General features: G+C 32.3%; 2 protein-coding genes and 1 pseudogene across 5 annotated transcripts; 2 read left to right on the top strand and 1 right to left on the bottom strand.

The window, feature by feature from the left end:
* Nucleotides 1-15,383: 15,383 nt before the first annotated feature.
* LOC128158535 (uncharacterized) lies at nucleotides 15,384-29,528 on the bottom strand. Its single transcript, XM_052821410.1, has 17 exons — nucleotides 28,008-29,528; nucleotides 27,232-27,417; nucleotides 25,824-26,006; nucleotides 24,609-24,791; nucleotides 23,772-23,963; nucleotides 23,189-23,437; nucleotides 22,614-22,676; nucleotides 22,351-22,459; nucleotides 22,018-22,261; nucleotides 21,831-21,918; nucleotides 21,488-21,561; nucleotides 21,348-21,384; nucleotides 20,476-20,576; nucleotides 19,446-19,565; nucleotides 19,010-19,155; nucleotides 18,305-18,440; nucleotides 15,384-16,450 (listed from the first exon to the last, which is right to left on the bottom strand). Exons 1-17 carry the CDS (start codon nucleotides 28,198-28,200, stop codon nucleotides 16,373-16,375), a joined length of 2,382 nt encoding a protein of 793 aa, XP_052677370.1. The 5' UTR covers nucleotides 28,201-29,528; the 3' UTR covers nucleotides 15,384-16,372.
* A 578-nt stretch (nucleotides 29,529-30,106) lies between these two features.
* On the top strand, nucleotides 30,107-31,778 carry LOC128161476 (cystatin-B-like; annotated as a pseudogene).
* A 17,516-nt stretch (nucleotides 31,779-49,294) lies between these two features.
* On the top strand, nucleotides 49,295-54,681 carry LOC128157804 (uncharacterized). Of its 4 annotated transcripts, none has more exons than XM_052820431.1 (3): nucleotides 49,295-49,396; nucleotides 49,727-49,788; nucleotides 50,547-54,681. In XM_052820431.1, the coding sequence occupies exon 3, from the start codon at nucleotides 50,578-50,580 to the stop codon at nucleotides 52,249-52,251; it is 1,674 nt and encodes a 557-aa protein (XP_052676391.1). In that variant the 5' UTR covers nucleotides 49,295-49,396; nucleotides 49,727-49,788; nucleotides 50,547-50,577; the 3' UTR covers nucleotides 52,252-54,681. The 4 variants fall into 4 exon arrangements, with proteins under 4 accessions (XP_052676391.1, XP_052676393.1, XP_052676390.1 ...); XM_052820430.1 differs by having other exon boundaries at nucleotides 49,360-49,396; nucleotides 49,681-49,788; XM_052820433.1 differs by lacking the exon at nucleotides 49,727-49,788 and having other exon boundaries at nucleotides 49,323-49,396.
* Nucleotides 54,682-57,765: the final 3,084 nt, after the last annotated feature.

Genomic DNA, 57,765 nt, shown 5'->3' with positions numbered 1-57,765 from the left:
AGAAATCCTATCTTGGAACGATCTTTAAAAGGAATCCCTTTAAAATAGATTTGCAGAAATAACAGATCCCCAACACGCGTAAGAAGTAATGCGAAGAACTCGACAAAATTCAAATGAAAGTGTTCAGTTGTTCGCCGAGAGACTACTGCAAATCGCAGAAGACGCCTACAGTAATGACAGACTAAAAGATCCTTTGGTACAACAACAGTTAGTAGATATCTTTTGTGACGGGTTAACATTCGACTACCTTAGGATGAAAAATTTTTCAAGAAAACCCGAAAGACTTAGAATCTGCAAATCAAATAGCAATGCGAGAACAAAATCTGAGACAGAGGCTAGCGATAAGAGGGTCAAATATGACAGAAATTGTACAAAGTAATGACAACAGACGAACTCGTTCAAATTTTGATACTACTCTTCCCTTATTAAAGGATAGAGCAGATAATCTTACCTCAATAGAAACGAGGCATGTAGAACTAATGGAAATTGACCATGCGCAAAATAGTAGGTGTTTTAAATGCAAACAGACGGGTCATAGGGCTCGATTTTGCCTTCAATATAAACCCAAAGTCAAGTCCCGTCCTCAAATGAATAAACGACCCAGTCAAAACAAACCCGTCCATAATATAGAGCAGAAACCCCGGTCGCCTGTGGAATGTTGGAATTGTGGTAAAGTAGGTCATGTGCGTGCAGATTGTTGGAGCTCGGATATGTATCAAAGAGCGCAGCAAAATCGGGGCAGACGATCAAATCCTCAAGGCCGAACATATGAATCTAGCGAGTGAGTAAATAGGGGATGTTCTCTAAATTTCAAATATTGCTCTTATTTTGACAAACAAAAACAGGAAAACTAAGACGTTCTTCCTTCGTTGAAGCCCGAAGAAAGAACTTTAAACAAAGACCTACATATGAAATTAATTTTACTAACAACCCCAGTAGCTGTTTATTATAAGTAGAAAAAAATAAATTTAGGGCTTTGGTAGATACAGGTATCTCTAATTAGTAAGAGAATGTATGATAATCTATGTCCCCGCCCCAAGTTGTTTAATAATGACATCCCCTCTTTACAAGCAGCAAATGGCAATTCTTTCATTGCGATAGGGTATGTAAATATTTCCTTTAAGATTTCAGGATTAACTTTAAACCACAAACTTTATGTGACAAAGGGACTCAACCGAAACATGATTCTCGGTCGAGATTGGCTCAAGAAAAACAATGTTCGTTTATACTTTGATCTTGGACTCATGCGTATTGATGGTAAAGTATACACGGAACTTAAAGAAGATTTACACATCTCAACTATTGTAAGAACACCTAAGAAACTTATAATGAGACCAAACACGGTGACTGTATCTTATGGAAAAATAAATAACAATTTTCCTCTGGAAAAAAGTAACTTGGTTGAAGTGAACAGCATAGACAATAACTGCATTATGGAAGACCCAAGACTATACTTAAAAGTCGTCGTTTGTATAGGTCGAACAGATAAGAAAGATCCAAAGATCTTTGTTAACCAAACTAACAAAAATTTTAAAATTCCAAGAAGATACATAGTAGGACGTATTACCGCATTAAAACAGAAGGAAATCTCAGAAATACAGACTACTGAAGACACAAAAGAAGATATTGATGTACCTAAAAGATTTGAACACTCAATCAAAAGACTTGTGAGCAAAAACAATGATTTATTTGCAAAGAAAGACCGTGATCTTGGAGTGACTGATACTGTTAAAATGAAGATAGAAACTGGAGATCACCTCCCAATAAAGAACAGACCCTACCGTGTACCCCTAATTAAAAGACATATAATTGACAAGGCCATACTGGAAATGATGGACGAAAGATTATTGCCTTGGTCATTTCCCTTACTAGTTGTAAAGAAAAAAGACGGATCAGACCGGATGTGCGCCGACTTTAGAAGCTTGTATAAGATAGTGAAACCAGTATCATTCCCGCTACCGTTGATTGATGACATCCTATGTTTACTAGGTAAGGCAAACTATTTCACTGCACTAGACTTAAAGAGTGGATATTGGCAAGTGAAATTAGAAGATTTAAGCAAAGAAAAAACGGCATTTGCATGTCACAAAGGACTATTTTAATTCAACCGGATGCCATTTGGGTTGAGTAATGCACCGGCAGTCTTTCAAGAGCTGATGAACATTGTTCTTCAAGGACAAGAAGAGTTTGCGATCGCATACCTGGATGACATTCTTATTTTCTCAGAGACACCAAAAGATCATCTTCGTCATATTCAAGGCGTTTTCAATCGCCTAAGAAAGCATGGACTGAAAAAAAATTTAAGAAATGTAGTTTCTTCAAGGAACAGACTGAATATCTTGGTTTCATCATTAATGAACGTGGCGTTACACCTGATCCAAAGAAAGTCGAAGCTATAAGAAAGTTATTAGCGCCCGCTACAGTCCGAGAAGTTCGTGGCTTTATTGGTATGTGTAGTTATTACAGAAGATTCATACCGAACTTCTCTTAGATTGCAGAACCATTGATTGACTTAACCAGAAAGTATGCAAGGTTTAAATGGACACCATGTTGCCAAAATGCGTTTGACTTTATTAAGGAAAGTTTAACTGTAGTGCTTTTGCTAGCATATCCAGATACTAATAAGCCGTACCCAATGTACACCGATGCCAGCGACAATTGTATTGGAGCTTGCCTCACCCAAAAGACAGATGAAGGAGAAGATAAGCCAATATATTACTTATCCCACAACCTGAGTAAAACTCAAGAAAAGAGGTCAACCATACAAAAGGAGGCATTTGCAATCCATTACGCTCTTCAGAAGTTAGACCATCATTTACACGGTGCTCAGTTTACTATAAGAACAAACTATAAGCCGCTCAAGTATATCTTAAGAGTCTCCAATGCAAAATAAGAAAATTCAAATATGGGCGTAAAGTATTGCAGGATATAACTTTAAGGTAGAGTACATAGAAGGAAGATTTAACTGCTGTGCAGATCTCGTATACAGATTACCGACAGTCAACATCGAGTGTGAAAAGAAAGAACAATCAGAGCAAGATGAACCAGATGTTAAGGACAATTTCTTTGAAGTGAACGTACTCACCTCCAATGCTTTTTCGCCTAAGAGATTGGCCAGATTTGAAGTTAAGCAACACGACGAATTGGTCAAACCCTTTATTGATCTACCAGAAGAAATCAACATCAAAGAAAGTCAACAACACGATGAGCAGATCAAGAAACTGAAGAATCGGTTAAATAAAGGGACAGCAACGGCAACCGAAGATAAGAAATTTCTGGAAATTGATGGTTTAATGTACTATCTTTCAGATGGAGACTCGGAAGGCCCAAGACTTCGCCTGTATGTACCACGTGAGTTAGAACTTTTAGTAGTGCAGCAGTATCATGACGGACTTGGACATATGGGAGTAGACAAAACATATGACGTAATCAGACAAAAGTACTACATACCAAATTTGTACAAAAGATTATACTCTTATATAGAAGGATGTGTAGTATGCAAAACGAGGAGCAATAAGAAAAATCAACCTCCACTTCAAGAGACAGACATACCACCTTTTCCAATGGCTAAAGTAGGACTTGATCTATCAGGACCATATCCAATATCCTTGCCGGAAAACAAGACATAGTTTCTTTTATTGACATTTACTCTGGTTGGCCAGAAGCTTTTCCCGTTCCTGATAAGTCAGCTGACAACATAGTACATCTTATTTTAGAGGATATATCCGAAATATGGCTGTCCTCTTCAAATCCTCACAGACAACGGAACAGAAAATGTGAACAAGAAAGTGGAAGAAACCTTAAAAGAATTGAACATCAGCCATATCAAAACATCTTATTACAGTCCTCAAGGTAATGGTAAAGTAGAGAAATTTCATAGAACTCTTCATGACGTGATAGCAAAGAAAATAACAGATTATGCTTAAACGTGGGATATTCATCTTAATCAGACGTTGGCAGCCATTCCTTTCCATCCTAACGATTCGTCAAAGTTTTCCCCATATTACCTTATGTACAACAGAGATATCGTATTACCTCTTGATACGTTAATGAAACCTCGAAGGAGATATGCGGGAGAAGATCAACACAATATCGCCCTACAAGAACAACATAAAGCTTTCCTGCTAGTACACCGTAATATGAAAAAAGCCAAGAAGAAACAGAAAGCTCAGGCCGATAAAAAAGCAAAGACGAAAATAAGTGGCTACCATTTTATCGAATCATAGGGCAGAAAGGACCAGTTAGTTTCGTGGTGAGAGATCAATTGACTTAATTAACCATAAAATGCCATGCACGACAATTAAGACTGGCAGACATTTCGCACTGGCCCCTTTCACAAACTACTGAAGATGGTGGAAGAACTCTAAGAAAAACTAACTATGTGGTGCCACCGGAAGATGAATCGTCGTCAGAAAATGAAGACATGCAACCAGAACCATTGGAAAGAGCTATACAGTCCAAACAATGGGAAAGAGAAGGATCTTCAGACGAAGAGGATATTCCCCTAGCAGAACTTCAAAGAGCTTAGAAGATCATGGATGATCAGCAGTATAAACACGAGAACGATCAGACCGTGGATTCAGAATCGGATGAGACCCGTGAGTCAGAACAATGTGATGAAAATAGTGGTCAAGACTATGAAATACCCTTAGATAACCCAATTGTACCCTTAGATGAAAATATGGAAATAGATGAAATAGTCCCTAAAGTAGGTCTAGGCTTCAAACCAATCCCTAAACCGCGTAAATCAATTCCTAAGCCCTGTAGAGAAAATAACAAACAAGACTATGCGTTGGCTATTATGAAGGAAATAATAAATTAAATAAGTTATATTATCGTATAATGTAGATGTAAATAATCTTGAATAAGCTTAGCTTTGTATATATGGCACGCTTTTAAAAAGATATGACAGGATGACCCTCTGTGATATTAAATCAGATAATGAGATACACCGCTGACTCAGCACCTCGGTTATTTATATAAAAATGCGGAGTTGAAGATTTAACATATACTCGAAATACATGAAACAGTAAGAAACTATAAGACTAATTTTTGTAAGTGATTTAAAATTATTTGTAAAAACAACCATATATTACGATCGACATCTTGCGTATGGGACAATACGTGGTTGTTTGAGTTTTAATAGTTCATTGTCCTAATCAAGAAAGTAATTTCCTTCAGAATTTTGTTTACAAAATATACACATGCACCCTTTGGGACCTTCTAAACACCAGACACCCAGAAATAAGACAAATAAAAATTCCGGACAAACTAAAAGATATTAAAATTTTCCTTATGAATGCACTAATGGCGGAATTGCCAGTAACTAATTTGCAACCCATGAAATCCTCATCTTGGGTGGGAAGCCCCTGGTTTTATGTGTGTTTAACTTTGGCAGTAACAATAACGATAGGACTTTGTATTAGGAAACGCAAAACTACTAAAGAGTGGGGTGGTATATGCTGTGGTGGTTGCTGGACAGGTTGTCGAAAAAGGGGTAGTGACGGAGATAAGAAAGGTTCTTCCAAAGACACTGTATTTTGTTGTGTGAATCCAAAGAAATGGACCTCTAGTGACATTATTGAATTTGAACCAATCCCGAAAGACACTAGGATCCAAGAGACACCCCGACGGAGCGGAAGACTCGAAACTCGCAAATTGACCAGTAACATGGGGACAATTTCGACCAAACTAGCACAACAATTACTTGGAGAAAAATGAAGAATATCCATGGACCAAATACTATAGACCGGACCCAGAGCTGGCACGTAAATACCTGGAAGAGAAGGTTGCGATGCCTACGCAACAGAGGAACGCCAGTCGCCTGGCTATCCGCGCCGACCCTCTATCCACGGGTGCCGATGATGGATGAATAATTAAGCTGCAGCCCTGAAGAAGCTGTGTGTTCCTTATAAAGGAATTGTGAAATTTAGTGAAAATTAAAAATGTGAATTGTGTAAAATGTGTTAAAGTAGAAATGTGCGTTATCTTGTGCTAATATAAATCTTGTATTTGGCCATGGTGATTCACTCTGGAGAACTTCATGAAGAAACCAATGGACTCCGAACCTATGAAGCTAACCTCACCCCTTAGAAGGAAGAGATATTTTGTGAACTTACAAGCATGCATTGACTTTGCATATATATGTGACATTAAGCTTAACTATACTCAGTATCACTTTAATGATGAATTACGATTATATTCAACTATGGTTATTTCATCTAGGTTATTATTGTCATACTTTATTCATTATTGGTTTCATGATTGGAATGCGATATAATCAAGCTACATGATTTTATGTACATGTATACATTCTGGTTATAAATTTGTTTTGTAGATGAATGATGTTCCAAACCGGAGGTGGAAACATGTCACGTGTTACTATCTCTTAATATAGATGTTGAGAGTTTAAAAACAAATGTCATATTTGGCGATTCTGTGTCTGCAATGATAGCTCTGGTACTCTATATTGAGTCATGTATTGTGCATTCTATAAATTAACCGTTGTAACCTTTTATGCCATGTGTGAATGAACGTATTATGAGTAAGTGATGCCTCATACCTAGGTGGGGGAATGCGAAACTCATGACTCGGAGACCCAATTCTGCATCCGTACTCTTTGATTGGCAGTTTTGACGGTTTTGTTACTTTATTTAGAAATAAAATAATAATCTTAATTTTGAACACTAAATGTTCACTCATGGTCGTCGTAAATGGGCCGAACTAGTCAGAACTGTCCATCATAAGTAAAATGTTATATATACCCAGGTGAAATGATGGTGACCAGATTCTTTGATTTGGACTGTTTTTAATTGTTGTAACTATACGATCACGCTTTAATAAAACCGCTTGAGAAAGAAATACTGTACTTGTGATCACTAAGTTTGAGCTGACCCTCAATTAGATCCGTAATACAGAAGGCTTACACATTACATTAAATATGTAGTTCACGATGTTTGAGGTTTGTGGTTTTTATTCGTAATTTGTATAAAATATTAAGAACAAAACGTTTTTAAAATATTAGAATATATAAAATATAAGAAATACAATCAAAAAGTGTTGATGATGTTAACATTGTTTAAAATGCTAACAGTGCAGCTGTAATGATCAATTAAAGGGTTCTAACAAAATTGCATTTCTGTCTTGAAAAAAACGCGTATTTTTTGGCTTGATGTATGCCGGGAAACAATTGCATCGCGACAAAATAAACAATACTAGTATGATCTTCGTTTGCAAAATAAAAATCTCCATATTACCTCTGCTTTAACATTATGTATTAAAACATGACTATAAAAAATTGACTATGAACAAAGCAACCAAAAAACAACAACAAAATAACAAAGAAAAACAAACCGTTTTTTATGATAATAAATACTAACATGAACAAATAGCGATAGTTACGAAAGCCAGTTTGTGCCATGTCTGAAAAAGTATCCCTTTTGTGAGCAGGCAAAAGTACCATGTGGTACGCATGTATTTTTGTTGTACGCATGTAGTCAATGAGTTATGATACATTGTAGCACATAAAAATACTAACGACAATGACAGATAATGCATTCTATCTACTCGCCTTTGGGTCTCTTTTAATTTAATCGCTGCAATGTCTAGATTCTTTGCTTAAAGAAATGCGAATGTTTTCAAAACTCTTAAGATTAAAAGTTTCTTTTTGAAGAATCTTGATTTTATTACCTTGTGATACATTTGTGTTTCGAGCGATATACATGTACATCTAGTTTCAGTTTGCTTCGTATATTTGCACACTACTAATGAATTGCAACTGGAATACACTTGAGACATCAATGAGACATCAATAAAACTTTAACCCCATTTCATTTTGATGGCCGCTATATCATTATATGGTGCCGCCGGATTTATTTTTAAAAATTGAAATGGTACTCATATAATATAATTAATTTCCACACAATAATCCAAATGCTGATTTGGGTTAACCAGTACTTAATTACATACCAGGTTGTCTCTTGTCACAAACTTATTTACGCTTATTTTCACAAGCATATCGTATTAAAACATTAAATTTCCCCTTTATTACAAAAAAGGAAAATCTTTAGGATCGGGATACAATTATTTGTTCTATTCTAATTGGCTATGAAGAATTTTGTGACACTTTTACGGTTATTATAACACTCACATTGAGGTTTACCTTGAACTTATTTGAATTTAAGGTTCATTTTTTACCTTTGTTTTTTCTGATCTTACAAAATCATTATATGATTTCATCCCATCAGAATCAAAACTTTAAAAAAGTACATTATTAAATAACTTACTATTTTATTTATGACAAAGAGACTTAATAAACTAATATTCATAATTAAAAATGTCATATATGATGAATTGTAATTGCTGTTAATTAACGTTATGATAATCAGCTTGTTTTGCCCAAATAGCTTTTAGACAATCCAGTTCTGCATTTGGTTTTTCTGTTTTGCTCTTTAATTTAAATTTATATAGAATATTCAAATGAAAACACAACTGGTGATAAGTCTTCAAGACGATGTTAGAAATGTATACTAATTCAGACGTCTTGTATTGCATTTAACATCATGTAGTAATAAGTCATTACAGATGGTCCTTAAAGCATGAAGAAATGGATTTGAGTCTGAAACAATTACTTTCATTCTATCCAGTCATACATGTATATTTGTAGAGTTTCCTGGCTTAGTCGATGGTCGAATATTCGTTCATTAATTTGAATGTGTTGTCTTTTAAAATCAAATAATGCTATTTTCACGTACATCTAATCCTAATCTCAATTAAGCACTGAATGCTCATTTTTTAATATCGTCGGTCCTATAAAACACCAGGAATTGCAGATAAATTGACCGTGCGTTAGCGCTGTATATTAAATTGGTGTGTTCCCGTTTTGCACACATTTGAGAACTCGGTGCAAATAATAGATGTGAATTATGTTTTAATAACAATTCAAGTTTGATTTTTATCTGAAATTTACCTGTATTATTCAAATGCATTTCAAATAAGAGTTCGGTGTATTATGTACATGTAACCTACTCATGCACCTTAGAAATTTTAAGTTTACTTTGTGCAAACCTGGATGTCATTGTAGGATCGTAATATTACGTCACGGGCAACGGGGGGTCACTCTAAATATTTTGGGGCTTAAAAATCAAAAGTATGGTTTAGCGTTTGTGTAAAAAAAAAGCTCAGAGAACGTTACGGCCGCCATGTTGCCGTATAATTTTTTACGCTCGCCGTGTAAAGAAATTTACAAGGCAATCACGTGACGCGATTCATCCAACGACGTCGAGACTTTCTAGTCCGAGGCAAAACAAAAAAAAATTATTATACCAATGATATATGTTGTACTATTAAATGGGAAAACACAAAGCCATAAAATGATAAATGATTTTAAAGATTTTTTTTTAATTTCAAGCCATTTCTTTAAGAATACTGTACCATGTTGTATATATCGTAAAAATTTATTAAATTACTTTTCCGAATTTTTTTTCCACTTAATCTAAACAAAACTGAGCCAAGCAAATATTCTTTATACAATCATATAAACAGTAAACCTAACAATAGGAGAGAGATATCTAGAAACTAGCTGTCTTTGTACAAAATGAATGGGTTGACTGTAAAACCCAGTTACACTTGAGTAACCACAGGACTTGATTGACCCAATTGAATACCTTATTGCACAATCCAGCAAGCTACTGAAACCCTTTCTATAATTCTGTATTTCAAAAGATATGAAAATTCATTAATTAATAGATTTCCAAATGACATTGACCTTTGACCTTTATGTCAGTTTGTTTGGCCAAGGTAGACACTTTAATTCAAATGGTCCGAAGTCTTTATGATAAATAGTAAAAACGTTTGAAGTGATTTTATCTAAGTTTCAATACTTTCAGGGGGAATAACTGCTAGAAGGGGGTCTCAGATCCTTTCAGTATGATAGATTGAAGAACCCTCTATGTGTACTAAATACATTGATAAAAGTTTCATGTATCTATCTCTTATGGTTTCAGAGGAGTAGCGATAACGAATATTTAGTATAATAAAGGCAATTACTCTGTGATTATTAAAAAGTGTGAGTCAAGGGGCTATATTTTTAAATGTCTAAAGGTGTGCTTCTTTGTCCATGAAAAAGTTTTTTCTCTAGCATCCTAAACAAAAGAGATCTAAAACTCGTTAATTAACAGATTTCCAAATGACCTTGACCTTTGTCCTTTATGTCATTTTGTTTGGCCAAGGTAGACGCTTCCATCCCAAGTAGTCCGAAGTCTCTATGAATAGATTTAAGAACCCTTTGATTGTACTAAAGACATTGGTGAACATTCCAAAAGGTGTCCAAGTAGCGTAGTGGTCAATGCACTCGCTTCTCACCGCTGCGACCCGAGTTAGATCATCGTGATCAACAGTGGTTGTATGTGATACGATATGGCGATCAACCGTTTGGACACGTGGATTCCCCCCGGGTTCTTCGGCTTCTTCCCACACCAATGACCCCCTCGCACTAACACCCTTGCCAACGAAAGATATTAATTTAAGTTGTAGAAAGTTTTAAAGTTAAAGTTCAATTTTTAAAATTTTCCAAATCTCTTTACCTTATGGTTTCAGATGAGTAGCGATTACAAGCATTTCCTTCTCAAAGAGTAGTAACGCTGTAAGTACTGGGATTTTTTCGACACAGGGTCAATTGGTATCATAACTATTGGTATCATAACTTTTATTGAGTAATTACATATAGTTTAAATAGGTTAGATAACTCTAATAACAAAGAAGTGACTTCGAGGTAAAAAAAAAAAAAAAGGATATAAAACATAAAGAAATCAAGAGGTCTTTCACCTGAAAGGTGGAAAGACCTAATAAAGCCAAAAGGGCTTAATGATAGATTTGATCATGCCCCGACACTAATAACTACCTCATTATATTTAATGAATGATTCTTTTTTACTTATATCTATAATTTTTCAGCAATTGCACGATAAATATTTGGATATAAATAAGCAAACCCCACTTGAGCCCATATTATACGTCATTTTAATTCATTGGACTGTTTAGAACAAAATCGATACGTAGCTTTATCACAGGCAAAGACACTCAAAAAATAAATATTTGATATTCAAGATATATATAAACTGAAATATTTAATGTTTATCTTATTTTTTTAAGTTGAAATTTTAAACAAACTGCATTGTTTCATATTTAGAGGAGAGGGCAGGGATGAAAAGCCAGACTTAAATGGATAATATATGCATGTACGTGGCCTTACTCCTGTTTGTTGCAGCTGACTGAAAATATTTTTTTTCATTGTATTTATTCATCAGTGAATGAGTATTTTGTGTCTTTCTCCTCTCTCTAAATTTGGTTCTTTAGGTCAATTTTCAAAATTTATTTCTATTACTGTTTCAAATAAGAAGTTCAGATAAAAGACAATCTGGAGGGGTAGGGGGTCTCATTAAATTTCCCAATTTTAAGCATACATCATTTATCCATACATACGTAGAATACAATAATCTGTTCATTAATCGTTAATGTTTACAAAATAATGTCTACGGTTTACAACCATTCTGTCGTGGTATAAAAAGTATGAAATTAAAACACACTAGATTATGCATTATTATCCATTTGCATGCAGTTGTCAGATTCGAAGTATCTGCCCGATGGCCCTACACTTTCCGCCGTGGTGTCAATTAGTCAACTTGTTTCTGGGCACCCAGTTCTGGAAAGATCTTTCCATTAATACTAAATTCGCATTAATTGTTCCAATTTATTCATTTTTTGTATTAATCGAATTCCGATTTAAGGTATCTGCCCGCGATGCATAATGAATTTGTCCTACACTTTTTGTAAATTAGTAAACCCGTGTTCTTGGTTACCTCGTTCTGGAAAGTTCTATTCTATTCTCTCACCAGAGGTCGTGTTTCGCAAGTGAGTGAGTATAACAAGAGGCCCAATGAGCCCACATCGATCACCTAAGCTACACTGGCTTTATATGGGCGTTCAATAAAATAAACGGCAATTTAAAAAGTTCACTGTGATGTGAAGTTGGTTTGTCACGTGATCAAATCCTGTGAAGCGCAAAGGGCTTCTCAGTAGATTTGATCACGTACCAACCAACTTCATATCCCTTAGAACTTTTTAACATTGCTGTTTATTACTTATATTTATGTTTGAAAAAAGACAAATCGTTCAGAACTGTTAAAATTACCGAAATTTTAAGTTATTTAATAATCCAAGTGACAAGTGATAAGCGCGTGCTATGATCATTGTGACGTCATTAAAAAGTTCATACAGAATTGAACATTTTTGCTATTTTATAGGTTCATATTAGGAAAAATATTTGCAATTTTAAATATACAGAATTGAACGTTTTCGCTTTTCTATAGGTTCATATTAGGAAAAATATTTGCAATTGTAAATATAGGATATTGTGAAATATGGCCCCCCGGCAGACTAACCAAAAATGAATATACGAATTTTACACTTATTTTTGCATATACTTAATCTTTGACATATTTTCCTTTATGGAATACCATTTTAACCGAAAATAAAATCATATGCAATATAAATAACTAAATTTGCATTTGGTGTTCACGGTTAACTTTAAGTTCCCTTTATTTTAGCCCCCCCCCCCACAACACTTTATAAAACGATTAAAATACATGAGAGCATTAAGGTACATTTTCTCCCCCTACTGCTTACTAAACTCTGTCCCATAATAAATACCTTTGTGCTCAAACTATTTTCATCCAATAATATGATAAATGTCCAGATTATCTGTTTTAAAACGCCCCCTCTACCACTTTAGGTTTCAATACACATCCCAAAATAAAAAGTCTACAGGGATTTTGCATTGCATCACCCATTAATTAGCCCGAATGATAACGTTGAAAAATTGCGCGAGGTATCCCGGGTACTTCCGAATGGAGAAAAGATGTAAACATTCCCCATTATACATCTCCGTAAGAAATTTGTTTTCGTCCCTGTAATTTTTTATGAGAGAAAAGGGATAATTTGTCAATGAAGATATTTTCGATATTTTCCATTTCATCAATTACAACTGTACTTCTTTCACAGGTATGTGTATTTTTATTAAAAATCATTAACAAGTGATGGAAGCAATAACTTGGGACAGACTATAGTAATTGTATTTTATTTTAAAAAATATTAAATGTGAAAGAAGAAAAGTGTACCTCAGTGCACCAGAATGAATGCGCTCAATTCCTCAAATTAAAAACATTGAAAAATTAAATATGCCTTCTCCATTATAAACGATTGGCGTTTACCAGACATGAATTCATTTCGTATGACGTTTCATATCCTTACTCACTTGATTGATGAATAAACTTAACTGAAAAATGTTGTCAAATATGTTAAAGAGTTATAATTCAAATTTGTGTATTGGCAGGCATGTCTCTCTAATGTAACAAGGCCCAATCAAATGTCCACAAACAAAGATGATTTTCCGTTGCAATAATTTTATAAGAACACCGATAATGCTTTTATCCTCATAATAATAATGTGCCAGGACTATAGAAACTGTTTAAAAGACGTCGTTTCTATTTACTTGTGTTTCAAAAGCTATCAAAAATTTGTGTACATTTTATGCAATTCATCATTGAAGAAGGGGCACCTGAAAATAGTTTCAGCATATCATCCTTTTAGTAAGACATTTCTATTAATCAGCCAAAATATTTTATTTGGCGGCAGCCACTTATTATCTGGCGGCCGCCACATAATTTTTAAGCGGCCGGCACATAATTATTTGGCGGCCGCCAGATAAAACCTGGCTTCCTGATGCGCGCGCATGTTTTAATGGGAGCTTTTTAGGGAGTTGTGGATACACTCTAATTTATTAGTTTTATTAATTATTTCTGAAACTTGACATTTCTACAATTATGAAGAACAGTCCCGGTCGGAATTTAGCAAAATTATGACAAAGTATCAGGCAATTGCAAAAAGCCGAATTTTAGCATACTACATGTAAATTGAAACAACTAATTCAAACTCATAATTTTTGGAACATAAAACGTGAACAATTACAAATTCAAACTTTCAAGACCCCGCCTTTCAGTACTCTCAGTACTTTGATTTACCCAGAGAGACTGTGGCCGATCACGGTCTTTTTATTGTACTGCCTTTCATGTGATTTGGAATAAGAGTTTAACAACACAGTCAGTTAAATAGTTTCATTTTTATGGCCACGAATGCTAGTACACACTTATCCTAGTTTATCCTTATAAAGTCATAGATGGGTCTGCTCACGTGATAATATTGCCTGTACTAGCTGTCGTGGTCAATAAAGCTGACTTAAATCTGCGTTGGTAAATTATTATACCAAAATTAAAACATATAGAAGGCAGTGCGTTCCTTTACTTATACATGTTTACATAAAATTCCTCTCAAGTTAAGGTTTTTTAATGTTAAGATTTCCTGAACGGGTGTTTAGTTCAGTTTTAAAAGTTCAGAATCAACTCTAAAATACCATGATTACAACATACATGTATAATACAAGGCACAAAGTAATATAAAATTTATTCTAGATTCTAACAACAAAGTCTTCTGTACATTGGACTCAACCAGTTTTTCAAAATCCTAAGCTCTGCAATTGATATTTAATGTCAAGTTTCAGAAATAATTAATAAAACTAATAAATAAGAGTGTATCCACAACTCCCTAAAAAGCTCCCATTAAAACATGTGCGCGCATCAGGAAGCCAGGTTTTATCCGGCGGCCGCAAAATAATTATGTGGCAGCCGCCAGAAAATTATGTGGCGGCCGCCAAATAATTATTTGGCGGCCGCCAGATAAAATATTTTTCCTACGTGGCACCAACGGGCTTCCGTATTACTTATTCAGCATAGCTGAATTTACAATATAAATGAACTTAAGCATGACCTCAGCTTTGTGTACAAACATACAGCAGCATTGTGCGCAAAGCTCTGTGTCTTGCCTATAACTTAAAGCTTGACTCTCAAGTTAGTAAATAGAAATTTGTAAAAAATAAAAACAAGAGAAAAATGCACTAAAACAAAGACAGAAACACAATTTATTTTTCATCATATAAAAAAATAAAGACAACGGTTCAAATAAACATGCTAAACGAAAAGCAAAGCAAGCTGAAACCACCGTCACAAATGAAAATGTCAACGCATTGAAATATTTATCCTCAATTTACTTCACATAAACGGCACAACTAAATTTTGGATGTTTCAAATATACCCTTCGCACGTACACTGTTGCACAACAACCAAATTCATCTCCGTTCAACTTCAAGATGGCTGCTTCTAACATAGACTGGTTTTCGATAAATGAAATATCGAGCCCGAAGTTAAGCTGATTCCATTCTCTCTGTCTTATTATTTTCGTAAATTACTCAAATTTGAAACAGAATTAGCCCTTAATTTTTGCAATTTAAATTTTGCTTCCCATAAGGATGATTGATGCTAAACTACGTTGAATTAGACTCAGTAGTTCTTGAGAAGATTTTTAAAAATGCACCCCCTTTTTCTACAGTTTCGAGGTTTTCTTCGCTTTGAATGAAGATCGGTCTTTCATTTCTGGAATTTATATTTGCCTTCCCATAAGGATGCCCTGTGCCAAATTTGGTTGAAATTGGCCAAGCGGTTTAAGAAAAGAAGTTCAAAATGTAAAAAGTTTACAGACGGACAGACAGACGAACAGACAGACGGACGGACAGACGGACGACAGACAAAATGTGATCAAAACAGCTCACTTGAGCTTTCAGCTCAGGTGAGCTAAAAACTAAAATCGCCTACTAAAGAAACGAATTGACTCATTTTATTTATTCAACATCTTAACTTCTATGTATTCTCTAAATAGGCTCACAGTTGTTATATACAGTTAATATATTCACTCTTAACGTAATCATTTAATATGTTTTCATTGCAAGTATATATTTTGATCAAAACTATCCATGTCCACCACTTTTCTCTCATTTTTGCTATTTATATTAATCGAAAAAGAAAGTCGGTTTTTGATTAATTTCACAAAAATACCTTATCCGTTAAAATTCAATTATACCTAACGGACATGATCACACATGCGTTGATATACCAAAGTTGTAAGCGAGTACTCCTGTGCAGGCATTTTGTAGTTCATTTGCAAAATTTTACTTAGTCTATAAATATAGATCTCTCAAAATACATATTACTATGCTTTTGCAGAGGTAGCATGTGGAATTTGTCAATTCATTTGATACTGTTTCATACAACAGATGTGTTTGAATATATACTTGTGTATACATGTTCCGTTAAAATTTACATTCACATTAAAACATATTTCTTTAACTAAAATGATCAACTTTTAAAAAATCAACCCCGGTAAGACTGATGGTATTATTCATTTTCTTTTTTTTCTTCTGTTTTTTTTTACAGCAGTCCTTTAAAAATCGGAATAATATCTTTAAATCCCTCCACTAGAGCGTCATGGAGAAATCTGTATTGCTCCTGAAAATATGACAAAATCATGGTGAATTCTGTTGCTGTTTGCTGTTATTTCTTCTATGATCAAATTTGAAACAAGGAATTCTTTAACATACATGGTCTCTTTTACAGACAATAACAGTTATTTTCCTAATTTAAGGGACTAAAATTAAACTGTCCGCTATAATGTGGTTTGCTCATCGTTTAATAACATATAATTTTTTCAGCAACTACATGTTCTTGTCAGAAAAAAACCCACTACAAACACGTGTCTATAATCAACGATAAATACATGGTATATAAAACATGTTTAAAAATGAAAATTTTTGTGTTATCATTAAAATACACGTGATAAAATAATTAAGATTATACAATTTAATTCAACCGTAGTAAAAGTATTCATTGTTTGTTTTTTACATTCCGGTACGGGCTATAGATTCCTCAGTTTGAAATATTCATTATCACGTGTTATCTGTCGTAAGCTTTTTAGTATTTTATCAAGAAGTCAATACGAAAGCGGGATCGGGACATATTTAGTGAGCTATAACATTCAAAGACAAAATAAAAAAACAGAGACAAAAAATGTTTTAAGTTGAAGAAACCCAAAAGGAGTAACATTCGCGATGTACAAATGGTGGTCGATATCTTTATTGATATTGATAACATTTATTATTTCGTACGAAAAGTTATGAAGAAATAAATTATTTTGTCAACGTCATAAAAGTATATATATAAGTGTAGGAGAATTTTCATACTATCTATTAGTAATTTTGTAGACAACTCGTTGTCATGTCTTTAGTAACTGTTTCTTTTGAACGAAACAACACATCACGGAAATATTTAGTACATATAATCCATACTATGGCAATGTTTAATTTGATGTTACAAATTATTTGGTTTTGCGCTCAATTTACAGAAACATTACTTTCGACGTTTTATAGTTTATAGTTGACATAGCACATATTTTGACAGTGCGCCGTGACCTCGTTTTTGCAAGATTAGATTTAAAATAATTCTTAGAAATAAAGCAACAATTTAACATTCTGATTTCAAAACATTAAAAACTATTGTTGACTATGTCCACCAAATTTAGTGATAATATGACGTTAAGTAAAATAGCTATAGCAAAAGTCTTCGTATTTTTTATTAGTCCTCGTAAATCGTTTATAAAGATCATAAAAAAATATCAATTTCTTCTTTCATTTAAATAAACTTAGTACCCAATTAATACCATTGAATAATTTGTCACATTGGGCACAATTGTATCTTTTTTACACTTCATCATACTGACAAACCGGTTTCCAACATACAAAAATTAGCGTTAAATAAGGTATATATACCAATCAAAAAACCTTTGTCCAAACTTGGACATTTATATAACTAGCTGTCCTCATATCTATGGTATATTCGTTTTTGTTGATACAATGAGATCAGTTAAAGCCATAAATTTGCTATTTCAATCTAAATTATATTGATTTTGAAGTTTTTTCTGGGTTAAATGTAACGATTTTAATTCAAGATACCTTGGTTAAATTTCAATTTTTTACTTAATCTATAAAGTGGGTTTTTCTTTTTTGGTTTTTGTTTTTGGAGGTTATTTTATAGAAATTTGAGTTTGCATGAATTTAGGAAATATATATATATATATATATATATATATATATATATATATATATATATATATATATATATATATATATATATATATATATATATATTCTGATATGTCTTGTATGTATATTCCTATTATCATAAGCTGAGCCTTAAAAAGACAATGAAACCATAAAAAACATGTTTGCAAAGGTTTTCTATCTTTTATTCAAAAAATAATGTTTTACGTATTAATTTTTTGTATTTGAAAAATATGTCATAACTTACAAATGTCTGGATTAATTTCCCTCTTTGACGTCTGAGAGCAATAATATATCCTTTGACGTCAATTGTATGTTCAGCAGCGCCCTCTTCAAGAAGATAATCAAGGGCAATAAACGTACCAGTTTTTCCTATTCCGGCACTAAATCCAAAAAAAGAAAAAAAATTCATTTGTATTACAACGCTAATATTCTGTAGGTTTTTCCGCAAATTAACACGACACTTCAAAGTAGGGATGCATACATTTTCGAATCGAAAATTTTTTAAATCGTTTGAGCCGGGTTTTTTTAATTAAAAATGCAAATTTGATTGTAGAAAATTAATATCGGTACGATTCACATTCAAACAAAATGTTTGAATAGAATTATGTTGATTTGTTTTATAAAAAGGTTCATTAATAATAATGAATTTCAATTTCTTCGCAGCTACATACCATATGTTTTAATAAACAAAATCAAGACAAACTTTTGCTCAATATGCCTGTCGTTTATTTGTGGTAAATTATTTTGTTTAACATAGGTACATGTACTAGTTACAAATGTACACCTTAACAGGAGTAATGTGGCTTTGGTTTGTCCTTCATTGCCTTATTTTTTATAGACATAGTCAATATTAAAATATAAAAATATGACATTTGAATGTTTTTTGGGCTAGTTCCAGGTTTGTGTAGTATTTTATTAGTTAAAGATAAAAAGAACAAATTTGCAATACCTGCAGTGCACAACCATAGGTCCATCTGAAGATGTAATTTCATTTCTGACCAAATTTCTGAAGAAAATTAGTTGCCTCACATCTTGAGGAACGGAGTTGTCAGGCCAAGAAGTAAAATGGAATTGCGTTACCCTTTTTTCTTGCTTCTGTTTTTAATTGTTTACCAATAAAAATGAAATGTCATGTTATAAAACTTTCGAATGCAACAAAAAAAAAAAAAACTAATGCAATTTAAAGTGAGGATTGTCTGATTTTTTACCAATTGTTTTACTTGAGGGGTTACAAATTTGACATTTTTTGAAAACATGTCCTTTAAATAAGGTTTACAAACCATGAAACCAACAGGTATTTTTGCGAACTTTTTCTGTCGGTGGTGATGAAAAAAACATTGAAGAGCATCCACAAAAAGGATCAATTACCAAATACAGATACAGACCTGATATTGGACAACAAAATATCGCAGTGTATATTGGTCATGGACATCTTCTGTGTCCAATGTAAGGATAAAAGGACCAACTTCTAGCTCGGTGTCCGGCCAGTACTTCAGACACTTCATCTAAAACATATGTATGTTAACATTTTTTCTAAGAGCCATTCTCTGTAAGCACCAAAATTTGTAGGAAAGCGATCGTTATCAATTTTCATTAAACTTTCCAAAAATTATTCTACTGCTACCTTAATCTACTGGTGTATGTAAAGTTTTAGAATTTATAACTCTTGAGGATATATTTCTTGAACGCAAAGTCACAATGTCTGTTTGACTTCCTAGAATAAAGTTCTTTGTATAACCTGTTTATATTCCTAAGATAAGCGTTGTGTTATCTAAATTAAAGAAATTATTTGGATAAAAATATATATCATTTCAAGGAAAAACATCTAAATTCCCATTAGGGGTATTGCCCTTGCTATAATTCTTTTGTTTTGAAAAAAAAAAAAACCAGAAAACATCGTGTAAACAGCTAGCAGAAGATAACAACAATGGTCATACGGAAGAGACCAGTATGCAAAACATGCTGCATTTTTATACATTTTGATCGTATTTTTTCTTATAAACTTATTTCGACGTCGCTGTAACGGAAAGATTAAATGTCCCTGTCATTTTTTCAAGGAACAGGAAGTCTAAATGTGACCGGTCAGCAGAGGATGATTACTTCTCGATTGCATCTGATCATACTATTATTTTTTTAGAGGTCCGTGTTTGCTCTGCTCCTCTTCTGTATTTTTCCTTTTGAACTTTTGATTTGAAAACTGTTCGTTATCAAATCATCTCATTTTTGATACATACAAATCTCCATTGATTCAGCAGAGTTGCGTGTCATTGTTTTTTTTTTTATCTGTATGCTTGCAAGTTTTTTATTCATTTCAAAGAACAGAATCAAAATGATTTTAATTATAGAATAAAACTCTTCTTGAATGTAGTAAATAATATTCTCTTCTTTTGATCTTATTTTTTCTCCGTCATTTACCTTTTCTCCCTCGTAGGGATTTGTAAGCATAACTATTTTGCTGGAATCATTCTGCCAAACAATACTCCAAAAGTCCTCTAGCGTTTTTGGATTAAAAGGACCTGTATAAACAAGTGCTTGTAAATTAGCAATGTATCTTTAAAAAAAAAGTATTCTGTTTTGAGTCCATTTTCTTAAAAGGATTTTCTAACATTTCTTCTCTATAAAACACATCTCTCCTGACGTTTAAATGTTTTTATCATGCATTTATCGACATAAATTAAATCACTAAAGTGTGATTTCTGCAACCAAAACAGATTTCAACTTTCTCATGAAAGGCACTAAATATAAAATAATTTAGAGCATAAATCCTTCTTTGAACAACAATATTATGTTTTAGAATCAATTTTACCTTAATAATATGTCCATAAAATGAAATGTTAGTGAAGCATTCCACCTTATAAACAAATCATATTGACACTATTTTTTATTAAATGAAATTGTCCTTACAATTTCGGGTTGCAGATCTGCACACTACCTTTCTAAGAATTTCATATAAAACAATTTATAAAGAGAACAAATAAGACAGGGAATTAAACTGTTAATTGGTTTTTAGTATTTTAGGAGCTGCTTTTTGTATAGTTTTAGGTATTAAGTTTAGAGATTTAATGTCATGATGTTTAATAAGATTATACGCTATTAAATTTGTAGAGTCTGTAACAATTATTCTGCATCAATGACATACACATCACTTTTTTATGCACCATAAATATGAATGCCTAAAATTTTAGCTGTTTTATCGCTGGGTATGCTTTTAAAACAAAATTCACATTTTGGAAATATATCATTGTAAACAACAAATTATTTATATCCGGAAATCTAAAAACAATCACCTTGTGCTGCAATATATGTTTGTTCTTTGTCTAAACCCTACAATAGAAATAAGTTCCTTTTAGAACCTTTCTAAAAAAAAAATCAAACTAAAGACCAGTTGAATAAAACGTTTTGCTGACTAGAATTATAGAATACTAACATGTATGTAGGATGCGTTTGTGTATTTATCACACTCAATGTCATTCGTTCTGAGTTTGACACAATTATGATCATCTTTAAAAGAGAATCAAACATGGTTAAGCAGAATCAAAATTTTGAAATAACATAAAATTAAGAATAAAAGGTTTTCTTTTTTTACCTTATTTATTTTAACCCTATTTAACTTAATTAAGCTTAAATTTTAATATAGAATAAATATCTCTTGTAAGTGTAAATGTAAAAAACAAATTTCACAAGATCTTCTATAATTTCTTTAGTTGAACATTAAAAATAAATGTTTGCTGGTCATTTATTCATATTCATATTATTTATATCATATTTACACGGATAGATTCCTTTGTATCTGTTTTTGTTCCTGTTGGATCTTTTCAGTGCGTTTGAATACGATTCCAGAAATCCGTTTGGAAGATCCTAAAAAGATTTATTGAAAACGTCACAAAGAGTCGAGAACATGCGTTTTGTAGGAAAAGGAATGATTAAGCGTAAGCTAAAAATGATAACGACTCATACATTAAATTCAGTCTCCAAGGCACCACTACTTTTTTTGTTTGGCAAGTCCTCAATGAACTGGTTTATCAATACCCTCTGTGACGTCAGGTTATTGTATTCTACAGTCATAACTTCTTCATCCACGTCATGGTCGTCCTCCACAATCTCCTCCAGGTTAGACTCGTGTGTGGAGATCCTTCTCTGGAATTGTATTGCTATATCATTGTCCTCAACTTCTTCCTTTTTTGAATGTTTTTTTATCCAACTAAAACCGATGTGTCAAATGTATTATTTGTAAGGCTATTTGACATAATGCACACAATATGAAGATCTTTTATAAAAATGCTGCTTTACCTCAAAACAAATAGGTATATCGATACAGCAACCAGTATTACAAGGATGGCGATCATACAGAATAACAGGACCTGAGCAGTGTTATCAATATATTTTGTGGTCCTGGAAACTATCAGATAATCACAATTTCGGTAAATCTACATTTTTAGTTGCTTCAATTAAAAACATGTCTATTTTCTTGCATAAAATCTTAAAAATGCAATGTAAGTTACACCAAAACCAACTTTGGATTTTATAAAATTTCCAAATCAGCTAAAACATACCGTCTTTCTTTTTTGTTGATCTGTTGTAAGGTGGACTGAATGATGTCAGAGTAGTTTCTACATCTGAAAGATATTTTGATAAAAAGATAATATGAGAAAAAGAAATGTGTTTACTATAATAGTCTACAGGTAACGAACAAAAAAACTAAATAGAAAAATACGACTAAAAGTATTCATCAAATTGCAATATTTTGACTTTAGTTTAGTTTTTATTCACTTTAAACTTTTGGACTGTCACAGGGCATATATATATATATATATATATATATATATATATATATATATATATATATATATATATATATATATATAAAGAAAAATGAAAGACAACACAGAGTAAAACGTTAGCGCTTTCACTCAATCTTCAGACGTTTTTAAAATGACACAAACATGTTTTATTTTCCGGTACTCTGGGTCTTTAATTTGCTGTTTATGCACCCGGATTCTTGTTCTTAATGTAGTCCCTGCTTCGCCGATATAAAATTTGTTGCAACCATCACATATAATGGTATATATATATATAGTCGTTTATCAAACATTTTTCATAGAGGTATATCAAAATGTTCAGTACAAACTTCTAGGTGTGATATATGCTGCAATTTGATGTTCACAATGTCTTCCTCCGAAACCATTCGTACAGCTGTTGCATGTTCCTATTCTTTGATCACATATCAAATCTAGACAGTTTGTTGGACAATTCTTCTGACAATTCTCTCCAAAAAATGAGTTCTGACATTGGGAACATTTGCCTGTGATAGAGTCACAGGTTTGACATTTCTCTCGACATTTGGCACAATTTGGTCCAAAGTGATTTGAAGAACAAACTGTGAAAATATGGCTGCATTTATTATGTCTGTACAATTATTTTGGTTCCATACATCTTTAGATAATACGTAAGTTTGTTTATAATAGGATCACCGTGTAAACTATGTTACTGAAAAAATTAGGGAAAGAGGTTTGAATGATTTAGATTATACATTAATTTCCTAGACATTTATGCACCATATTGATCAATTACCCACTTTTGTACACTTTCAATGGTTCAATTACAAAACAAATCTTCACATCGAAGTGTATGAAATTTGTATGGTAATTAAATTAATTTTTAGAATTATATTTATGAACAAAAATTAGAAAATAATTGAACATATATCTCACTTATTGGGATTAATTCAAAAAGTCGCAATGAACCCTCGTCCATTTTCTTTACAACAATTGTATCTCCTCTGATTTCATTTTTACATTCCACCGATGTTTGATAATGTCTGATTCCTGGATAACTAAATACTTTACACAGTGTCGACAGATTCACCACAGTATCTCCGACGGTGATGTGCAATTCATATGTCCCTTATTAAGTAAGAAATAAAACTGAAATATGTACAATAAGAATGTATCATAGGTATCTATATTATCTTATCTATTTCTTTCTTTGAGTAATACAAAATATTTTATTTCCGTTATAAATGAATATGAAAGTTCGATTGATTTTCAATCATTGACAAAGCTCATTTTTGAATATATGAATATTATTTATGTCCTCCATTTATTTTATGCTAAAATGTTTGGACACCATTTCCATCTTGGTCCTGCAGCTTTGTTATTTTTTACTCCTTTAAAAACACTACAATTGAGCACTGAGTTGATGACAATTGTCACTTATTAATGATGAAGATAAACAACTAACTACAAATAAACTACCTTCACTACTAGGGAGATCTCAGGTAAACATAAAGAGACTTATTAAACACCTAACTTCAGAGAGGCAGCGGGATCTCCCTAAAGACTAATTAAGACATAATCATCATTTATAAATACACATTCAAAAGTTAATCATTAGCTCATAGTATAAATGTTAAATTTTAGCATTGAAAATAAAATCAGACACTTTTGAATAAATTGTGTCAAAATCTTAAAATATTCAAAAATGTAACATCTTTTTGAAAGTCTTTAAAGATTATATTATCGTGTTATAAGATTACAAGTAGTTTTTACCTCCCCTTATAGAAATAAGAAACCATTTAATCAGATATACTCCATCAAGTCTCACAAACCACGACGCATTACTTCTTTCTTCTGAATTGTAATAAGTCTCTAAGTTGTTGTCTAGAACTTTCGATGCCGTATCCATAGTGTCAGAGAAATCCAAAATCATGTTCTGGTCAATTTTGGAACTCCCTTATAGAAATATTATTTTAATATTATGACAGGTTGATAAAACTTTACAGTTAAATTAAGATATCAATAATAATAGGACGGCCACTTGAATCCTGAACAGCTGTTTCGTGGGCAGTGCACCTCCAAATTTGAAAAGAGAACCTTATCGACAATATAGCAATTCATTTAGTTTGTCTCCCATAACTGTAAAAGTACAGAAGACAATACTTTAACCCCTGACCCAGGGGCGACGAATTTTATTATTCCGGTGGAGGGCTTCATGGCTATAATTATCATTGATTTAGTTTTTGTCAAATCTATATGAGAGTAAGGAAGAAAATTGTCTAATTAAAGGACATTTTCACTAAATGGCCATACTGGCCCCTACTTAAGACCTGAAAATCTGACCCAGAGGACATAAATTTTACAATTTAAGAAAAAAAGGTGTCATGGAAATCAAATGCATTCAGTCTTTTCAAATATGTGTGTGATTTGATACGTACTTTTTGTAGGAATTCAAACATTTCTACGATATGGAATACTCGCACATACACCTAGGAAATAAACCCCTGGCCCAGGGGCTTTAAATTTCACAATTTAAGTAGAATTCTTCGTGGACAACATAAATATATATGCTTTTTTTTCTAATATATATATATATGTACATGTGAGTAGAGAAGATTTTCTAAGATTTAATGATTTTTTACTACATGGCCAAATATGTCATGCCTTAGCTTTGATACAGTTAATCTAGGGGCTTCGAATTTCACAATTTTATTAGAGAGCTTCGTGAATATTATAACCATGCATTTAGTTTTAACCCTAAGGTATAGGAGTAGAGAAGAAGAATTATGAAAATGCCGTCTATTCCGGGGTGATCGGTGACACGACGCACGACAACGGACGAGGACAAATCGCAATTGGTTACCGAATTAACCTAAAAATTTGTTTATTAGAGAAATAACATTGTTATTGACAAATGATAAATTTGCGTATTTTTATGATAAATCTTAAGAAAGGTTTAGGATAGTTGAAATGAAGCAAGCAAAATACCCATGATAAAAACTTCATAAATTTTCAAAGGTTTATTTTCTGCATTGCTGATTGTGATTCCGTCATTCAAGATGTTTACTGAGTAAGGGCATGTTATAATTTCATTTATTTTCCTTTGTTGTGAGATTGTATGACACTTGGTAGGTACAGTTCCATTCTGTGAAACATTGATATTGTAGGTACCTGCATGAAATGAAAACAAAAAGTAATTACTGTAACATAATCAACTAAGACTGAAAACAAACGACTTATTGACAAATTGTAACATATGCCATCGATCAATGATGTTTATTTTTGATAACTTGCAAACAAATTGAATATTCATATTCTCTATTAAATGTTCTATATTTTCACGTATCGCGGAAATATTTATAAATACATACATGTTTTGAGCTTCAAAAAGCAACTTAAAAAGGCACTTAAATGTGTCCATTCCCAATCTAAATTATTAGGTATGAGCCTTATTTATAGTTAAAAGTGCAAAGTCCAAATTTATCATTTTTAGATGATTTTTGTTTAAACGTCTATACCAAAAATGTTGTTATAGAGATATCTTAAGCCAAAGTTGATAGCCTAAAAGGCATACCAAAAAGTGCATGAAACCACGAATAGTTGCGTAGGGACTAAAACTATCAAGTAAAAAGAGTGGTTATGTAATATGTAAAAAAAAAGTGAAGCGTGAATTCTTTTTACAGTCACTGGTAATATATGTATTTTATGAGGTGTTTCTTAAAATGATTAAGACATTTTATAAAAAGCTGAGTCTTTTTAGATAGAGTTCACATATTTTACGAAACCCGACAATTGTTTTTATCTTAGCATCCAAGACATTTAAACGATTTAGTCTTTACTAAAGATGTAATGATATTACACACAAAATTAATGATGAGTTCAGATATAATTATATGAATTCAATTTATATAACTTCATCGTCAACAAATAACCTACATGTAGTAAATAATGTGTTTTGATATTTGTACATAACGGATTATGCTTATCATGTATATCCATGCAATTAACATAACTTTGCTGTGCCATTTAAATATGATTATCAGTACAGAAATGGATTGTTTCTTCTTGATTGGGATGATGAGATTAACAAGAATGTGTCTTAAATATCAAAATTGCATGTTTATTATGACACGTCCCATCATTAGGTTTAAGTTTAATTGACTTGCCCAAATAATGGATGTAACAAAGTTATTGTTGATTACCCTAAACCAAAATATACCGAGAGGTTTCCTTTCCAAACATATTATAGCCATAAGAAATAATAAGCAATAAAGATATCATCACAACTATTTTTAGATAATAATAAGTATGATGTAATTTTAAAGTGAAATGTATTCTAAAGAAACCTTTCAAACCTTATGAAGAGCAACATGCACACTCTTTCCAAATTACTTACCAGCTCCAATACTGAGAAAGATCCATATGATTCTTGTTTTCGTTTTTAAAGTCATGCTCCATGACTGGATTCCCCCAGAGTCGGTGAGAGAGAATGTGTCCATGTCGCCATCACAACCGAGGGAGGCAACGTTAGAGCCATTGGTGGAGGTCTGGCTGGCTCCCTGAATAACATAGGCTGTTGTGCCTAAAATTCATTTTCAGAATCAAAAACCCTGAAAGAACAGTAGTTATGACGAATAAACAGACAGAATGATAGATAGATAAGTAGATACAGTACCAATCATACCCAACCTAAAACCATAGTAAACCCCTACTAAACTCTGGGATTACTTTTTTTTTATAAAAGTTGGGTCTACACAGGGTTTACTTTGGGTTTACTCGGGGTGTACTTGGAAATTGCATTTGATCTGTACGCAGTGAAGTGTGAGGCAGACCCGTCTTTTATCCTACCATCCTACTGCCTGTAATTCCTACTCTTTGTATATTCCGAATACACAGTTAGCGTCTGTTTTCAGGGGTATACTTCTGACCGGGTTTTCTCTCTGTGTCCACTCTGGATTTACTTTCGGTTTACTCTGGGTCCACTCTAGTAAACCCGGAGTGGGGCAAGGGTAAATGAAGAAAGTAGATCCAGGATTATGTTGGGGTTAACTTTCTGTTAGGTTGGATCTGATCGGTACTTTAGATAGATAGATAGATAGATAGATAGATAGATAGATAGATAGATAGATAGATAGATAGATAGATAGATAGATAGATAGATAGATAGATTACCTTCTATTTTCGAATAAGCTATCACTAATATCACTGGTATTAAAACGAAATATTTCACCCAACAGCTGTGTGTCAGCATTTTTGTTGAGATTTCAAAGGAATAAAAATTCAAATTAATAAAACAATTACAATTAGGCACTTCCCTAAAATCCACAATAGTGTTACATCGATACCATGATAAAATACGTAACATTTCCTTTTTCCTTCCTCATTGGGTATTTACGAACAATCTTTTACACAAAAGCATGTTCAGGGACAACACAATTCTCATATTTTCAATGCAAAAAGTTAACGAGAGTGTATATATGATTTCAACCTCACTAGACTTATAAAATATTTTAGTGTTAAAAAAAACAAATGTGTCCTCAATAGTTCTCGTTTTTAATTTGTATGGGTGTATTTAGACATCCAATGAAAGTTTTACTACGTATTTATATGTATTCATTTATAAAATACTTCATTTACCATCATTACCATTAATCGGTTTTAGTGTATAATTTAGATTGATTTTAAGCAGAATAATTTCGATTTCTGAAATTAAAATTACGTAGTGTACTCTTGATCAATTAAACATGAACAACGCCATATGTACTTCCTGAAAACACGTCAAACAAATAAAACAGAAAAGAGCAGGCTCGTCACCAACATACCACGAAAAGGTCAAAGATTATGAGAATAAGTTCAATAATGACATCATCGGATAACAACAGCGTACTGATAATAACGTTTTCTTATGGGTAAATACGGGGCATTTTGCTCTTTATTTTGATTTTGACATAATCGTTAATGCTTTCAAACCAAAAAGGAGAATAAAAATCGTCCATCGCTATCAAATGGTTGTGGTGTTAAGTACCAATCATATAGCTAAACAGCTTAATCACAATCCTCTTCACAGTAATGCTACTCAAATATGATTGAATCAGTTTCAATGTATTTAATCATCTAAAACTTTCAGTGGATATTTTTCTTTACCAATACCGTATATGTTTCATTTAGATTTATTCATCTTATAAAAACAAGTAATGAATTTTAAAGTATCGTAAAAACAAAAATAACAAGTATTGCAATTCGACACTTTACACTGTTTTTGTTTTCTAGGAACCTTGATAAATAAATTAAAACTACGACAAAAACTTCCTTACTACCACCAAATCAATGATACATTTCCATTCCAAAGGCTCATACTCCACACAATTTTATATGTCCGTCTTGCCGGTTTCAATTGGCATTGTATGAAGAAAAATAAAACTAGAACAGAGCTGCATCTAAGTATATGTCTCATCTTATTTTATTTTATTGCTTATCCTAATTCCAAAATATTCAACTATTTCAAAAATATGAAATGAAGATGTTTGCATTTTTTTAAAATAAGGAATCGTGTTTTTTCTCGAAGATGTTTCTTATTGAGAGTATCAATAACGCAGCGTGCTTAACAGACAAACGTTTTGTAACAGCAGCAATTTCTGAAAATAGGAATGATATATTTATAAACCTTAAACCTTATGTTGTATGAACTGTTCAAACTATGGTCTTTTGAACTAATGAAATAAACGTATCATACAGCACGCACGTCGGTTTGATTCATGGGTGAATTTAATTATTGTAACAGATGATTGATAAAACAACAGTATTGAGTGACAAACTGCAATCTTTACTCTAAATACAAGGTCAAGCTTTTGAAACCATGTTCATGTAGAAGGTTTTACTATAAAATACAACATCTTCATCAGATCTAGAAGATAAACAGGTTAAGATTAGGAAATAGTAAGGGTTTTGTGTGTGTGTTATCTTTTTTATATATATATATATATATATATATATATATATATATATATATATATATATATATATATATATATATATATATATATATATATATATATATATACTGGCATCCCTAGTTGTCTACTGTCATAACCAGACAAAGAAAACATACATCCTATATATATTAACTATATTTAAACATTTACTCTTATATTGACTGTATCCGTCAATCCCATTAGAACTAACAAAGAGGGCATTTTATTCTTTAAATGCGCATTAACACGATTGTTCTCCCATTAGGATATGTACATGTATCTTAACAAATAAAGGTTTGACATGGGTTGTGCGGGATATCCAACAATCAGGCGACATTTCTATCGTTAAGTTTAAGCTAAAAATTGACAGGTTGTATAAAATGGGGAACATTTCACTTGAATACTCTAAAGCGTCATTTTCTCTCTGATAAAATGTCTCAACAACAACAACAGAAACCAGTAAGTGATTTCAATTTCATGTATCGGGTTTTTTTTTAGCTAAACTTGATTGTTATCTAAATTTCTAGTTCTCTTGATGGTGTTTATATTTTTTTTATTTATTTGCATTGTTTTAGTTATTAATACTGATAATATATGATGCACTTTTAATGATAAGATCAATTTAATAGAGTCTTTGAGAAATACTATCTTGAAAAGATGACATTAAAACAAAGACCTATTAGATATTAGTGAGAAAGCAGTTAAAACAAATATTCCTTTTAAAGGAATAATCGGCATGTATTTTATCAATAGCCAGCTCTCTTAAAGGGACTTGGACACGATTTGAGATCAAAAATTTTATTTTTATTTTTTATGTATAAAATGGTTTACTGGCGCATTTTAAGTGATTGGCCAAAATATTTAATGTTAAAGTCAAGTTACAAGCCAGATACAGATGTAAGAACTTATTCTTATGTAAACAAAGCTCGAGTCTTATAGCTGTTTACAAATAATGTAATGTAAAGAATTACCATTTCTTAGACAATATGACATGTAAAAACAATTTAAAATTACTCTTTATCTTCATAAATACTATTATCAACACAAGAAAGAAACATAAGAAACACAGATATAAAAAAAAACTATATTCGAGCTTTGTTTACAAAACAAAGAATTTTGAACTCTGTATCTTGCTTATAGCTTGATATTTGACTTTCAAATCGAGATCATGTCCCTTTAACCGCTGGCCTATAAGACGGTAATCAACCAAATCGATTGATACACACAATTTAACAAAACATTTCAATAGCCATCTTGTGGCAAAGTTTCTTTAAAAATATAAGTCTAGATGTAGTGTGGTACCTTAAAACAAGAAGAATATATATTTTTAAACAAACTTTAATATCATTTTAAATTATAGCAATTTTTTTCTTTAATTAAAGTGTATTTTAGATGGGATTCTATAGTTTCACTCACAAATTACCTTAAGGAATATAAAATAATTAACATGCATTATCATTGATTATTTTTATGTATATTTTCAGCAGGAGCCAATAAGGTGTGGTGGGCTCTCAGACGCAAAGAAGGCAGATTGTGAAACTCAAGCTGTAATTGAGGAGGTCAGAGGAGATGTAGAGAACAAGCAATAAAAGAAACTAGACAGCTACGATGCAGTTTCCTACAAAACTCAGATTGTGGCTGGAACAAATTATTTTGTCAAGGTAAACGCTGGAGATGAATACATTCACCTTAGAATCTTTGCCCCCCTTCCATGCTCAGGCAACCCAAAAGAACTGGCAGCCCTACAGAGAGGGAAAGCTGCCGAGGATGAAATCACCTACTTTGAGTAGGAACTTTGAGTGCGGACATTCATTGGCGGATCCAGGGGGGTTCCGGGGGTCGGAACCCCCCCCCCCTTCTCTGGGACATATGATTTTTTTTTAAAACGTTCAACTCCTATTTAAAGGCAATTTTCCCCATTTATAATAGAAATGCTGTAATTATCTCAAATAAATGCTTTTAAAATTGCTTATTTAAAGAATTTCGTTCTGCGTCCCATACTAGTAATTTTATTCTTATATGAAAAAACCCTTTCGATTTTTTTTCGAAATAAAGTGCATCGTACTCCCGTCCGTTGAACTACTACACTGAGCAAACATGTGGAAAATTAAAGAAAAAATACATAAATATGAGCAGTATAGCTAAATACACAGATTTATAATATCATCTACAATGTATATCCTGTGCTACTCTATTTCTTTTTTTAAAAAATGATTATAGTTCATACAGTTTTGAACTGACAAGCCATCGAGTAAAACGACGTTCAAGTACGAGTACACGCATTCGTTTTACTTTAAAAAGCCGCTTTCAAATGTATTGTTTAGTTAATTAACTAAAGTAATGATAATAGATGAGTTTTACTTTGTTTCATACGAAAAATACAAAGAAAATTACGCTAATGCGGGTTATGCTATTTTTCTGGAATGCTAGCTACTTCATACTCACATGAAACACAAAAGAAAGCCTTTTTTGGCTTTGTTTCCAATAATCGGAAATCTGTTACAAAAATACCGTGTAAAGGGTTTATATGTAAACCGTTATGAAATTAAAATGCCCAACTTTTAAAAACTTTTCTAAATATGATCGATCGCATCTGTACTAGTCCGGATGATGTGGCGCACCCATTACAGCGGTCACATCAACTTCCCTGGGACGACAATGCTTTTACCATTGTATTACACACGTACCCTCTACATGTACTCAGCAAATAAATTATCCCCTTTCTTTTGTCATATCCTATCATTTAGACCTTTATTTAAGAAAGCAATCGATGGAAATCAAAATCGATAAATAGTTCAGAACTTAAAAACATCAAAAACATAAAAAAATTACCAAAATATCCATTCTTGTAATAGTTTGTCGTAATCAGTCTGAGTTATTTTTGTTTCTTGGTGTTTCTTTTGTATCAAGCATAGACACACTTTCTCATTGTTGGAGACTTGGGTTTTTTTAGGCTAGATATTATGCAAATATTCCTTACCTAAACCAAAACGGCAAAACGCTCAATAATGCAGTGCGCTCTGCTGTTGAAATAGATGTGATATAGATGGTGATGAGATAAATGTTTATTAAATACAGTTGTATACGCACGGAAAACGTTCAAAACGTCATTGTTTATTGACAAATTATGAATTTTGCACATATTGGTTTTCATCAAATGGACCCCCTCCCTTTCCAAGTTGCTGGATCCGCCTCTGACATTGCAGGGACACCTTAGTTCTGATGAGCTAAATGATTTCCAGTATTTGAACGCTTTTAGAATATCAAAATAAAACAATCAAATCTGAAATTTTGTAACTTGCAATCAATTGTGGATTTATTTTCAAAACAATATATTTCAGTAGCATAATATAATTATTATGGTATAATATTAAAATAGATAATTGTAACCGGAACCAGTAATACACAAGAACATTAACTCTAAATTATTAAATCTCTATGTCAAACAATTGGCTCTAGTATGATTTCAACCCACATGTATTTCCGAACCATGGTCAATATCAACTTAAATGAAAAGTTTTTACACAAGTATGATTTACAATTTATTAATTTTTATAGAGTTCATTCAAAGGTATAAACATATGCTGTTTGAAATGAAATTTTTAAGAGAAAGAATTGTTTGCGGTTTTCAATTAAGATACAAAAGTTACAAACTTTCGGCAAATTATACAGTTGAAATTAAACACATTTAAAGTATTAAATATAAATTCTTAATAATTTATTTACCGACCGGGTTGGTCGAAAAACGCACAACTTTGAAATATTCATCAGCATGTGATGTGACAAGCTAATTTTAGAACAGCGATGTGTTTTAGTTGTTCAATAAGATATTAATTACTAGTCTCACTAAGACCCAGCCAGAGAGTGAATCATAATGGTTACCCAATTGATATAACCTTTCTTTATTACAAGAGACTACAGTCATATGAGCTACACTTAAACAACATTCGGCAAAATTCAAGCTGTTGCTATGGAAATATCCACGTCATATTTTCCAAAGCAACAAGACTCCAAATAGCTCTGCTCATTAAAGGAGAATAGCATTTTAACTTCCATCACAGCAAGAACATGAAAAAAGAATCAGAATTTGTTTTTGTTGATTTATTAAGTGGAAAATGTAGTGTTTAAAAAAATCATTCAAATTCTTTTAAAACTCATAAAGGAATTGAAGCTCATGATTATGGTATACGCTTATACTCATTGTCTGAATACGTAAAACTTGTATAGCTATCACTCGAAAACATAAAATCTATAGAGTGCATATGTTTTGAGTCGACGGGGCCCCAGGAGGGATTATTTGGATGTTCTTCTTTATAATTATACATGTTTTCAAATGTATAAAAAAAATCAAAGTACTGATGGGAGTTGATTTTATCGATTGTTATTTATTTTTTAAAAAATCAACGATATGTTATTTTGCACGACAAGTAGTACATGCATCTTATCTGTATTTGAATTACGCACATATTTATGATATGAATTTTCGGATTTTTTCGACAAGAATTTCGAGAAAACCCTATACGAATCATATGTTGTGTAATATCAAAAGATAGAATTTATTCCATCAAATTATGTATCAATAATTGAAATATTTCTAAAAAAAAAAAATTGTAAGAATCGAAGCAATATTGAACTCTAGGCTCGTTCAACCAGACGCTCGACTGTCTCTGTTAATTTCCAACAAGCAAGAGAGAGAGTTTGTCGAAGATTTACGGAGACAGCCGAGCGTCTGGTTGAAAGAGACTACATTGAACTCTGGCGTAGGAATACCTATAACTACAAAATAATAAATTGTTCGAACTATTTAAAATATGGCTATTTTCAGGATATCTATACATAAGTTTCCTTGAAAAAACAATGCTTCAGCATACATAACATCGAATTTGTCGATTATTTTCAAGAACTAAATCTTGTCAGCGGTGATGATTTGTGCATGGGTCCAAACACTGTTTCAGTTTTGGTTTGCCTGAGTAACTGCATAGAAGAGTTGATTAACATCAACTCACAAAAAGTAATGCTTAATTGCAAAAGAGCTCTCATTGAATGTCACGAAACGCAACCATCCTCATAAAATGCAGATAACAATATCTGATATGTTTTCTGTTAAAGCACACAAGCTTCTTTTCTGAATGTCCCGCGCACATGCGCGAATCAATCTCAAACGTTATTCGTTTATGAATACTAGTATGCATAGGTAAATCGCCGTTATTCATTTTCAAATTATGGTTATTATCTCGTTAATACTTATCAAAATATTGCAAAATTTTCTAGAAACTTCTTTTTCATATATCATGCTTAAAAATATTGTCAGAGAGAACAAAATTAAGCCCGAATTAGCTCGTCGGTGAAGACTAGCCAACTAACATTTAGAGCAGATTGTCATGTGAATACATGTATATACACATATCACACTTAGCGGGTCCCATTATCACTTTGATGCATAAAATAAGTACCATCGTTTGCTTTGTGTACGTGCAAACTACATGTAATTGAATTTCATTAAAAATGTTTAAATCGCTAACTAAGTTTAAATCAAGGTGCCTTAAATTTATTTGAGAGCGATTATTTGATTTAGATTACTCGGGTATAAATTGTGTCAAAATAAAAAAAACAACCTAGGTTTACAACCGGCTGGTAACACTGCAGGTATATTACGGGTGAGGAGGGGAGCTTAATCAAAAAACGTGTGAAACCCCGAGGAAAAAGGTTCGTCTGTACATGTATGCATAAACATTTCAACCGTGGTGAAAAAAAGCGCTGAATGCGAGAACTACTCTATTCCTTTGCTTTAAATTGTTTGATTACAACTCAAGCGATATCCTGCCTGCCAATCATGAATATAATAATTAGGATACTGTTAGTTCTCCCCGTTTCTATATAGAATTAAAAGAATAACGTAATTGTAGATTAAACTACTTTATTTAAAAAAAGAACACCATCCCGTGTATATGTGGCAGTACTTTTGAATCAACTCTGTTTTTATCCAAATATGCGTAATTCACAATTACGTAAGTTTGGTAAACTGTGAAGCAGTACTATCTCGTACTAGAATGCTAATTGTTTGAAAGGGAAAGTCTTTATTTAAATGTCAAGCTTGAATATTTGTATTTTCAAAAGATATCATCATTTTGCAATGAAAAATTAAGATCCAAAGAATTCTTAAGTAGATAATTACAAAATGCAAAAAATTCCGGACAGACGGACGACGGACAAAATGTGATCAGAAGAGCTCACTTGAGCTTTCAGCTCAGGTGAGCTAAAAAACCATAAATCTATTCGTAGAGCAGGATGTAGGCTTCATTAGATAGAATAGGAAGGAATTGTTTTTCATCTTTAAGTATAGCAGCACTGTTTATTCCAGAAAGACGTGTATTACATAAATGGTCTTCATATCACCTATAGCAAAGAAACGATAATTATTAAGATATTGCAAAAATTGATATCAAGATATTAAAATAATTAACAATAACTCTAGCAAGCAAATGGTCCCGCCACTGCGTTAGCGTTTTCACTTCGTTTTGGGTTCAGGGAAGGCCGACTCCATTTAAAAATGGTGACCTCCAGAACTGAAAATAGATAGGAATTTAAACCGAAGAAATAAATCGAGAATATCTTCTTATAAATATGAAAATCAATTCAAACAACCCATACCGAATGTAGATGAGAATCAGTTATATCGAGAGAAAAAAAGTAGGTTTTTTAATATGCTAGAGCCTTTTTATTTACTTATCTTCGTTTTTTGAAAATGTTTATATAGCCCCCCCCCCTCCGAATTAATTATCGGTTTATAATTATTTAACCAAGGATGGCTTAACTTTTTAAATGAGCTGACAAGTTCACCTGAGTTATACACTTATAGAAATCACAGAAAAATCGGCAGGACCACGCTTATATGACTGGAAATACATATGATCTAGCTCGAATTTCCTCTATGTCAATCATTTAATACATTATTTGATAAGATTTCGCTTGGAATAAATGTGCAGATGTGTGGAAATGTTAATTCAGATCATATTCTTTCAAAAAACGTAACGTTTTGATTAGGCAACTTATATACGACTTAAAAATTTCATTTAAATAATTTTGAGTTCCCTCCTACTTTAAGTTTTCGTAGCAGTCATTTAAATTAATAAATGATATGAATTTTTTGAAGTCTCCTGTCATAAAATATTAATTTTCTTATTTTTATTAATTATAATTAAAAATATGAATCAGGAGTATCTACATCTTGTTGAATTCAAAGGTAAACTTGTAATTTTCATATTTATAAAAGAAAAAAATATCTTTCAGGGAACGAAATGAAAGAATACCCTCTGTTCACTCCTATGCAGCCGTTACCAGAAAGAAGAGGGGTAGGGATATGAGTTCCCCGACGAAAGATACCTCTCTGCAACCATCAAAGAAACAGGAAGTTTGTGTAGTATTTTAAAACTTTAGCATTTTTAGATGCATCGTGATCATTGTGATTCGACATTGGGAACATTTAACACATATACCGAAACATATAACATGATATTTATTTGTGAAGCATAGAATTTAAAAAATTTTGTTTTTGTTCTGTAGTCCCTTGAAAATAAAAGGAAAGCGTGGTCTTAGAGGAAAAGGTGTTTCTAAAAAGTTTTCTTAACCAAGCTTGTGAAGTTCCCAATGAGGGATCAAATTTATTTTGAAAAAATTGTGCTCAAATGTTTAAAAAAAACATTGTGAAATAAATAAGACCAGTAAAATTCTTAGTTATTTGAAATGCAGCTTCTCATTTGATATGCTTGCCATTTATTATTTCTTAAACATATTTAATGTGTTTTACTACCCGAATTAATGCCAATTTTTAGGGGTAATGTGCCGCAGTAGGTATAGGAAAGTAAAATCCCTGTTTGAAGGCACAGGTACATGTGTGGTGACATCAAGATCAGTCTATACCCAGACACAAGGTGTTAGTGTTTCCACATAAACACCACCCGCATTACCCATCAGGAACAAAAAGTAAATTAAATTTACTAAATTCCTCACTTCTGAAGATAACCATGTAGAAATATTTCAGCTATATAATCCTAGTTTTTAAATTTTTTTTCTTTTCTTTTTTAAAATTATTATAGGATATCTACCAGTTTTTGGACAAACTTAAATCCAGAAAACATATTTAAGGACCTAGAGAGAAAACCATCCAAAATATGTTAATGTCTAGGATTGTAGTAGAAAATTTAAGTACAGATGACCGTGCAGAGTTACTAACTTCAGTGCTAGACTGTGGTGCTACCACTATATCAGATTGTATATTCAAAATTCCAGCTCTGAAATTGGCCTTCCAATAGGATTCTATTTGGCATGGAGAAATCTGCTGCACTTAAATGAGATAAAATCTATTACTTGTTTCCAAAAGACTACTATAGTCTCCGAGACTTTTCTTTTAAGGATTTGTTTTCAGAACCAATTGAGAAACAGCCTTTCCTGCTGAAATGTCTTCTAGCAGTTTCAGTCCCTACCATTAAGATAAAAGTATGCAGTTCCACAGAGTACCTGGAAGGTTTAATTCCTACGCTTTCAATTATTTTTAGTAGGCTTATGGCAGTAAGGTTCCACGACTAGATTACAGAAAACTTTATCCATTGTTTTAATGGGTGAGCATGTTCATGAAAATGTGTGTATTAAATATTTATAGACAATAGATAACATTATTTTAGACTTTCGCAGCACTGTTAAGGTTAACTTTGTGGTCGCGTGGTTTCTGAAAGTACGGGAAATGTTAACTATGACATCATACAAAAAAACAAGTCGTCAAAAATGCTAGTAAATAAAGTAATTTCCGATTGTTATGGGGACGAAAACATTAAACTACATTAAAAATTACCTGTGCGTGCAACTTTGTAAACAAATGAGTTCAACAACGATAAATATATTTTGTGTAGAGAGATGTGGATCAATCAATTTTTTAACATGGAAAAATGTTGGGGTTTTTTATATATCAACAGAGCATAATCTTTAACAATTATTTCGCCATTAAATCCTATCTATTATGCTGGTTTTGATTCGGCATTTGATTATTTTTTAGAACGTGCATTATTTCTTTTCTAGAGTGTTTAATGTAAAAGTTCTAGGTGTTTGACACTGGGAAGCCTATCTAAATCCGCATTTTACAAGGGCATACGCTAAACAGATTATTACAATCTTTTTGATATAAATTAAGGGAATGTTTAATTTATTTTAAAAAGTGCTGTTGCTTTGATGAAATTTATAGAATGAATTAATAAATACGTAAAATATCAAGCGAAGATCATATAAATTCCAAACGGAGCTCATTTCTTTGATATTTATTCTAATAAAAGATGAACTACATACAAAGCAGCAGCACTTTTCAGAATCTACCAGAAAAGTAGAATTTATTTTATCATTGAAATTTTTAATTCAGATAAGGGTATGCCCTAGTAATATTGAAATTTGTTTATGACCTCCATTAGGGAGAATCATCAACAAAGGTCACGTGACTATCAATTCAGGGAACCACACTAAGTGTCATAAAAAGTAGCATTTACTAATATAATGATAAAATAACTTTACATAAATACTTTGAAAAAAAAGATGCATCGTTTTATGAACGTTTACATCCTTTGATAATTTTCATAGTAAGCCTTAACAGTGCAGCGTTCTTTCTTAAGTTAGGTTCACTGTCAAACGAAATTTAGACTAGTACTTGGTTTAAAGCAGCCTAAATTCTGTTAGGCATCTTAAAATGTAAAATACATTGTTTGTAGTATTAATGGATGAACACGAGAAAGTATGGTTTTGCGCAATAATGCCATTTCTCTTGGGGTGTGTGATGTATTTACTGCTGCATTTCAGTGGTATGGTAATGTTGTCAACTGTTTACTTCGAAGTAATTTGGTACAATGAAGGAGTCAAAATCAATTTGATTATTTTAAACAAACTCTACTAAAGAGTTGGTAAGGAAATACATAAAGGAGTAGTAAATTTTCAATATCTATCTGACATGTTCTAATGGTAGTAAAAATCAATTTCCTTAAAGTAAATGAATATATCGAAGACCATTCAAATATAATTTCAACATATACTACTTGGTACTAGTATATCAATTAAATATAACTAAACAAATTAAGAACACTACAGTCACTCTTTGCAGATATGCGTCATAGTGTAAAAACCATGCAGTATTTAGTCATCACTAGTATATCATCTTTAATTCTTTCAAGGAAATAATGAAAATGCATTACATGGGTTTTATTTAATTTACCCTTATATTTCATATCCGGTATTTGACCGTCTTTAGGTTCATAGAGTTAAAACTTCATATGCAGGAGCTCTTTCTGTCATAGAAGATAAAGGTAACCACATGAATGAAGTTGTTAAAGGGGTCCAAAGTAACAATATTTCAGAATTATTGATGGTAACTGTAATATAAAGGTAGGAGTAAAAGACTAGCGAAGTAAACAATATGGCACACTATTTAATTGGTTGTTTCAGCCATTATATATCATGCTAAGTCATTTGATGATCTGCCAGATACCCCACAAGGGGATCCTAAATGTCTGCCAATGACAGTTTTTCTTCCAAAAGCTGAGGATGAGAGAAGAATTAAGAATAATATTAGATTTCTCATTTCTCCTGTTGCAAGAATTTTTTTACCTAACTTGAAATTTCTCTTTGACAATCTTCCATCCCACATTCTCGGAGAATACAGCCAAGAAATAAATAAACAAAACCTTGTTGTTCCACTCCATGTGTTGCAACTTAATGAGCATGCAGAAGTATACAGATGTGGTGCAAATACTGGGCCATTATGAAGATAAAGTCAGTGAGATTTATGAAGCTGCTGGAGAACCCATAGCTCAAATACCAATAGGAGGTGACCTGTTGACTAGGGAAAGATTTTCAGGGGCCAACAAATTGAGGGCTGGATGTCTGACAGATAAATGTCGCTGCAGCCACTTATACCCCATCACTTTTGAACTTTGAAACTCTGCAATGATTTTTTTTTATGTTGATCATTAATACATTCTATAACGAAAAGTCTTTTTAACAAAGGCACAAAGAATGCGGCCCGAATCAATCTTTAAAAGAAAACTGTTAAGAAGAAGGTGCAACACCACTATGACCATGACTAGGACTTTTCAGTTTTAATGGGAGTGGCTTTGTGCAATTTCTTCGGACTAGAAACTTTGGATGGATCGCCAAAAAAAATTATACCAAATGGTGTTTCTGCTGAGGAAATAGAAAAATGGGTACAAGACACCCTGGACAAATTTATTGATGTGCATGTGTGGGCCAGGTATCCTGATGCCAGCACTGTTACTACGCTGGAGCATGAAAACATTGTTTCAATCAAATTACAACTGAAATTGTCCAACGGATCAACAGATGTTATATTTGTCCAGCAAAAACAGAAAAAAGAAGGTGGTGCAGAAAATGAATTGAAAGAGTGAAGCACTGTGAACATACAGTTCTCCAATTAGGCTTACTTTACCTGGAATTTCTTTAAATTATCAAGATACCTGACATAGATAGATTGATGACAACTTTCAAGTACATGATGCAGGTATTTAAAGCACACAACAGCCGCTGTATATATGCATTGGAGATGTTGCATTTGTTATGCCACCAGCATTCATCCTACAGCTTACAAACTGCACACTATGCAGTGTATAGGTTATTTGTAAATACTGCTGGGAAAGAAGATTCCCATATACCAGCAAACTTGGAGCATCTCATCACGAGAATTAAGAAGCTTTTTAAGGCAACGGGGCCAAATAACCTGGAAGGGTCAGTTATGAAAAAATCGCGAGCTTTGGCAGGTCAAGCTCAACTTGCTGCTCAGTAGGATAAATGCTGTGGTGTTTTTGTCAGAGCAAGCAAGCACAAAAGGAGGCCTGCTCATGAGGATGAACTGAAACTTATTGATGAAATGAAAGAAACTGCCCCCTTTACCAGCAAGTAGCCATTTTCACAAAAAATCTCAAGGTTTTGCGTAAGATTTCAACTTAAGAATATCTTATAAGAAATCTTAAGTGCTTTTCACGAACGCATTCGTAACAGGTTTTACTTAAAAATTTACTTACGAGTTATCCTTTCCCTAGCAACGACTTGAAATCACTTAATAATTCTTATAAAACAGGAGAAACATATAAATTAACCAACATTCTCATAAAAAAAAGATGCAAAACTGATATTATATTCCACTTACATCGAGTGAAATTGATGTGATGTAGTAGAAATCAAAATATGACGTCACAATCACAATGTGTGTTTAGTGTGACGTAGGAAAATCTTACGTGAAAGATTTGCCGTAAAAAATTTTGGAGAATTTATTTCAATATTTGTGTATTATTTTTCAACAATAACTGCTATATAATGCGAAATAACGGGATAATGCGCAATAAAACATTCAATTTCGCTGTTTTTCTTGTATATTTTACATAATACCATTATTATTTACAGTTTTGAAATACTTACGAGAGGGTATGTGCTATCGTAAAGTTACGACAAATTTTAGACGTAAGAATCTCATAAGATGTTTTGTGAAAATGAATAAAAACTTCACTTACGATAAAAATAAATCGTAAGATTTTTTGTGAAAAGGGCTACAGATTGGCAGGAGATGATCAGTTTTCCTCCATAATGGCACCGACACACAGTACATTAAATCAAGAGGGCTACATAGCCAGGATTAATTACCACAAGACGAAAATGCAGTTTGAATCTGGTAAATAAATTCAAGTTGAAATTTTGGCAATTAAGTTTATGCTTTAACATGTATGTGTTGGATTACATACATGAGTTAAAATTTATATGTGCATGTACTTTCATGTTAACTAATTTCAAATTTAAATAGCAAGCAAACAACGCAATTTGTTTGTATTTTCTCTCAATTAAGTCAAAGAAAAATGTACTTTCTTTGTGATTAAGGGAACATATAATTGTTAAGAAATTAATTTACATTCTTTTACTTTCAGTTCTGTTTATGGGTGAGCCCCAATCTCTGAAGATTTTATTTTAAATTCTTTGTTTTCCTAAGTTTATACAGTTTTGTATATTGAGTAGAATTTGTTATACCTGCACTTTCTAAAGAAAGTTCGGGTATATTGTTGTTACCCTGTTCCGTCCGTCCGTCCGTCTGTCACGTTTTACTTTCTCAAACTACTCTTACATCTTATAAACCAGCAAACGGAACTCTTGGAGTTTGATTTGGGGTATCATGTTGTTTTGTAAAAAGGTTTCAAAAATTCTCTGTTAGTCCTGGGGGTCAAATAATTAGTAAAAAAAAAAGACGTTTTTTCACAAAAAATCTTCTTCCTCGAGCTCCTCCTACATTTTCAACAGTAGACAAATCATCTCTTGGAATATGTTTTAGGGTATCTTATAAATGCGCAATAAGGTTTCAGAATTTTCAATTTTGTCCTGGGGGTCATTTAATGGCTGAAAATGACTTTTTTTAACAACAAAAAACTGGTTTCAAACACGTCATTTTTGGGGGGAAGTAGCCAAATAATCTTCTAGAATATGATTGGGGGTCATATTGAAGTGTGATCAGGTTCCAGAATTTTTTTTTATTAAGGTGATCAGTGGGCAACAAACAATGACGTTTTTTTGCTAAAAAAAGTATGGTTCCCAGAACTCCTCTTACAACTTTTAAAGTAGCTACGTAGCTAGATATAATTGGGGCTGTCCTATAGATGTGCAATAAGGTTTTAAAAATTTGAATTTCATCCAGGGAGTCAAATAGTAGCAGAAAATTGACGTTTATCACTAAAAAAAACCATAGATCTAAGAGCTCCTTTTGTGATTTAATGGATAGACACATCATATCTTGTAATATGATATGGACTGTTCTATACATGTGCAGTAAGGTTTTAAAAATTTAAATTTCATCCAGGGAGTCAAAACGTTGCAGAAAATTGACGTTTATCACTTCAAAGAAACATAGACTCCTTTTATGATTTAATAGATAGACACATCATATCTTGGGATATGATAGGAACTATCATAGATGTGCATTACGGTTTTGAAAAATTAAATTTAACCCTGAGGCTCATTACCTACATACCTTTTGATGCCCTTTAAGGATCAAGAATATATATGGTTAAGGGGTTGGGATCTCAACCTTTTTACAGTTATTCGTGCACTTCTTGTTCGAGGGGGGGGGGTAATGACCACCCCCGGGGCCCATGACCTACATACTGTTTTATGCCCCTTGACACAAGGAACAAGAATATATATGGTTAAAGGGTTGGGATCTCAACTGTTTTGAAAATATTAAGGGACTTGCTCTTTGAGGGGGTCAGGACCACCCACAGGGCCTATGACCTACATAACATTTGATGCCCCTTGACATCAGAAACATGAATATATATGGTTTAGAAGTCATGATTATAACAGTTTCTGAGATATATGGTAATTTCAAATCCCTGGGGGGTAGGGATGACCCCAAGGGTCAGATCTAATTAACCCTATATATTGCCAGTAACAGTTAATATATTATTATGAAAACCCTATATTATTATCTTTGTCCGTTTTCAAGCTACCATTTACAATAGAGTCTACATTTCTTCCTACAAGGTTTAATGTAAGACCCCACACCGTTTTGACCACCCCCCCCCCCCCGAAAAGTGGTTGTCTAACACAAAATGAGAAAACTTAAACCAGGGTGCACAACTAGATTTAAAGGCCTATCATATCCTAGAGTTTTGTACAATTCTGTTCAGCCATTTCTGAGAAACAAGTTCAGAGCGGGAAAGAAGAAAAAGAAGAAGACGAAGAATAATAATACATGTATTAAGAAACGTACAAAAACAATAAGTCTCCAAATTTCATTCGGGAGACTTAATAATAAAGATTAAATACAGATAGGATCATCAAACATCAATAATTTAAAGATAATTGACAATTTCTGATTTTAAGGGGTCAGGATGACACCTTAGGGTCATGACTTAAATGCCATAATGTTCTGATGCACCATGACCTAAGAAGGAATAATATCTTTTGATTAAGGTGGGGATCTGAATGGTTTTTATGATATTTGATAATTTCAGGAAGAGCACTTGGGATCATGACCTACATACCATCTGAAATGCCTTGAACAAAGAAGCAATAATATAATATGTACATGATATATGATTCAATTTAAGAACCCAGATATAGATCAATCATCTATGTTTTGTAATATTTCCTATGTATATATACATACATGTATTAGTTTGTGTTTTGTTCTATACTATTCATGTTCATGACTGTGGTATGGCTTAGTCTTATTTTAAATTACATTAAAAAAATGTCAAATATATGACTTGGAACCCCCACCCCAAAACAAACTCAAATATAAACTGTTCCCTTAATTGTCGAATGATGTATTAAAATAAAAATATAATTTGGGTGTTCAAAAATATTTATAAACTGGTAAAACATGTTATTTTTTAAAAAAAAAATGACATTACACCTTGCATAATTGACAAGTGATCTATTGAGATATGGTCAGAGGTCATATTTCTACCTTGGGATCAATAACTAGTATTCATTGACAAGTTAAAATTAATAACAATAACTGATTCAAATTATAAAAATGTTTATACTCCACATTCACCCCCCCCCCCAATCTAACCTGGTTCTAAAGATTCAGTCTTCTTAATACATTCTTACATGTGTACATTAGCAAATCTTAAATTATTTCTCGATTGCTTTTTCTCTCCTGATGCACATTAACTTTTTGGAAATAGCTTAATTCAATTCGTAAGATTTATGTGCCTTTTTTTGGGCAATTGTTAAGTCTCCTAAACAAAGCAGTGTCTTCATTAGGCTATGAATTACCCACATGGATCAAACACTACATATGAATAAGATAAAATACTTTATTATTTCTAGTCCTAGAATGTCAGAGTGTTTCCAAGGGGGCATAATCTATAATACAATTTTACGCGCAATGACACAAAGAGCAAGAATAAGTTATATGGTTTAGGGATGAGGATCTCAGATCTCATAAGTTAACAAAATATACATGCGCAGAGTATCATCATCTGGGGGTCATTAATGTACTTTAAATCATTTGATGCATCATAATGACATTGGAAGATATTTTGTATTTTCCTGTTTCGTCGCATCAGAACAGTCCCATAAGGTCATGACCTACATTGTATTTGATGCATTATAATACATTTAGAAAAAAATACTCCTTACTTCCTTTTATAACTCATATAAAAATGATAAGTGTGATTACACTAGTCTTACTTACATGTTATACACAGATTTAATACGAAATTGTTGATACAGGGTCAATATGGGGTCAACTTAATAGTGCAAGTTAATAAATGAAAAAAATAACTTTTGCAATTAAAATGACAGAAATATATGATAGCTAACGATGATAAGCTTATTTAAATATTAAAAGAATGTGATACAGTATGCTGTCAAAGGGAGATCACATTTAAAAAGTGAAAGTAAAACTTATGTATGCTGGCATCGCATTATATTGTGCTACTGCTACTACATGTATTATGGATATGCTTACCTATATTGGTCAACATCATAATGATAATTCAATTAAAACACAATAATGAATTCCTTTACCTGATCTGAACTAATCCTTTTCTGCATATGGAAACACATACATGTATGTATACACATGAACCCATCTAATCGAAGAGCTGGTTAAAACTAGTACCCGCTAATGAGAACTGCAAACCTGTGTTGTGTACGTAACTTCAGACAAAGATCAGTTATCTGTATCATGCATGTATTTTTATGACCTATTTTTCAAATCCACTTTCACTATTTTTTTAGGTAAATAACAGCTTTAAGGTGATACAGGACACCTGCATATTGTGATGTATACTTCCTATTGAGATAAACAAAAAAGTATAGATATTAATTAAAGTATATTAATTAAATATTTACCCCCCAAATAATGTTACCTAACATTGAAGCGCAATGGGTTAGAGCGTTTACATGTCTGTAAGAGCATTGGGGTCCAAGGTGTATTTTTGGTAATTTTACAACATGTATTGTTATAAATGAATTTTCATAGGGAGGGGGGGGGGGTGTCTGGACCACTCACTCCCATCCCTTTTCTAAATCTGTGCACACGATGATGTACAAGTAGGCACACAGAAACAAATCTAAAACCGGCAACCGCCACAGGGAGGGGGCATAATTTAATTTTGTTTGTGATAATTATATAGACCATTATACTTTCTATGACATGAAATGTGAAGAATATTGATTAACTGAAAATTCACTGCAAACAGTTCAACCCCAAATTGCACATAAAGTGCTGTCTATGTGTATTATCATATGGGAAGGGATCTCATCCTTCAGTTGTAAAAATTATAATTTTTAAATGTATTACCAGAGCTTGCATGTGGCCTTCATTTTTAATTAAAAAGGTACAAAACAGTGTTATTTAGGGGCAAACACTTGGTGCTGGCGGGTATTACTGTCTAATGACAGCATCTAGTTTAAATTTGGTGGACTAGCATATTTCACTTGTAATTATTTTTTTCTTTGATCAATATTAACCGTACATATAGTACATTTATATGTTGTTCCAGTTTGGACTAAACTTATATACGACAAAACTATTTATCCTTTTTATTAGATGCGAATCATTTGATTAGATGATATGTTTTATAACATAGACATTACGTTACTTTTAATAGCGTGGATTGATTGAGCAATGTTTTCTGGTTGCTTGAAATACTTTGTTTGTTCAACTTTTTCAAAATATTTAAATGTATCAGTGATGATATGAATAACATGCTCATTCAAATGATTTTGACAATCCCCTGCCATATCTCTTAACCTATAGGAATTTAAAATGTCGAACAGTTGCTGTCTTATGGTCAATGATGGTATTATCACATCATCTCTAGACTTTAAGACTTGTGAACAAGAATTCGAAGTATCACAAACATCGCAGCAATCCTGGTCTGGAAATGACACTGGAGAATCAAAGTAGAATGAAATAAATACTCTCCTGTAGGATTTTCTTTCTTTGCCGCATTCTTTCACAGACGTGTCAACATGCCTTTATCACATTACCCTAGGAGTCCTACAAAATGGAAATAAAATCCTTTATTAATACGATAACATAACAGTGTAACTCAATATCCAGTAATGCTATGAAATGTCTAAGAACATTGTGGTTTATACATGCCCTGTGATACTGATTAAAAAAATACTTGATATCATTTTCACGAAAACGTCAAATGTTTGTCTATAGACCCTTGGATCGTCTCCAAGACGTGGTACGGTGTCACTCATTTTGGAGACTACTTTAGATTTTGCACTGTGACACCCATCTACATGAATAATAATATGCTCAACAGTTCAGCCATAATCTAAACGTTTGAACAATTAGGGGCTACAGAAAAGCAAAATATTTTTTAGTGAAGCACTAATATGGTTTGGACTCAAATAAATGAGACGTCAGTCGATATCTGTGCCTCTTACCTAAAACTTTTCAAATAAAAAAGGGAGTAATTTAGAATTGGTATTTCTGTATCAAAGCATATTCATGATTACATGTACCTACCTTTGACAGACAAAAAGTTATTACTACATACCTGTTATGCTATGTACATCAAAAACATCTGAGGGGAACACTCTAGTCCTCAGTATCTACTTTCCTTTTTATTATGTGTTTCTTTGTAGATTTAAAAAAAAAGTAAATTGTGTGTACCATTGTGGCCGTTCTATGTCCGTCCAGGTCAACAGTATTAGTTTAACTTAGTTTTAAAAATTTTGGATTACTTTCTTTTAATTTCAATTTCATAAAACAAGTGCTTTCATCTTTTTTCAGATAAAACATAAATCTGATTATCTATGACCCCTTAGTTCGATGAATTCAAACAAAATATTAGTGCCTTTCCTAATATTTGCATATATTCTTATCTCCGAGATTTCTAAGCTTTTAATTTTTTTTCTAACTAAATTATAATGTTTTTAAAAAAAAATAGAAATATTGCAAATATGTAGCTAGCCTTTTTTAAATCTTTAAAAACATCTTTCCTTCTTGTGATTTTCATTTACCATCAGAAACCCTTCAATTCTGCCGTTTAAAGAGTTTCTATCCCGGAGTTTACTTAAAAGTGTAAAAACTATCACAATCCAACAGACATAAGTATTTTACTTAATTCATAAAAATTACTTTATTTTTAGAATAAACGTGCAACTATTAAAAAACTATGTAGATTTTCTAGTTCAAAGTATGAAAACAGTTTTGTTACTGCTAACAATTTCGAACTCAACAAACACAGAATGAAATGACAAAAGAACGCATTGTTGTTAGAGTTTAAATGCATACAGTAATACTAGGTCATAAATTTTAGGGAAACCCCAGTGTTTCGATTTTCTACGGAACATAATCTATAAAATAAAAGAATAAAACATTATAATCTTTTGTATTTATTTCTTTTTTTAATGCATTCTTAATGCTGGCATTCCAAAACGTGACTGAATAAAGCAAAACAACAAAACGAAAAACGACTCTTCTCCCTTGTTGAACCCCGCGTGTACGGTATTCAGATATAAAATGCGTAGCATTATGTCTTGGTGTGCTTAGAACCTTTACCAAAATCCCATGGTTGCAATCAGGTAAGATATTTTATAGTTTGTCGCAAGATGATTTATTTAATTAACAAATATTTACAAACAATCAATAGTTTATTGTCTTATTCAGTGTTCAGTCTTGACTGTGTAATCTGCAACTTTCGGTCAATTGACAACTGCGTATTAATTTAATATTTACTCTTTATACATTTATTGGGTGGGCTTTTTTTTTATAAAAAAAAACATTGTTTAAGAAGAAATATATCTATAACCTTTTAATACAAGAAAATGACAATAACACTTGAATCTCATTTTTTCTTACTTATCAGATATTTAGTCTATTCTGTTCTAAACAATGAATAACTTAAAATGCAGCACGTTGTTAAGAAGAAAAATCCAAACAGGAAACAAGACACTACATGCCTCCACAATAGCTCGTAAGTAGATCATTAACCTATTTTTTTTTAAAGTGAAAAATACTCTACACTGAAAGGTCTATAAAAGACAATTGATGGTTTTTCATGATCATGCCTTCTCAACAAAATTTTACCTCCAAGACATTTACAGGTTTGGTTTACTGTTTCATACCTTATTAATCGCTACAATGTGATGGTTATGCGAGATCATTGAGCTATGACATATTTCGACAATTGTAAGAGGTATCTGGTAGTTTGTCAATAATTTTCTATTGTCAACACTTCCTATGTTAAAAAAATTTAATGTGAGAGAAAAAGTGTAAAATAAATAACGTAAAATATTAATAAGATTAAATCACGTTCCTTATATGCAAGACTTTTGGCCTAAAGGATCGTGTACGCCGTAGAAGTATTACACATAGTTAAGATTTTAAAAACAGATTGAATTTTTTATTACTATTTTTTTTTTAAAATAAAACTTGTCATGAAATTCAGGATTGTTTCTCCATTTTGTTAATGCCATAACATATCTATTTTAAATATATGAAAGAGTGATAAGTATTTGCAGAACGACTAAAATGGCATATTTAAGATTTGTTTAGTTTACATGGGCCTAACGCTAGTAAAAACAAATCATTGGACTGCCCCGTTGCATTCCTATGAGCCTTTTTGTAAAATATAATTATATTAATTTTCCGATATAAGATATTAAAACGCGACGCAAAACCTATCATAACAACTTTGATATTATTGTTAAAAAATAGAAAAATGTTTTTCAGATAGCTTTCTCTATAAAAATTCCCTTTGACCATGGATCGGCAACATTGTGTCCAGGATGTGTTACGGTGTCATCTTTGTGATACCCCGCACCCATCTTTGCACTGTGATATATGTGCAGAATATCTGTGTGAAGCCTGTAAGGGAGAACACTTATCAGATTTATCAAAAGAACACGAAGTACTGCCTTTTAGAGGCCGGGAATCGACTATTAAATGCTCCAAACATTCCTCAAAAATATGTGAACGGTACTGCATACAATGTGCTATCCATGTCTGTGTGGAATGTGCCTCTTCAAAAGAACACAGAAGGCACGAATTTTTAGATAAAAAGGATTTCTTGCATAGAGACTTACAAGAACTAGAGAACCAAATACTTACAAAATATCAAGAAATTGCGTATAAAAATTCAGATCAAATAGCCAAACTGAAGAAAAGCTACAAGGATATTAAAGCGGCTATCAATAATCACGGAGAAGAGCTACACAGAGAAATAGACTCTGTTGTCAAAAAATTTACATCTAATCTTAATGAAATGGAATCGCAATGTCTAGATAAATTGATGAGTCAGGAAAATGAAATCACCAGGAAAATGTCTAAAATAACGCAGATGATTGCTTATTTGAGGAAATTACTAACCTTAAATGATGACAGCCTTGTCTCTGCCTACGAATCAAGAAATGCTGAATACAGAACTTTACCTTCTACATTAATAGTTTCTTCGCCAAGTTTTATCCCCAAGAAGATCAAGAAAGAACAGATTTATCAGGAATTCGGTTTTCTCTCAGCGTTCTCTATTAAAAAGGAAGAACAAAAATATCAGCAGTTTTCTATTCCAACAAAGGAGGTCAATACAATGGATTCCTCAGATGATCATTCCTCTGAGGTACACAGACCGCTTGTAGCCGTTTCAAAAGTTATCGCTGAGATAAACACTGACTATGCACTCTATAAAGAATTACGCAGTGTTTCATGTATGAATGATGAAGAGATCTGGACGTGTGGTAATAACAACAAAATGAAACTCTATAACCTTCAAGGGGAACTAATAAAGTCAATCCAAACTAAATCAGGAAATTTTCCGAACGACATAACAATGACAAGGAAAGGGGATCTCATTTACTCTGATTACAACGATAGGACTGTAAACATTGTAAAGAAGAGACATATAGAGACAGTAATCAGATTACGGGGATGGATGCCTACTAATGTATGCCTTACCTCCTCTGATGATCTTCTTATTGCCATGGTCAGTGATCGTGATAAACAAACAAGAGTTGTGCGTTACTCAGGCTCCACTGAAAAGCAAAGAATTCAATACAATGACAAAGAACAGCCTCTTTATTCACCTTATGGTGAAAAATTTATCAGAGAGAATAAGAATCTTGATATTTGTGTATCTGACTTCTACGCTAAAGCAGTAGTGGTGGTAAACCGAGGAGGAAAATTAAAGTTTACCTACTCCGGTCCTCCCTCTACTTCAAAAAAGTCATTCAAGCCATACGGCATCGCGACTGACTGCTGGAGTCGAATTCTCATAGCAGACTCTCACACTATCCATATCCTCGACCAGGGCGGACAGTTTCTTTGTTTCATTAATAATTGTCATTTGGACTGGCCATATGGCTTGTGTGTTGACACAAACGATAATCTCTATGTAGCTGAGTATTTCGAAGGCAAAGTGAAGAAAATTCAATATAAGACATAATAACTGTGGTACTAGTATATATTTAACATGAACTAAAAGTGTACATGGTATGCAGTGTAAATTAATTATGCATTGTACATTGCATCTCTGTTGATAAGGCAGATAACAACATTGCCTTTGTTTGTAAGGCACATCATATTAATTGCATTTTCAAAGAACTAGGTTTCAATGCTGCACATGGTAACCCTACTTACACCCATAACAGCCTTTCCAAGCAGGAAATACTTGAAATCATAAATCGGTTTTGGATATCTTTAATATCTCCTATCAACAAAATGAAATATGTTTTAACTTATTTGTATTGGAATCCAAAGCTTCACAAAAACTCTTACAAACAGAGATATATAGCAGATTCCAGTAAATGTTCTAACAAACCTCTCTCTTTTCTCCTTACTAAAATTCTTACAGTAGTGAAGGAGAAACATCAAAAGTACTGTAATATATACCTTAGAATCGGTGTGAATCAGATGTGGATACTAAAAAACTCTAAAGAATTATTAGACACTTTAAGGTTACAAAATCTTACCAAAATCAATAACATAAAAACGTACGATTTTTCAACGCTTTATACAACCTTTCCCTATGACAAATTAAAATGTAGGCTTTTTGATATCATCGACAGTTGTTTCTACAATAAAAGTGGAAGTCGTAAAAATGCTTACCTTGTCATTGGAAATTTAAACAAGATAGGCTTTATAGGCCTTTACGGTCACCTGAGTACCATTGCCTATACACAAAATTGTGGAGGAGTCTCATGAACGAATTTAATTGAGTTTCATCACTGTCTGAATCCCTTTTGAAAGGACTCTGAATCCTATAATTTAGCACAAGACCTATCTCTCGTAACAGAGGGTATGACCTACTACTGAAAAGGTGTACAGCTTCCATACAAAGTATTTTTTCTAGGTATGTTTACTTTTAAAATAGGTTTTATGTTTATGTGTTTTGAAAGATAAACTAATACAAGGTGGCTAGTAAACTATTGATTACTTTACTATTAACAAGTCAACTTGTTTATTTTGAAAAATTTAAAAACTGTTTTTGTTTCAAATGATAAAAATACTTTCATAACTATTTTGATCATACAACTTCTTACTTACATTATACATGTATTTAAGAGCCATTCTCTGTAAGCATTTAAACACTTGTATAGGAGGTTCGGCACGCATAGTCCCCGATTTTTCTCAAATTTTAATATGGTGCATACTATCATATACCTATCATAAATACACCAAAAGTTGGTTGCTAGGCAACTCCGTTACCATGTATACACATACTCATCATTCTTAGGACAAAATGGCCATTATTTTTACTGAAAATTCACTTTATCTCTTTGAATATTTATTTCAGTTAGATTTGTTATGATAAATCATCATCAAAGTATCAAAGCATTACATCTTAACTATTGAATGATACAATTAGCCAAAAAAAGTTTTTATTTTTCTTTATTGTACCAAGAGCTTAAATGTTCTTAGCATATTTGAAATTCTACGTAAACAATATTTTGAGATTGTTTGTAATATTGATTTACAATTTAGTAAATCTAGGTAATAATATAGACAACTGTTACCATGGAAACAAAAAAACAATTTCGTTCAATTCTAGGTATGATAGCCAGTTAATGTCTTTGAATTTTATTTCATTATATAATGGTTACCAATGTTAAATAAAAGAGCATTTTAAATAAAATTTGATTTTAGGTCACCTGGGCTAAAAGCTTTCTGTCCGGCGTCCGTCTCTGTCCATCCATCTGTGAACTTTTCACATTTGTAACTTCTTCTCCAAAACCACTGAATCAATTCTAACTACACTTAGCACAAATCATTCCGAGGTAAAGTTAAAATAAACTTCTTTCAAGGGCAAGGGGGTAATAAAAACAAGAAATAATCTATGTTAAACATTTTACCTTGAAATGTTGTTCAAGGTCACAGCACACTTTTACGTAAAAAGTTGTTTATGTGAAGTATGAGCCAGAAAGGGCTAATGAATGGGTGTGTATGCTTAGATAAATGATTTTTAGAGTGGTCTGATATGACCTTGACCTTGAACAACATTCAAGGTCATTGCATACCCTTTGACCAAAGGCACTCTGTTGGTAAAGTATGAGCCAGAGTTGACCAAAGAGAAGATATACGCCGGAAAAGTGATCTTAGATGGACAGATGAATGGACAGACAAACTGATCACTGTAGGTTGCATCGAAAATCTTCTTTAAAATCATTTGGCAAAAAAGCTACAATTTGTGCGGAATCATCCTCAGGAAGTGTATATTCAAGTTTGTTCAAATCATGATTCCTAGGATTGAGGTTAATTTTTTTATAGGAATAAATAAAGAAAATGAAAATATTCTCGAAGAAACAAAATCTTGATGTTTGACATGAAAATATATGAAGAAAATTAAAGATATTTTTAAAGAAGATATACTCTTCTAAATTGTCAAGAAATATTGTTCTGATTACACCAGAGTTATGGCTGTAGTTGCGGCGGTTAGGCCTCTTGTTTGCCTGACTAATTGCAATGGTAACTTGTGAGAAAGAACATAGTTCTACATGCATTCATTATTCAGTGACAATAATTCAGTCGACTCATTACTTGACGTCAATTTTTCATTCAAAGAAATTTAACAATTAAGATATCAAAATATGTTGGTAGTTATCATACATGTCAGTTATTAATAGTAGCCTAATAGGCTACTATTAATAACTGGTACATGTGAGCCCTATTGATTGCCATTTTCTTTGTCAATCCTTCAAGTTACAGGACTAATAAAATTATACACCTTTATATTATTTATAACTGTAATGAATTTTTTTTAAAATGCAAAAAGATTAGAATGCTGAAATAATTATTCTTAAAATTAAGTGTAAATATAAGTAAAAATACATGCAAATTTACTTGTAAGTAGTGCAACATGTGTTTATTATATCATATTCTATGTTTATGAATGCTTGCACTTTTCTTAGCTGCAAAATATAGATAAAAGAACTTCTAAGTATGTTGGTCAGAATCCAAACTGGTATAGTCCTTTCCATTGCTTGAAATGTCTATTTCACTCTCTAAGAGATCTCAAATCTGTAATTCATAAAGGAACCCATATGCTTATAACCAAACAGTTTCCAGGAAAGTTTAAAGTATTCTTAAAACCTTGTCTGGAACTGCTACTCAGCATGCATGGTTGTTTTTCAGTTACCACATGTACATTTTTAATACTATAAAAGAAGTCCTGGAAAGGAATGGATGTGAAACACTCTGGTCCCCTTAGGTCAAAATATTTACCTTTACGGCTGCTAGTTTCATTCCATATTTCCTATATAACTATAATCTGACAAGGATCATGAATTCAAGTCATCTTTTTTTTTTAACTTTAAAATCTAAATTAGACAAGAACCCGATATGACATTGTAATTATCAATTACATGCATTAATTACGAAAATTCACAATTCCTGCAGGTTACCCATGCAGAGAATTTCTGAACATTTTCATCAAAATATACAAATGTTTAATTAGAAATGTTAAGGTAAGTTTGTATTTATTTAACGTTATTATTACATTCCAAATGCATAATATTTAATATTTAAATATAATATTTAATTCCTTTCAATGTTTCATACCATTTAAAAAATGTGTTCTTATTTAGGAATGACTGAATCTGAATGGCTCATTTAGAGATAATTAACTTAGCACAGTAATATTAAAATGTGATTTCTAGTAGAGAAAAAATTGTTAATCTGTTTACACACACATATTCTAATGTTGGTATCATGTATACATTTAATTACCCTAATTGTCATAATTTTAATGCTGATTTATATGATGCTGAAATATATATTCATGAAATACATTACTGCTCAGAGTTCACTAATCAAACTATTCGTAAAGAGGGATAACTCTGATTATAATGCATCATTCTTTCAGTGTCGAGAAGAGTTACTGCCCTTGAACACAATTTACAAAAATATAGAAATATGCTCTATATCATCATCAATATCAATATTTAGTTAAATAAAAACATAAACTTTCAATGTAGCTCCTTTGTAGATTACATTATATCAAGATACATAACATAAATTTAAAAATATAACTTTGCAACGATCACATGTTGGTATTCTCTAACTACAAGTATTAAATATGGTAACAATAACTAACTTTTCACATATATTAGAAATAAAATAATATAGCTTAGATATCAACACTATGAATTACTGGGATACTTTATAAAATACATTCTTCCATAAATAAGGTATTACAACCTCAAAAAGTAGAATTAGCCAAATGTAACAATTAACAGAAAATATCATTATTATCTGTTAAATCTATTATAGTTCAAGAATATCAAAAATAGGACACTTACTATGACTGAATGTTTTCAAAATGTTGATCAAATAAATAAAAAAGCTAAATCGTCTCTTGAAGAAAACAGTTCTTCTCCTAAGAATACTAACCTTGGTTTGTCACAAAGGCTACTCAGTTAAAGCGGGAAAAATTATTTTAAAAAACTTACTATTGGCTATAGTAAACCACCTGATCATGTCCACATGAGTACATGTAAGTGACCATACAGGTGAAATGATTTAAGGCTATAAAATATCTGAGGCCACTAGAATAGGTAATTAAAAAATGGTTACTTGATAGGTGCATTAAAGACATGGAGTTATAGGGATAGAGGTTTGTTTCTAATTATGTACATGTGAAATATGGAATAAAATGTAGGATGATGATGATGATGATGATGATGATGATGATGATATTAATAAGGAAATTTGAATAATATGCATGAATGTAATTTTCATAAAATGCACCCTATTACAATATGCATAACTGATATTAAACTAAAAACCTTGGGTAACAAATGATTCATTGTTTAAGTCCAACATACTGCACTTTATCAACATGATAGGGCATTAGATGGAATTTCAGGAACACTTATCAGCTAATGGTGGCTTATCTTAGAGATGTAGAGATAATATCTGTGGGTCAAAGCAAAAATAAGGATAACATCTGCAAGGCTTTAGTAAAAACCAGACTTTGTTGACATGCTGTTTCAACACTTCTCTTTTTGAACTCTCAGCGCAAAGGAGTTCTAAATTGCAAAGGGATATAATTAATTTTCCAAAAAATAAAACCATTTTTGAACTAATTATTTCACATTAATAAATATATCTTCTCCATCAAGTTTTTAGGTTTTTTTAGATAGCTGAAGGTTTAATTATTTTAACGACATGATTGTGAAACGTTGAGCTTGCCGCATATTTTTATAACACTGCAAGAAATGGTCAATCTTGATAAAAATTGAAGTTTGGATCGAGTTTCCATGGAAACTGGCCAGTATATAGAAAATCTGGCATTTGATTTTTTTTATACTTTAACAAGGTCTACGTTTTGGGAAATGTTCGGCAAAATCGGTTTCTATGCGTGCCGAAAAAGTTTGATTGCTTATGGCTCTAAATAACTGATTACTAAATATAAACAAGCGAAGGAAAATAACTCCATTTTGAAGAAGCAAGGGAATATAAC

The sequence above is a fragment of the Crassostrea angulata genome, chromosome 8, assembly GCF_025612915.1.
Source record: "Crassostrea angulata isolate pt1a10 chromosome 8, ASM2561291v2, whole genome shotgun sequence".
NCBI classification, from domain to species: domain Eukaryota; kingdom Metazoa; phylum Mollusca; class Bivalvia; order Ostreida; family Ostreidae; genus Magallana; species Magallana angulata.
This window is presented reverse-complemented; position numbering and strand designations above follow the sequence as displayed.

Bases quoted from the DNA above. Each gene is read 5' to 3' on its own strand.
- LOC128158535 (XM_052821410.1), bottom strand. From the start codon at position 28,200: ATGTTACGTATTTTATCATGGTATCGATGTAACACTATTGTGGATTTT. The intron at 22,262-22,350 runs GTAAAGCAGCAT...CATCGGTTTTAG, and splicing joins ATATACCTATTTGTTTTGAG to TTGGATAAAAAAACATTCAA. The intron at 19,566-20,475 runs GTAAATGACGGA...CATATGTTTTAG, and splicing joins ATCCCTACGAGGGAGAAAAG to ATGAAGTGTCTGAAGTACTG.
- LOC128157804 (XM_052820431.1), top strand. From the start codon at position 50,578: ATGGATCGGCAACATTGTGTCCAGGATGTGTTACGGTGTCATCTTTGT.